General features: G+C 37.9%; 1 protein-coding gene across 1 annotated transcript; it reads right to left on the bottom strand.

Annotated features, from left to right (window-relative positions):
• Nucleotides 1-40,173: 40,173 nt before the first annotated feature.
• Nucleotides 40,174-60,494, bottom strand: LOC140924015 (uncharacterized). Its single transcript, XM_073374020.1, has 17 exons — nucleotides 60,457-60,494; nucleotides 59,164-59,679; nucleotides 58,996-59,040; nucleotides 58,832-58,854; nucleotides 58,495-58,684; nucleotides 57,784-58,137; nucleotides 54,343-54,507; nucleotides 53,901-54,113; nucleotides 50,882-52,417; nucleotides 50,043-50,105; nucleotides 48,954-49,019; nucleotides 47,953-48,036; nucleotides 47,518-47,594; nucleotides 47,295-47,353; nucleotides 44,798-44,920; nucleotides 43,484-43,532; nucleotides 40,174-40,779 (listed from the first exon to the last, which is right to left on the bottom strand). Exons 1-17 carry the CDS (start codon nucleotides 60,492-60,494, stop codon nucleotides 40,352-40,354), a joined length of 4,029 nt encoding a protein of 1,342 aa, XP_073230121.1. The 3' UTR covers nucleotides 40,174-40,351.
• Nucleotides 60,495-60,948: the final 454 nt, after the last annotated feature.

Here is a 60,948-nt window from a genome sequence, read left to right on the forward strand (position 1 = left end):
TAAAGAGCCTTATGTACACTACTTTGCACTTTAAAAAATTTTGAAATAGGAAAACAACAGAAAGGCATGAATTAAGTCTAGGGTGTTGCTGAAAAGAAAATCTCCAACTCAAAATGGCAGTCTCTGAATCCAACGGCTAAAACATTTTAACCAAAAAAACTAAAACATTTTAGCCAAAAAAATTGTCAAACCTAGCACTTTATCAAACAACAAGTTTGTTAAAATATTAAAATGGGCTGATAACTAAAATACCATTCATCATTTAGCAAATTTTGAAATTTAAAAACTACTTAAAATTTCAAAGTTTGTTAGCACTGTGGTGAGAACTTTGTTCAAAGTTCTCATGATTTTCACATGGAGGATAAAAAGATGTAAAACTGACTGTAGGTAAGATCAGACATGCAATCTACGTTAAGGCTTAATTGACAGTCTTGCTGACTGGCAGCCTGACTGGCTAACTGACTGGATAATTGACTGACTGACTGGCTGATTGGCTGGCTGGCTGACAGAATGACAGGCTGACTGACTGACTAGTTGACTGACTGACTAACTGATAGACTGACTGACTGACAGACTGACTAACGGACTGACTGGTTGACTAACTGACTGGCATACTGGGTAACTAACTGACTGACTGGTTGACTAACTGGCTGACTGATTGACTGACTTACTAACTCACTAACGGGTTGACTAACTGGTTGACTGACTTGACTGACAGACTGACTTACCGACTAACTGACTGACCAGTTGACTAACTGAATAACCAATTGATTAACTTGTTGACTGGCTGACTGATAGACTGATTGGTCGACTAACTGGCTGACTGACTGACTGGTTGACTAACTGGCTGGCTGACTGACTGACTGACTGACTGACTGGTTGACTAACTGACTGACTTACTGACTGGTGACTGACTGGTTGACTAATTGGCTGACTGTCTGACTGACAGACAGACTGACTGACTCAATGGTTGACTAACCTGCTGGCTGACTGACTGACCAACTGGTTGACTAACTGACTGACTTACTGACTGACAGACTGACTGCTGACTGACTGACTGACTGGTTGACTAACTGGCTGACTGACTGACTGTCTGACTTCGGACAAAAATTTATACAGGCTGAATGATTTGTTGCAAGAAAAAACTGACTCACTAATCCTTAAATTGCTAGCACCTTTGATTGCCTGATGGAATTACTTACTAACTGGCTGGCTGAATACTGACTTTACTGTCTGGGGGCTAACGGAATGATGCAGTGAACGAGTGATTTAGTGCTGACTGTTTGATTCTGATTGTAGGACTGTCCAACCAAAATTATGGGTTAACCCGTTTCAATCCAATATGGCAACTATGTAAAACCAATGTTTTTATAATCTAGGATGGCTTGTTTTCTAACTACATATTTTTTCAGACTTATTTTGTTAAGAAAAAAAAAAACATCAAAATTTCCAATTTTTGTCCAAAATCAAAGGTTAACTCCTTCAAAAAGCGTCTCAGTATGACAGCTAGGTAAAATCACTATTTTTTTGTTTAGGTAGGCTTGTTCTTTTACTACATGATCATCCAACACTACTTCAAGGCCCATTTTGTCCCAGAAAAAACCCCAGGAAATTACAAGTTTTGACCAAAATCATGGGTCAACTCCTTTAAAAAATCCATTATGGTGTTTATGTAAAATCAATCTTTTTAAAGTCTGGGAGGGCTTGTTTTCTAACTAGATGCTCATCAAACATTATTTGTCCAAAAAACAAACAAGCATGAAATCTCTTATACTATTTTTGACAAAAATCATGGGTTAACCCCGTGAAAAAATCCCAAAATGGCGTGTGTGTAAAATTCATATTTTTTTAGTCTAGGAAGGCCTATTTGTGTACTAGATGATCATCAGAACATTATTTCCAGGCCTTATATGTCTTAAAACAAACAAAGCCGGAGGAAATTTTCAACTTTTGACCAAAATCATGGGTTAACCCCTCTGAAAAAATCCAGTATGCCAAGTATGTAAAATCAGTGTTCTTATAGTCTTGAAAGGATTGTCTTCTAACAACATGATTATCAAATATTATTTCATAGCTTATTTTGTCCAAAAACAAGCATAGAGGAAATTTCCAATTTTTGACCAAATTCATGGGTTAACCCCTTTGAAAAAATCTCAGTATGGCCACTTTGTAAAATACAAATTTTTATAGTCTGAGAGGGCTTGTTTTGTACCTCATTGATCATCTAACAATATTTCAAGGCTTATTATGTCCAGAAACAAAGATAAAATTTCCATTTTTTGACCAAAATCGTGGGTTAACCCCTTTTGAAAAATCCAATCTGGCAACTTTGTAAAATCAATATTCTTTTAGTCTTGAAAGGCTTGTTTTCTAATTAAATGGTTATCAAGAATTATTTCATGGCTTATTTTGTTGTAAAACAAACGTAGAGAAAATTTCCAATTTTTGACCAAAATCATGACTTAACCATATATTATGGCAACAATGTAAAATCGATAGGAGGGTTTTTTTTCTAACAGATAATCAATTTTTCTCATCACTTGCTGACTGCATGACATACCGATATGCCTTTTTATTTACTGCTTGACTGAGATGTTGACGTATTGACTGAAACATTTGGTAATTTATTGACTTTGACTTGATCTATGACTGAATGAATGACTTATCTTGACTGTATAGTCTTGGTGGATTGCATGTCTGTGCTAGTTTATTTCTTGGTGTATTTACTGTGAACTTTATGATGAATCTCAAATCTTCCTTGCATTGCCCAAACTGCCAGGGGGTGGTGGGGGGGGGGGGGGAGCAGGGAGAATTAGCATTTTCATCACTTGGGGAGTAAAAGAGGTTCACAGTATCAAGAAAAAAGGTCTTCGATAACGCTTTGTGTAATTTCAGACTGACTTTATAAATGATTTGTTTATATCGCAAAATGCGCCACAAATGAGTGCGTTACGAATTCTTTTTACTTCCAGTTTCCTGCAGAATCGTAGTCTTGTTTGCAGTTGTCCTTGAGATCGTCACGCAAGGCGTTTGTCTCTGCGTGACGACCCCGAGAGCCACTTCAAGGAAGACTGCTCCATTTTATTTCATAAGAATTATACACAGTCAAGATATTTTTTTGTCTATTTATCACTTATTTGTGGCGTACTTTGTCTGATGTTTGCCACAAAGGTTTACCAAGAGTTTATCAAAAACAGAACTTAGCTCTCTCTTGATTTAAACCAGTTAGTACTTCAAGCTAAAAGAACAAAGGGTTGGTGCGAGTTTGAGAAAGACATTAAGGTGTTTCGATACAGTTTTTTGGACACCATACCGATTTTTTCATTCGCCTTAGTGCGAATACTCTCAATGTTTTACATTCAAAAGATGCATTAAAATTCAAATACTAGTCATGGATGTATGGCTGTCCGCCTTAATTTGGAAAAATTAGCAAAACGTCAAAACAGTGAATGTTCTAACGCAGATTTTTGGCCGGTCTGTAGGCTAAGTTTGCCTTGAAATTTCAAGGTGTTACAGTGAATCAATCTCAAGGAAGGTTTCAGACATTATTATGCACATCATGAAGATTATTAGATGAGGTTTAAAAAGAATTCTGTTAAGCCCTTCTAGAGAAATACAGAAAAACGCTAAAAATCAAAATTTCGGATAAAGTTACACTTAAACAGGTGGTGAGATAACAGCTTAGTTTTCAGGATCGCATGAAAGAAAATACACAAAAAATTTCCAAGCAGCGAAATATGATATTAAGCATCATTCTGACGTCACTTAAGATTAATTTGAGTCATTTAGAACTTTTTTATTGAACAATTTATCACGGCTATTCAATCCACAATCAGTCAGTGATGAAAACTTCATAGCGATCAGACAAGGATAAAATCACTTTTTAAGACGAATGAAAAATATCAGTATGGTCTCTAAAAGACTCTATCGAAACACCTTAAAATGTTGCTTATCAGCAAAATTATAAGAATTTGCGTGGGCCAAAGTACACTTAATAGGGTTGCCAAGTCCTTTTTTGTTTTTCCATGTTCGCATCGACACTTGTACTTTGTTGCTGAAGTACTTATGGTTTTCACAAACTCAAAGGCTCGGATACAGTGAAGCATTGCGCGCAGTAAATTTACGTCGTTTTTTAGCGCTGAGATTGTTGCTTGTGATGTGTAAAGAATGTTTAAATCAATTAATCCTTAACAACATTGATTGCAACAATCGTTTGGTTGGAAAACGGTGTAAGTTAAAGATTAGTTTATACTAGCGACATAAATGCAAGCAAAACCGGTACAACTGATTTCAGTGAAACCGTCAACAACAAAAGCATAAGCAGAAACATGGGAAGAACAAACACACTCATTCTTTTCTTGATCATCACTAATTCACAAAGTTAAAGAGCAAGCGTAAGAAGAATAAAACGAACCCGTTTGATTTTCTTGTACTTGTGCTTTAACTGCGTTTATTACTGGTGAGAAAAGAAAGAATAAGTGCGTATTTTCTCCTGTGTTTGTGTTTATTCTTGTGCTGTTACGTCCGCACTTAACTTGTGCTTGTGTTTATGTCACTGCTGTAAACCAATCTTTACTGCGCGCGATGTTTTACTGTGTCCGAGCCTTTGGGGCGTTTATCTGGTTCACTCAAATTGTTGGATTACAAAGTAAACAGCACGGGTACTGAAGATAACAATACTTTATTGAAGAAATAAAACTTGTCTCTGTTGTCCATTTATTTACAATAAAAAAAATATATAAAAAAAAATAATCTAGCCTCCCTCGCCCCTGCCGAGCTGCTTCCACTCTGCTCCGAGTCGGTGTTCATTCTTCTGTCCTCATTTAATATTCCAACTTTAACATCCTGGTCTGTTTTATCTGAGTCCTTCATTCAAGCTGGGGGTAAAATTCAGCCGTTTGTTCCCAAGTGGGGAGGGCAGCGTAAAGGAAAGTGAGAGTTTGTTCCTCGTGTCCTCAGGGTATCATTCAACTTTGTCACAATACCACACCAAATTAATTTGGAATGAAAATTAGCCAATATAATTTGTGTGAAAATTTTTACCGAAGTTGCGTGTCTACAAAATCAATACATCGTAAATGTCCAAGAGCCGTAGACAAGTAAAACAAGGGCACTACCAGAGTGAGCTCAGTACTCAGTGCGCTTCCGTCGGCAAACGAAGTCAAGAATTGAACACAGAATCCCGCTTGTCTAACCGAACCTGCATTCCTCAAACTTCACCAAAGAGCACAAGTCAAAAAGAATCTTTCGTTTGAGAGCTTCCGATACTGGATTTCCTTTGCCCTAGTATTAAATGTTTAGTGTTTAGACCTAAATCATAAGTAATTTGGTTGTCGTTTTATTTTTGTGCTATTATTATTCTCATTCTAAGATTTCGGAATTTCTAAAAGCAATTAAACAAAACATTTTGAAGCAAGGTTTACGCGCTACTGATTCAGTGCCGCATAAATCTTGCTTCAAGATGTTTTGATTAATTCAAAATTAACCTGCTCTTATGATTAAAGGCTGCAGTTATTAAAAATCCGCGCCACTTGGGCGTTCGAAAAGGGATTATTTTTCCTAAGGAAAATTGCCGCGAGAGAATTGAAAACCTACTCAGTTACTGCTTCTAGGAAAATTTTGTTGTTATTTATGTAGCTTGCCGTCTGCATAATAATTTAATTACCCAAAGCTTCAGTGCCGCATAAATTGCGCTCCTATATGTTTTGTTTAATGTAAACCTTCCCTAATAACAAAAAGTTGCGGGTTATTTTAAATCAGTTAGTTTTCGAAAAAAAGGTTTATTCTTTTCTTTGGGAAAGTTAGCTTTCAAGAATTACAAACCTAAAAATGGTTAATTTTTTCGGAAAAAATTGGATTCGATGTTGAGTCTTTATTTATGCAGCTTGCCGTGATGTTTTCCCGCATAATAATTTAATAAAAAAATCTTAATTCCCTCGAGATTTTTAGCTTTTGTCACGATGGTCACGCCAGCCGACTTCAACAGCCTTGCAAGACGACCGTGACAACAGCTCTTTAAAATGCGAAGCAGCTGCGTAAAATCAAATGGTGGTGACCGAAATGGACACTTCAAATCGGGATTCCGATAAAGGACGGGAGATGGCCGAAAATTTTTTGTAAGACTGAAACAAAAAGAATCTGCTTTTAGTCCTTTTCCGGAAACCTAATTTTGAAAATATCAATTGAAGTCACCACCAAGGAGGAAATCTTCAAAATTAAGAGTTCAATTTCTATGATGCTGTGTTCAGAAAACTATTTAGGTCAAATTACCTGATTTATCACACAAACCATAGAAATCTATTCTATGACCCTCTTAACAACAAGGAAATAGAACAAACTACCACGGCTGTCTGACTAATCAAGCTAATTGACCAGTCGTTATTGTTTTTCCCTAATGGTTTAACACCTAAAAAATTCGATTTCTTTTTTATCAAAGAAAAAACTAACTTAGGCGAACATTAACAGCAACATTTGCTTGCTTGTTGTTTTCAGTTGACTAAAAACAACAGGCAGCAAAATAGATGTTGATGCAACCTAATTTAGTTCTGATTATTTTGAAATATTTAGGGTAAAGATGTTAGACCTATATATGAGCGATGTTTTGTTTAGATGGTTTAATGATTCGAAAGCTATAAGGAATTATTGCATTTTTGGGAAAAAAATGAAAATTAAGAGCAAAACAGGTTTTTATGCGAATTCTATTTTGTTAAATGTTTTGGAAAGCTATCTATATATACTACTCGAGGTTTAGGTTTAGAAGAGAAATCCATAACCAGTTGCCCTCATTAGAGAAATTCTTAGAGACTATCAGCTCAATTTGATGCAATTTGTGAAAATGTAGGTAAGTCAAACCAGTGCAATTCAGTGTCCAATCCTTGCCAACGAGTACCTCCTTCCACACACCTTTCCTTAAGCTTTCGAGCACAATGCTAGCATCCCCGAAAATCAAATCCAAGACGGATGAACATTCCCAGATATATTGTTTGCAGACAAGCTCCTTCTTGGGTCGAAATGCGTTTTAATTTGAAAAAAGGTGTGGTATCATAACAAAGTGAATGAAACCCTAAAAACATGAGAAGCAAACTCTCACCTTCCTTCACGTTGTCCTCCCCACTTGGGAACAAACGGCCAAATCTTCCAAGTGCCAAACTGCCTCCAGCAAGAATTACAGAATCAGATAAAGTTTCCCAGGATTTCTCCGTTGGAATATCTCAGAGGACATCAGAAATACACCTTCTCAGAGACAGAGCTTCCACAGCCCAGCAAGGGCGAGGTTGGCTAGATTAAACATGACCTTTCTCAAGTGATGGGCTCCTAATCTCGTGAGTGTGCCACCTGAGATCTGAAATTAAATAAGAAGCTAAAATTTTAAGTAGAAAATGCAAGCCCATTAGCACTTTAAAAACACCATAGCCCTGTATTACTTGGTGTTACAATAAAATTCCGAAAACGGGAAAGAGTTAGTAATAACCCTATTTTTTTACTAGTTTTTTACCGACTAACGATACATTACTAGCTGCAAATAGCAACATGCTAGTTTGCTAAGGAGCAAAAACCTAGAGTGAAAAAAGAAACAAAAACAAAAACAAACACAAACACAAACAAACTGACAACTGATATTTAAGAAGGAACTTTTGTAACACCAAGAAATGTGGACGTGCATATTATAACATAATGATCTGAACATAATTAAACAGAATGTGATGGTAACCAATAGTCTGCAGTGTTTGAAAGCTATTCCAAAAGTTCTTTGTGTTCTCCAATGGAAAAACCGTTGCAAAAATGCAACTGTGTAAGTTGTGAAATCAGTGCTAATTTTTGTTTCTAGTTCTGGACGAGAATGAAAGTTGGCAATAATAATAATAAAAAAAACAGACCACTGATGACCTTGAACAGTATTCAATAGATATATAGATAGGGTATTAAATGAATATTAAATCTAACCTGAATAATGTCCCTGAGTTGACACCCAGAGCTTTGTATTACCGAAGGTTAACCCTTACATGCTAAGCATTTTTTCTATTTTTCTGGGTTTTGTTTTGTTTCTGTTTGTTTCCTTTTTGATGGTAAACTTTTAATAGGCAGCAAGAACTTATGCATTGTACTTTATGCAAAAAAATAGATTTGAAAAAATGAAGTAAAACCTTCAATCTATTATTTGTGGTCCTACATAAAGGTGATCCAAAAAGTATTCAAACTTACTTTTTTCAATGCCAATGCAAAAATACTAACCTTAGTCTCTGACTATGAACGATTTATGCTAGTGAAAGTTCAATTTATGATAGTTGAAGCCTGGTTAAAGGTCTTAATTGTACTAATGAGCTTGCTGTTTGTTGTGTAAATAATATAGGATTATGATGGACCACTGATATTTTACAATGGCTTCCCTTGACTACAGTACTACCAGAATTCCCATTTATTCCCTACAAGTTGACTATTTAAATGCAGTGATCCCAAAGAAATTAAAAGAACCAAAGTCTTAATAATCCTTGAATAACTAAAGAATCCTGGTAGTTTGCAGTTACATGAAACAATTGTGCAAATGATCTAATGGTCTAATAATAAAAATAAATATGCAAAGGAAGCAATATTGCCAATCACGCTCCCACCCAATTGTTGCAATTTTGGAGGCCAAAAATTTCAAAGTTAAATATGATTTCCTGAATTTTTTCAGGGTAACTGCAGGCTGAAATGTAATAATAATATGCAAACTGTGACATTAACTATTATCTGTGTTTCAGTGCTTAAGTTTGACATCGAAATTCCCTGATCAATATTTTTTGACCCCTAAATAGTATAAAGAAAGAATGTGGTTTTAATCAAATTTTAAGGGTTTTCAGTTTTTAACTGCTTCCTTTGCTTAAAAATCAAGAACAACCCCGCTAAACGATCAATTTGCCTAATGTGGAAAAAACTGAATCTGACGACAATTTTTCCCAGATTACTCATCTGAATAAACAACATTGCTCTTAACCTGGGGAGGGCAGAAGATGCCTGCCCTTCCATGAAATTTTGGCAGCGAGGTGTTAATTGCTATATACTGGTACCAACAGTAATTAGTAAGCAATAATTATTATTGCCTAAAATAAAAACAAATTTATGACCAAAGGATATGGTCCATCTAGCAAGCCTAGTAGTGTTAAACAAGATTCCAAAGAGAAGTTTAAAATTACAGGTTACCAGTTTTCGGCCGAAATTGAATTCATTGAAGTCTCCGATTCAAATGGATGCAGACCAGTGTGTTAAAAAATTTGTTCAAAATTGCTTGTAATTTGACTAATATTCTATGGAAAACAAAATAATGGTAACCTGAATATATTGAAGCAAGATACTTAGTGTACACTATGATTGGATTACAAAAACATATTGTTAAGCATGCGTCCTGGAAACCTTTTTTGTATTTCAAACCACATTATGTGATTTTCCCTACCCTCCTTCAGATCTGAACTGGTGTCTTTATAAGGGGAATGATAAAATAACATATCCTATCCAAGGCCCTGGATCCAGAATGCACAAAATCGTACTCTATTTCATACACAGACATTTCTATCTGTATATCTTTATATATATAGCTTATGTAAGGGAATACTCCCTGCCAAAGACCTACACCCCCTACTGAAATTTCCAGTGAAAGGCAAGATATTTCAAAAAAAGAAAAGCATAACATCTTATACCAGCCATCAGCCGACTTATCATGATGAGAACTAGTGTGAGAAAAACTGGTGGTAGGAACCTTTAGCTATCAAGGAAGACACAAGGAGGTATCCATGGCAACCTGCAAGAAGCAACCTTAACAGTGGCCCCACCAATTGCCACACTGATGAAACAAAAAACTGTGCTTGAAATGTGACCTAAACCTTCCGTAAGCTTAAGATTGTTTGGCTCCTACTGGAGTCAAAAGTTAATGGATGTTGTGTTAAACAAATCCAGGATTATTATTTCTTTCTGGGAAACTGCACACGTACCCCTCCCCTAAACCTACATTTTGCCCTTAGTGAGAAGAAAATGTTAATGTTGGCTTAGGGGAGGGGTACATGCACAGTTTCCCAGAAATGTATACTGATCCCAAAACATAGCTCAAGAAAAGTGACAAAATCTTGTGATGCCACCAATGGTTCTCCCATAAAATAATAACGTCCTTGGAACAAACATAGAAATTTCATACTGATGACCTATCACCTATCTAGGTTGTGTTTTTGATTGTTTGTGACATGTGGGAAATTTGTCTTAAACAAAGAGAAGTACTTCCTAATATCTGGGTAGTGACATGTCATCAATATGGAATTTCTGCACTCCTTCCTCAGATGTTGTTTTGTGGCATCTCAAAATGTTGGCTGGTTTCTTTGGCAAACAAAACCACTGCTCAATGGAATCTTGTAGTGGAAACATCAAACTTAACTAACTCAGGTTGAACAAACAAGTGCCAGGGAATAACTTGCTAATTGAAGACCAAAACTTAACATTCCTTGACAGAATTGATTCATCCAATAAAACAAACCCTACATGTAAATGTAATGCTGATAAATGACACTTCCCAATGGCCTCTGTTTGTGCAATGGTGGCACACACACTGGAATTATGACTAATACAGTGGAATTAACTTTAAGATAATCAGTGAATTAATTTCAGTTTGTCACATGACTGAAAAAGTGTCAAGAGGCATATAAATGTAAAAGGTTTGCAACATTCCACCTGCCCTCATTAAGAGACCAGTGAAAATAAATTCTCCCTGATAAAAGGCAAATAATTAATTTCTGTAAATTTCAGACTATTTTCTAGAACCCGTTACAATACTTAAAAGTAATTTCTGAAGGTTGCAATTTGTTTTCCAAAAAAACACAGCTATTATAAACAGGTTTTTCAGTCATACAACAACTGGGTAGTTAAATGATTGTTGTTCTATTCTCACGTTTAGGAAAATGTTGTGTGAATGGGGGTTGTGGAACAACAGCTGGGTGAAAAACCTCCCCGTACGTCCACTTGCTCCTAGGAGGAAAACCCCAGGCCAGCTGTACCCCACATTCAGGCCTCCCGGGCAGGGCCAAAAATTTTGAATTATTTTTATCATCAGGATTTAGATGCTATTATTATTGCTATTATTTTAACCATGAGATAATATTAAACTAAGATGTTTTAGAATAATAATAAAAAAAATTATACCATTTCTAGTCAATTAAAATATCATATGCCATACAAACCAGATGTTGCAAGACTCTCCACAATCCACAGCCCACCTAACTCTTGCACCAGGCACACATGATGTCTCATATCACTTGCCATCTGAGGTTCTTGTGCTGGGTGCATGTGACATTCGGCCAGCTGTCTAGTTTGCCCTCTAGTCTGTTCTCTCCATCATCCAGTTGCCTTGTACAAGTTGCGTGTGATGTCATACAGCCAGCTGTTTTGTTTTCCCTCTGGTCTGTCCTCTCCATTATCCAGTTGCCTTGTACTAGGTACATGTTATATCATCCAGCCAGTTGATTTGTTCCACTCTATAGTGTCCAACACTGTGCACCCAGTAATGTAAAGCTCTCTCAGTCTACCATGCTCCTCACGGGTTGCTTCCTGTTAGACAAGAAGGGGAATTCATTCTTAAATGGAGATTTACATTTAAATGTACATTTTATTATAAAAGAAATTGGATAATCACAACTCTGCATGCTGCTAATGTATTCAACATCTGCTTTGTGATGTGCCAGTGTTTTGAAGAAGAAAAAAAACAGAATGACAACTTAAATCAACAACAAATCATTTTTGTGATGTTTCTGACAAAGAAGTGGATAAACGAGAAATGCTGCTTTCCCTTAAATAAATAATAAAACGCATTTTAATGGTAAAAAGATCCAGTTTTAGTAGACTCTTTGTAACGTATGAAGACAATGTTTTAAAGAATTCAAGAGTATATTTTTAATGCACTGTATACTGTATATAGGTGACAGTTCCAGGCCGCATCAGTGTTCATTGTGCAAGGTCTAAAGTACAGGTCAAGAGTACAGCTCACTGCCCCATCGATAAATTATCAAACCACACAGATTCCCCTCCATGTAATAGAGCATTTTGTCAAGACAGTAAAGCTACAAGACTTTTAATGCTGTTCATTTACATGTACCTGTATCATGGTGACCCATACTCTGACCTGTGGAAAAGTGACCTGTGTTTTTGACCTGCTGCTGTTCAGTGTTGGACATTATTTAAGTAAGGACTACTTATCGTAGAATTAGACCCAGCACTGAACAACAATAGGGGCCGGGAACTAGTACCTGTGAACAGTGCGTTAAACTGGTTAGAGACATGTTATAAAATCATTATGTGATTAATTGCTAACTCTAACATTTGACTAATCAAGACATTGGAATAACATTGAAACAAATAAAAGATATGTCTTACTTTTTAGCTAACAAAGAATTGACAGGAAATATAGTTTAATGCTTCTTAACTGAGTACAGTAAATTAATACGATATGTCTGAAAAACACACTAAAAAAATTTGTGGATTTTTTGACCGAAACCATGGGTTAACCCCTTTGGAAAATACCCATTTTTTGGACTTTAAAAAATTGACATTTTTATCGTCCTCAAAAGCTTCTTTTCTTTCTAGACCGTAGCTTCACATTATTTTTAGGACTATTTTGCTAAAAAACACACTAGAAAAAATTGTGGATTTTTTGACCGAAACCATGGGTTGACCCCTTTGGAAAATACCCATTTTATGCACTTTAAAAGATTGACATTTTTATCGTCCTCAAAAGCTTCTTTTCTTTCTACACCATAGCTTAACACTATTTCTAGGCCTATTTTGCTGAAAAACAGAATGGAAAAAATTGTGGAGTTTTTTACCCGAAACCATGGGTTAACCCCTTTGGAAAATACCCATTTTTCGGACTTTCAAAAATTGACATTTTTATCGTCCTCAAAACCTTCTTTCATTTCTAGACTGTAGCTTCAAATTATTTCTAGGCCTATTTTGAAGAAAAACACACTAGAAAAAATTGTGGATTTTTTGACTGAAACCAAGGGTTAACCCCTTTGGAAAATACCCATTTTTTGGAGTTTAAAAAATTGACATTTTTATTGTCCTCAAAACCTTCTTTCCTTTCTACACCATAGCTTCAAAATATTTTAAGGACTACTTATTATTTTTAGGCCTATTATTTTCCTGAAAAACACATTAGAAAAAATTGTGAATTTTTTTACCGCAACCATGGGTTAACCACTTTTGAAAATACTCATTTTTTGGACTTTAAAAAATTGACATTTTAATCGTCCTCAAAAGTTTCTTTTCTTTCTACACCATAGCTTCAAAATATTTCAAGGACTATTTTGCTGAAAAACACACCAGAAAAAATTGTGAATTTTTTACCAAAACCATGGGATAACCCCTTTGAAAAATCCCCAATTTTTTGGACTTCAAAAAATTGATATTTTTATCGTCCTCAACAGCTTCTTTCCTTTCTACACCATAGCTTAACACTATTTCTAGGCCTATTTTGCTGAAAAACACAATGGAAAAAGTTGTGGATTTTTTAACCGAAACAATGGGTTAATCCCTTTGGAAAGTACCCATTTTGTGAACTTTAAAAAACTGACATTTTTATCATCCTGAGAAACTTCATTTCTTTTTAGACCGTAGCTTTACACTTTTTCTTGGCCTATTTTGCTGAAATACACACTAGAAAAAATTGTGGATTTTTTGACCGAAACCATGGGTTAACCCCTTTGGAGAATACCCATTTTATGGACTTTAAAACATTGACATTTTTATCGTCCTCAAAACCTTCTTTTATTTCTAGACCGTAGCTTCACATTATTTTTAGGCCTATTTTGCAGAAAAACACACTAGAAAAAATTGTGGATTTTTTGACCGAAACCATGGGTTGACCCCTTTGGAAAATACCCATTTTATGCACTTTAAAAGATTGACATTTTTATCGTCCTCAAAAGCTTCTTTTCTTTCTACACCATAGCTTAACACTATTTCTAGGCCTATTTTGCTGAAAAACAGAATGGAAAAAATTGTGGAGTTTTTTACCCGAAACCATGGGTTAACCCCTTTGGAAAATACCCATTTTTCGGACTTTCAAAAATTGACATTTTTATCGTCCTCAAAACCTTCTTTCATTTCTAGACTGTAGCTTCAAATTATTTCTAGGCCTATTTTGAAGAAAAACACACTAGAAAAAATTGTGGATTTTTTGACTGAAACCAAGGGTTAACCCCTTTGGAAAATACCCATTTTTTGGAGTTTAAAAAATTGACATTTTTATTGTCCTCAAAACCTTCTTTCCTTTCTACACCATAGCTTCAAAATATTTTAAGGACTACTTATTATTTTTAGGCCTATTATTTTCCTGAAAAACACATTAGAAAAAATTGTGAATTTTTTTACCGCAACCATGGGTTAACCACTTTTGAAAATACTCATTTTTTGGACTTTAAAAAATTGACATTTTAATCGTCCTCAAAAGTTTCTTTTCTTTCTACACCATAGCTTCAAAATATTTCAAGGACTATTTTGCTGAAAAACACACCAGAAAAAATTGTGAATTTTTTACCAAAACCATGGGATAACCCCTTTGAAAAATCCCCAATTTTTTGGACTTCAAAAAATTGATATTTTTATCGTCCTCAACAGCTTCTTTCCTTTCTACACCATAGCTTAACACTATTTCTAGGCCTATTTTGCTGAAAAACACAATGGAAAAAGTTGTGGATTTTTTAACCGAAACAATGGGTTAATCCCTTTGGAAAGTACCCATTTTGTGAACTTTAAAAAACTGACATTTTTATCATCCTGAGAAACTTCATTTCTTTTTAGACCGTAGCTTTACACTTTTTCTTGGCCTATTTTGCTGAAATACACACTAGAAAAAATTGTGGATTTTTTGACCGAAACCATGGGTTAACCCCTTTGGAGAATACCCATTTTATGGACTTTAAAACATTGACATTTTTATCGTCCTCAAAACCTTCTTTTATTTCTAGACCGTAGCTTCACATTATTTTTAGGCCTATTTTGCAGAAAAACACACTAGAAAAAATTGTGGATTTTTTCCCGAAACCATGGGTTAAACCCTTTGGAAAATACCCATTTTTTGGCCTTTAAAAAATTGACATTTTTATCGTCCTTAAAACTTTCTTTCCTTTCTAGACCGTAGCTTAACACTATTTCTAGGCCTATTTTGCTGAAAAACACAATGGAAAAAATTGAGGATTTTTTGACCGAAACCATGGGTTAACCCCTTTGGAAAATACCCATTTTTTGGACTTTAAAAAATTGACATTTTTATCGTCCTCAAAACCTTCTTTTCTTTCTAGACCGTAGCTTCACATTATTTTTAGGACTATTTTGCTAAAAAACACACTAGAAAAAATTGTGGATTTTTTGACCGAAACCATGGGTTGACCCCTTTGGAAAATACCCATTTTATGCACTTTAAAAAATTGACATTTTTATCGTCCTCAAAAGCTTCTTTTCTTTCTACACCATAGCTTAACACTATTTCTAGGCCTATTTTGCTGAAAAACACAATGGAAAAAATTGTGGAGTTTTTTACCCGAAACCATGGGTTAACCCCTTTGGAAAATACCCATTTTTCGGACTTTCAAAAATTGACATTTTTATCGTCCTCAAAACCTTCTTTCATTTCTAGACCGTAGCTTCAAATTATTTCTAGGCCTATTTTGCAGAAAAACACACTAGAAAAAATTGTGGATTTTTTGACCGAAACCATGGGTTAACCCCTTTGGAAAATACCCGTTTTTTGACCTTTAAAAACTGACATTTTTATCACCCTCAAAACCTTCTTTACTTTCTAGACCGTAGCTTCACATTACTTCTAGGCCTATTTTGCAGATAAACACACTAGAAAAAATTGTGGATTTTTTGACCGAAACCCGTTTGGAAAATACCCATTTTTGGACTTTAAAAAATTGACATTTTATGGTCCTCAAAAGCTTCTTTCCTTTCTACACCCTAGCTTAACACTATTTCTAGGCCTATTATGCTGAAAAACAGAACGGAAAAAATTGTGGATTTTTTGACCGAAACCATGGGTTAACCCCTTGGGAAAATATTCATTTTATGGACATTAAAAAATTGACATTTTTATCGTCCTTAAAAGCTTCTTTCCTTTCTACACCATAGCTTCAAAATATTTCAAGGACTATTTTGCTGAAAAACACACCAGAAAAAATTGTGAATTTTTTTACCGAAACCATGGGTTAACCCCTTTGGAAAATACCCATGTTTTCGACTCAAGGTATCTGCACAGGCAAATTTTGCACATTTTTGCATCATTTTTAGTGGTTGTTTTATGGATAATATCTATATGTCACTACATTGACAGTATTCCTCAGTTCTTGAGGAACTAGAATATATCAAAATAAACTATGTTATGTCACCCAAAAGGTGTTAATTTAATTACCCCCTAGGGTGGCACGGAAAGAGAACAATCAAAATTTCAGAAGAATCCTTAGAGTTATTGTTAAAAAAGAAATGTAACACAAATAAGGACGTAAGATAGAATAATTCTGTGTTTGACCACGACACAGCTCCAATTAATCCAGCCTCTAGGGCACAATTTGTTATTTTGTAATTTGACCCATGTTTTGACATCAATAACTCAGCTGTACGGCAATTCTAACCTTTAGTCAAACACAGATCTGTTCATTAACATGCTGTTTGTGTATTTGCCAAATTTCACGAAGTAATAATGATCCATTCCTCCAAAAAACTGGTTCCCGTAAGTCAAGGTAAATCGGTCACGCGGTAATTAACGCTTTTCCAGTGTGAAAAAGCTTACTTTCTTCTCAAAATCAACTGTTTTTCCTCGATACTTCCATCACAGACTTTCTTGCCCGCCATTTTGAATCACCGCTGTGTAAAATGCTCGTGGAAGCCTAAGAAAATGCCAAATGACCTCTCTATAGCCCCCTTGGATTTTGATACGTGACCAGTTGCTAGGTGTGACGCATTTCCGGAAGATGCGTTACTCAGTGTCAGCTTTAATGCAGTGAAGCGCGCCGAAGTATGAAGATTGAAGAAGAGTTTTATTCAAAATTGGAAAGAATTGCTTCTGCAAAGTGAAAGAAATTGGCAGAAAAAAAGACCAGCGGATTAGGGGCCAAGGAAACGTTTTACTCTGCCGGCAAAACTGTCAGAAAATATCAGGTGAGAAGACACACCGATGTAATGTAAATTTAAAACAATAATAAGCCCTGGAAAACGGAGTGTATTTCAAGAACATAACAAATTTTGACAAGAAGCAAGTAATATTAGTCATCACAGCTTTAACAGAAGCAAGAAAAATCAAGTTGGACACACAGCGGCTGTAGTTTGTCAATGAATCCAAGCAGTGAATAGATTTTGTTCAGCGCATCAATAGAACTTGATGCTGGAAAGAGGAGTCAAATTGCGCTCCCGCCGTTCTTTTCCTTAGTAACGGAAATGAAAATTTTTCTTTAACTTCCGGTAAATCAGTCAACTTTGGAGTAGATTTTCTCTTAAATGCCAAGGTATATTTAAAAAAGAACACCAGATATGCATATTACATCATCTGAACTTACTGTAGAAAGATTTTGAGGGCAAAATAAAATGTTGAAAATTTGCATTTTTATCGTCCTCAAAAGCTTCTTTCATTTCTAGACTGTAGCTTCACATTATTTTTAGGCCTATTTTGCTAAAAAACACACAAGAAAAAATTGTGGATTTTTTGATCGAAACTATGGGTTAACCCCTTTGGAAAATAACCATTTTTTACACTTAAAAAAATTGACATTTTTATCGTCCTCAAAAGCTTCTTTTCTTTCTAGACCGTAGCTTCACATTATTTTTAGGCCTATTTTGCTAAAAAACACACTAGAAAAAATTGAGGATTTTTTGAGACTGAAACCATCGGTTAACCCCTTTGGAAAATACCCATTTTTTGGACTTTAAAAAATTGACATTTTTATCATCCTCAGAAGCTTAATTTCTTTTTAGACCGTAGCTTAACACTATTTCTAGGCCTATTTTGCTCAAAAACACAATGGAAAAAATTGTGGATTTTTTGACTGAAACCATGGGTTAACCCTTTTGGAAAATACCCATTTTTTGGACTTTCAAAAATTGACATTTTTATCGTCCTCAAAAGCTTCTTTTACTTCTAGACCATAGCTTCACATTATTTTTAGGCCTATTTTGCTAAAAAACACACTAGAAAAAATTGTGGATTTTTTGACCGAAACCATGGGTTAACCCCTTTGGAAAATACCCGTTTTTTGACCTTTAAAAACTGACATTTTTATAACCCTCAAAACCTTCTTTACTTTCTAGACCGTAGCTTAACACTACTTCTAGGCCCTATTTTGCTGAAAAACACAATGGAAAAAATGGTGGATTTTTTAACCGAAACCATGGGTTAACCCCTTTGAAAAATACCCATTTTTTGGACTTTAAAAAAGTGACATTTTTATCATCCTCAAAAGCTTCTTTTCTTTCTAGACCGTAGCTTCACATTATTTTTAGGCCTATTTTGCTGAAAACACACTAGAAAAAATTGTGGATTTTTTGATCGAAACCATGGGTTAACCCCTTTGGAAAATACCCATTTTATGGACTTAAAAAAATTAATATTTTAAACACACTAGAAAAAATTGTGGATTTTTTTATCGAAACCATGGGTTAACCCCTTTAGAAAATACCCATTTTATGGACTTAAAAAAATTGATATTTTTATCGTCCTCAAAACCTCCTTTCCTTTCTAGACCATAGCTTAACACTATTTCTAGGCCTATTTTGCTGAAAAACACACTAGAAAAAATTGTGGATTTTTTGAGACTGAAACCATCGGTTAACCCCTTTGGAAAATACCCATTTTTTGGACTTTAAAAAATTGACATTTTTATCATCCTCAGAAGCTTAATTTCTTTTTAGACCGTAGCTTAACACTATTTCTAGGCCTATTTTGCTCAAAAACACAATGGAAAAAATTGTGGATTTTTTGACTGAAACCATGGGTTAACCCCTTTGGAAAATACCCATTTTTTGGACTTTCAAAAATTGACATTTTTATCGTCCTCAAAAGCTTCTTTTACTTCTAGACCATAGCTTCACATTATTTTTAGGCCTATTTTGCTAAAAAACACACTAGAAAAAATTGTGGATTTTTTGACCGAAACCATGGGTTAACCCCTTTGGAAAATACCCATTTTTTGGACTTTGAAAAATTGACATTTTTATCGTCCTCAAAAACCTTCTTTCCTTTCTAGACCGAGCATAACACTATTTCTAGGCCTATTTTGCTGAAAAACACAATGGAAAAAATTGTGGATTTATTGACAGAAACCATGGGTTAATCCCTTTGGAAAATACCCATTTTTTGGACTTTAAAAAATTGACATTTTTATCATTCTGGAAAGCTGCTTTTCTTTCTAGACCGTAGCTTCACATTATTTTTAGGCCTATTTTGCTGAAAAACACACTACAAAAAATTGTGGATTTTTTGACCGAGACCATGGGTTAACCCCTTTGGAAAATACCCATTTTTTGGACTTTAAAAAATTGACATTTTTATCATCCTGGAAAGCTGCTTTTCTTTCTAGACCGTACCTTCACATTATTTTAAGGCCTATTTTGCTGAAAAACACAATGGAAAAAATTGCTGATTTTTTAACCGAAACCATGGGTTAACCCCTTTGGAAAAATACCCATTTTTTTGGACTTTAAAAAATTGACATTTTATCGTCCTCAAAAGCTTCTTTTCTTTCTAGACCGTAGCTTCACATTATTTTTAGGCCTATTTTGCTGAAAACACACTAGAAAAAATTATGGATTTTTTGACAGAAACCATGGGTTAACCCCTTTGGAAAATACCCATTTTTTGGACTTTAAACAATTGACATTTTTATCGTCCTCAAAAGCTTCTTTCCTTTCTACACCATAGCTTAACACTATTTCTAGGGCTATTTTGCTGAAAAACAGAATGGAAAAAATTGTGGATTTTTTGACCGAAACCATGGGTTAACCCCTTTGGAAAATACCCATTTTTTGGACTTTAAAAAATTGACATTTTTATCGTCCTCAAAAGCTTCTTTTCTTTCTAGACCGTAGCTTCACATTATTTTTGGGCCCATTTTGCTGAAAAACACCCTAGAAAAAATTGTGGATTTTTTGACCGAGACCATGGGTTAACCCCTTTGGAAAATACCCATTTTTTGGACTTTAAAAAATTGACATTTTTATCATTCTGGAAAGCTGCTTTTCTTTCTAGACCGTAGCTTCACATTATTTTTAGGCCTATTTTGCTGAAAAACACACTACAAAAAATTGTGGATTTTTTGACCGAGACCATGGGTTAACCCCTTTGGAAAATACCCATTTTTTGGACTTTAAAAAATTGACATTTTTATCATCCTGGAAAGCTTCTTTTCTTTCTAGACCGTAGCTTCACATTATTTTTAGGCCTATTTTGCTGAAAAACACACTACAAAAAATTGTGGATTTTTTGACCGAGACCATGGGTTAACCCCTTTGGAAAATACCCAGTTTTTGGACTTTAAACAATTGACACTTTTATCATCCTGGAAAGCTGCTTTTCTTTCTAGACCGTAGCTTCACATTATTTTTAGGCCTATTTTGCTGAAAAACACACTACAAAAAATTGTGGATTTTTTGACCGAGAGCATGGGTTAACCCCTTTGGAAAATACCCATTTTATGGACTTTAAAAAATTGACAGTTTTATCATCCTCAAAAGCTTCTTTCATTCCTAGACCGTAGCTTCACATTATTTCTGGGCCTATTTTCCTGAAAAACACACTACAAAAAATTGTGGATTTTTTGACCGAAACCATGGGTTAACCCCTTTGGAAAATACCCATTTTCTGATCTTAAAAAATTGACATTTTTATCGAAGCTTCTTTTTCTTTCTAGACCATAGCTTAACATTATTTCCAGGCCTATTTTACTTAAAACAAACTAGAAAAGGTTTTGGATTTTATGACCGAAACCATGGGTCAATGCCTTTGGAAAAATATGAAGAAAATGTAAATTATTACTGTAAGAAAGTTAGCTAGAGGAAATGTTTACCTTGTCTTCAGAGCTGCCATTTCTCACTGATCTTGTTTTCAAATTCTGTTATAATATTAATGTCCTACGGGTTGCCATGTTATTCCATTGTTTTCATCCAGACTCCCATATATATGCGACACAGTCCAGTCCATTGCTTAAACAAAATATAATTTGAGAAAATCAATTTAACTTGTCTGACTTGCTGTTTAATGTACAGTACTGCTCAAAAGTATCTTAAGTTAACACCCTCTCTCAAGATGCCGATCACATTGCGCACTATGCAATTCTCGTCGCATGCTACATGATTCCTGTAGTGCAGGACACAATTCTTGTAGCGTGTGATGGCTTAAGACTCTAAGTATTATGGCCAAAATTCTTGAGCGATTTCAAAGATCAGTGGTATAGCTTTACCTTGACTTACACACAACCAATTTTTACCTCTGCGACCTGTAGACTGATGCCTGTTTTCCTCAGTGTTTGAGGTACATGTAAAGCTAACTAAACTTTTCATTGGTTTCTTGCTGGATGTGTTGTGTATAATTTATGCCAATAAGTGGTATTATTTGAGTATAGTGAAGTAATATGATATGTCACACATGGTATATGAACATTATATGTAAGAAAGTAAGGAGAAATGTTTACCTTGTCTTCAGAGCTGCCTTTTCTTGTTGATCTTGTTTTCTGATTTTATTATATTGTCCTGCTGGTTGCCATGTTATGCCCTTTCATCTAGACTCCCGAATATGTGACACAATCCAGTCCATTGCTTAAACAAAATATCATCGATGAAATTAATTTGACTTAATTGTCTGACTTGCCTTTTATAAGCACAAGTACATTGTACTCGTCATAAATCTTGCACATACAAAGTGAGATGTACATGTGATGGACTCCCCACATGAAGAACCTACAGTTGAACTACTATGTGCAACCAACTCTCGTGAGCAGCTAACTTCCATAAGCGACCACCAATCAAAAACAAAAGAATTTTGCAACCAAACATTACATTTGGAACCTCTAGTTAACAAACACCTCTCTTCGAGGGTTTTCCAGTACTGTCGACATGATACGAGTGGAAAGATGCAGTTATTGAGTGGACAAATGGATCTTATTAAGGGGAAATTTTGTTGCTTGTCATGTTAGCAAGAGACGGTGTGTATAATGGCAGTCAAGTCATACAAGTAGAGAAAGTGCTTTTACACCCAACATAGTAAACTGTCCAGTGGACAAATGCATCTCATTAATGGGACTTTAAAATGTTGTTGCTCGTGATGTTGACAAGAGACCACATGTAATATAGTAGTGGAGTCGTACGAGTCGTATAAGTGGAGAAAGTGCTTGTCCACCCCACAAAGTAAACTGACAAGTGGACAAATGCATCTCATTAAGGGGACTTAGAAATGTTGTTGCTCGTGATGTTGACAAGAGACCACATGTAATATGGTAGTCGAGTCATATGAGTCGTACGAGTGGAGAAAGAGCTTGTCCACCCCACAAAGTAAACTGACAAGTGGACAAATGCATCTCATTAAGGGGACTTAGAAATGTTGTTGCTGGTGATGTTGACAAGAGACCACATGTAACATAGCAGTCGAGTCGTACGGGTTCTATGAGTGGAGAAATTGCTTGTCCATTATGTTACATTGCATTACATGAAAAACCAAAGGTGTTAAAGTGTGTCTTCAAATTATTTACAAATGCGTATACAACCGTGTCTATTACATACTACATAAAATGCAGTTCAAGGAATCAGCATCGCCAGCCTTTCAAAAAGGCTGCCTAATCACAAATAGTAGGAGGGTTTCTTACGTTTTTGGTTACTAACAAGGTTCCAAAACTTATGGCCATAATATCTAATAGAATGCTTTTCATGGGTAGTCGTACATGGTATGGTATCAAATATCTGACTGGTTACTTTGTCAATTAATTAATCATGCACACATTTAGGTTTTCCAAGTTCAGACGCTGATGACGAAATAAAAGCTTGCAAAGATCTGGGGAATTATTTTTCTTAAGACACCTTTGGTATCACACCATTAAGAGACAGTTCTGTTGTCTATAGCTATGTTTAGCCGAATTGGGGGTTTTCACTGTCACGCGATCAAAAATAAAATTGCAAACCATTCAATACAGAAAGTCCAGAATCTAGGAAATAAAAGAAGATAAATATGCAAAAGGCCTCGCCTAGAATCAGGTCTGTGCGATATTTCATATGCGAGATATTTGGAAAAACGTTTTACCCAAATTTATAAAGCTTTGTATAGGAAAGTTGTATAGGAAAGTTAAAAATCGGCCTCAACGTGGTCGAAGGCCCGATGGAAATTATGCAAATTGGAGCATATTCAAAACACTCGTACGAAAAAACGAAAGCTAATCTAAAGTTCATCTTTACAAGGGTTTTTGCACAATTCTCAAAGTTTCCTTCAAGCTATATTCTATCTTGATCTATGCTTTCCTTTTAGTTCTTACTCCTGTGCAAAGAAAGTAATGTTTCATGCTTTGATGACACCGTGAATATTACCATATTTCATATCGTTATAGCATCAAGGATATATATATTTAGCAGCTGTGAAAGGGTTCTTTTGAAAGAACAATTCTTCCTGTTTGTCATACTGAAAGCTTTTTCTGGCCCGCCAAAAGCGAGCGCACTAGACGAAAATGTGTACGTTTGATTTGACGGGTTTCTCCATTTCACCTCCTTCTACTTGCTGTTGTCTTACTAGGTTGATTCTCAATTTTTCACCCAGAAAAACTTAGTGTTTGGTTTCCATTGCAACATTTCATTCGAATTTAGACTGCAGGAGCCCTCGACAAGAAAGTAAGTTTGAATACAAACACTAGAAAGTTAATTTACTCGTAATCTCTGTAAAAAAAGACTGGCAGTACGATACAGATCCGAATTCTGCGGTGACCTGAGATATCCGAGAATCTCATTGCTCACTGTCCTCAAATTTTCAGTAAAGGCCACTTACCTGTTTGCATTTAATAATCCAGCAAGAGTGACAAAATTCCTTATACAAAGAACAAGCATGTGACCTGAAATATTACCAGTGACTGGAACGTGGAGCACATGTTGCGTGACAAAGGAAATATGAGACGTGGGAAATTTCACGGTTTGTCGGGCGCACCATTTCTGAGGCGGGCGGGGGGGAGGGGGTGACGGGCTGGTTGATTTTAGAAAACATATATACTTGTACACTGTATATCCTGGAAGTGCATATAGGTAAGAAAAGGATCCTGCATAACTCCTTTGTCCAAAAAAAAACATTCACGCACGTTCAGTGGGCTGAAAAAAAAACCCTGCTCGAGATGCTCCCTGGGTTGACAGTGTGAACTTGATTTCCCAACTGTTATGATAAAAAAGATTATTGTATTTGTACTTGCGTTCCGGCTACGAAGGATTCATAACATAAGGATCTTTTCCTCTCAAAATAATGGCTTTTTCTTTAAATTTACAACACCTGTGGTAACAAACCTTGGTCAAGGACCGCGAAGCCTCTGGGCTGAGTGGGCCATAGCCCCTCAACTAATTCCATCGTTTTTTGTATTGTTTTGCATATTTATATGATCACCTTTTAATTTTTATGTTAAAAGCAAATTCAATTTCCTTTATCGAATGCACGTTTTTTGCAGAAAACTAGCGGACTGGTGACAAAAGTTGGACAAAATAACGCGGTGATTCTAACTTTCACAACAACCTCGTCCCCAGGGCTTTTCCCCATTTTTTAAGGGAAAAGCCCTGGGGACGAGGTTGACTTTCACCACTTTCCGTGGAACTATGCCTCCGGGTCCCTCTAGATAAAATCTCGCTTATAGTCGCCTTCGTATTATCAAGGTCAGTCAAAACTTTAATATTCCTATTTATAAAGGAAAGCCTACTTTTTCAAACCCATCCACAAAAATCATGCAAAGTGTCGGAGGGAGAAAAAAATGTCATTCGAGCACATACTCCAATATAATGGAAAAAAAAAACATGGTGAATGAGGGTGTTCAAAAAAAATCATGCCTACACCAAATCACCCAACAGCCCAGCCCCCTCAGTTGTCTCAAAATTAAAATGGTTGGTGCCTAACATTCAGGTTCCAAAAAAGTACGTCAAGGTACCGACCATTGGAGAAGTTAGTTAGTTGGTAGTGTCATGCGCATGGGAAGGGGGTGTCTGGAGTAGAAGAAATGCGTAGAAAATTTTCAGCAAAAGAAAATTCTGAACACCCCGAAACATCTAAAACAAGGTTAAGTTAATCCGCGCACAAAACGAGAGAACATCTAACAAATATCTGTACGTCTTTGTTCTGTTCAACTTACCCGTGTATTTCCAGGTTTTACGTGTTCCGTTGTGCTCCGGGTTTTGGAACATACCGATCACAACCTAGCATCGCTGCAGTCTATTATAAATGCCTACTGACGCGAGGGCTCATGCTCCGGAGACTTTTCATCACTTCAAAATTTGATAAAAACGAAACTTGAACACACACGACTACCCTTGATCTTTAACTCCTATTCCTACTGAGAAGAGTAACCACTTTTTTACAATGAAAACGGTCATGAACACAACTTTATTTTAAATACAGAACGTTAGAAATTGCATTTCTGAGATCTAGATGTTGCAAATTACAATTAAAAAATATACATTTTGCGTGACACATCACAAAAAAGAGCAAAAACCCTGACAGGGAGGCAGCTCTGGTGGCCATTTTTCCCATTTAACCTCTGGGAGAGAGTTACCGTTTAACCTCTGGCTCCGAGGGTTCCCATTTAACCTCTGGGACCGAGTTAATAGTTCGAGCACCTCCCTGCACTTGCTGGGCCGGAGATCGGGGCCCGTCAGCAAGCTGGACAGTCCCCCCCCGGTAAGTCAATCTACCGCACGGGTTAGTCAAGCAGGCTTCAGAGAGTTGGCCATCTCTCACCGCCCTATAACCCCACCAGCAAAATCAACCTAACTTTGCCCTTAAAAAATCGACCTATATATTGAGACTGAAAGTTCATTTCACCCACTTACGGTATGGTTCTTCGCAGACGCATGCGTGTTTGGGCCTAAAAATTGTTTGGACTTTTCGTTGATTCATACACAACATCCCCATTCACTCAGGCCCGTTCAGTTCAACTATGAAAAATATGGCTGTAAAAGTTTTTTTTTCTTCAACATCTCGCCTAGCCCAGGTTCACAAATTCCTGTTACAAAAACGCGCCTTAGAGAGGTGCTCAGCATGTTATAAGATTGAATTTGCTAATGGCTGTGCATCTCATTGGAGACAAACATTTTCCTCCCTACGACGACTCAAAAAATATCTAGAAGAAACCATGAACATGAAGCAATATCGACGTCTGCACGTCAAAAATTTGATAATGAATGATCCGGAAACTGTTAAGGTTACAAGCAATGAAACAGCTTTTTGTTCCACACAACTATGCAAACGACATTCTGGGAAATTTTAGTAGAGATACACGTGTACGCTTGGCGTGATGTACGATGAGCCCCCAACCTTCCCCGCCGGCCCCTTACGTTTGAAAGTGCTCGGCTGCCTCTTAACTGGGTCCTAAGAATGATTTGTATTCGTAAAGGAAAAACTTAAGAAGGTTCGGAGATTCAGTCGAGAACTGCCGATTCTGTGCGGCAGGGCCCTGGTGCCCTCTTCTTCAGGAGCACTCAGTGAATGCCTTTTTTTTGCAATGCAATTTTTTTAATAGTCAAAGATTTCTCCTTGTAAAGTATACCTCGTTAAATTTCGCTATCGAGAAGACCATGAAATAAATGGAGTTGTGTAAACCCGTCTAGTCAGACCATTTTGTCGTGAAGTTTACTTAGAGTTAAATAATTATTTTTTCTCAGTTAGATTCCCTGTTTCCTCCACATTTATAGGAAGCTTGTTTCTTCACTAGCTATTGTTCAATAGCACAAAAAGGCGGGAAAACAATCATTAGTGCGGATTTATTTCCAGTATATATTCAGTAAAGATAGGAAGGAAAGCCATTTTATTTTAATTATAACTATTTTTGATGAACAGAACACGTTTTTGTGTCCATCAAAATCAAGTCTGGTTTGAGGAGTTTTGAAAAGAATAACATAATAGAACGGGCTGGTTGCAAAACACAAAAGTAGGTTATAATTTTCCAAATTTGACTTACGTTTTGTTTTTACAGTAATATTGCCTGCAACTGCTGCAAAGAAGTTCATGTTGCATCAATTTTACACGTATTTTTTGTTCCTTTTCCGTGGGACAGAGAAAACAAAAAAGTTACATACGACTGTATCTGGGATGCACGCACCCAGACTCCTACCCCCTATCTACTAAACAAAAACTAAACAGTAGCAAGCCTTCGCTCACTGGATAGTACACAGCATATATAGGGGTATACATGGTATACAGTTTGACTAGGGTAAACATGGGTACACAGGATATATAGGGGTATAAAGGGTATACAGTTTGACTAGGGTAAACATGGGTACACAGGATATATAGGGGTATACATGGTATACAGTTTGACTAGGGTAAACAGAGGTACACAGGATATATAGGGGTATACATGGTATACAGTATGACTAGGGTAAACATGGGTACACAGGATATATAGGGGTATACATGGTATACAGTTTGACTAGGGTAAACAGAGGTACACAGGATATATAGGGGTATACATGGTATACAGTTTGACTAGGCTAAACATGGGTACACAGGATATATAGGGGTATACAGGGTATATAGTAGGACTAGGGTAAACATGGGTGCACAGGATATAGAAGGGTATAAAGGGTATACAGTTTGACTAGGGTAAACATGGGTACACAGGATATATAGGGGTATACAGGGTATACAGTTTCACTAGGGTAAACATGGGTACACAGGATATATAGGGGTATAGAGGGTATACAGTTTGACTAGGGTAAACAAGGGTACACAGGATATATAGGGGTATACAGGGTATACAGTATGACTAGGGTAAACAGGGGTACACACGATATATAGGGGTATACAGTGTATACAGTTTGACTAGGGTAAACATGGGTGCACAGGATATATAGGGGTATACAGGGTATACAGTATGACTAGGGTAAACAGGGGTACACACGATATATAGGGGTATACAGTGTATACAGTTTGACTAGGGTAAACACGGGTACACAGGATATATAGGGGTATACAGGGTATACAGTTTGACTAGGGTAAACACGGGTACACAGGATATATAGGGGTATACAAGGTATACAGTTTGACTAGGGTAAACATGGGTACACAGGATATATAGGGGTATAAAGGGTATACAGTATGACTAGGGTAAACATGGGTGCACAGGATATATAGGGCTATACAGGGTATACAGTATGACTAGGGTAAACAGAGGAACACAGGATATATAGGGGTATACAGGGTATACAGTTTGACTAGGGTAAACATGGTTACACAGGATATATAGGGGTATACAGGGTATACAGTTTGACTAGGGTAAACACGGGTACACAGGATATATAGGGGTCTACAGGGTATACAGTTTGACTAGGGTAAACATGGGTACACAGGATATATAGGGGTATACAGGGTATACAGTATGACTAGGGTAAACATGGGTGCACAGGATATATAGGGCTATACAGGGTATACAGTATGACTAGGGTAAACAGAGGAACACAGGATATATAGGGGTATACAGGGTATACAGTTTGACTAGGGTAAACATGGGTACACAGGATATATAGGGGTATACAGGGTATACAGTATGACTAGGGTAAACATGGGTGCACAGGATATATAGGGCTATACAGGGTATACAGTATGACTAGGGTAAACATGGGTACACAGGATATATAGGGGTATAAAGGGTATACTGTTTGACTAGGGTAAACATGGGTACACAGGATATATAGGGGTATACATGGTATACAGTTTGACTAGGCTAAACATGGGTACACAGGATATATAGGGGTATACAGGGTATATAGTAGGACTAGGGTAAACATGGGTGCACAGGATATAGAAGGGTATAAAGGGTATACAGTTTGACTAGGGTAAACATGGATACACAGGATATATAGGGGTATACAGGGTATACAGTTTCACTAGGGTAAACACGGGTACACAGGATATATAGGGGTATACAGGGTATACAGTATGACTAGGGTAAACAGGGGTACACACGATATATAGGGGTATACATGGTATACAGTTTGACTAGGCTAAACATGGGTACACAGGATATATAGGGGTATACAGGGTATATAGTAGGACTAGGGTAAACATGGGTGCACAGGATATAGAAGGGTATAAAGGGTATACAGTTTGACTAGGGTAAACATGGGTACACAGGATATATAGGGGTATACAGGGTATACAGTTTCACTAGGGTAAACATGGGTACACAGGATATATAGGGGTATAGAGGGTATACAGTTTGACTAGGGTAAACAAGGGTACACAGGATATATAGGGGTATACAGGGTATACAGTATGACTAGGGTAAACAGGGGTACACACGATATATAGGGGTATACAGTGTATACAGTTTGACTAGGGTAAACATGGGTGCACAGGATATATAGGGGTATACAGGGTATACAGTATGACTAGGGTAAACAGGGGTACACACGATATATAGGGGTATACAGTGTATACAGTTTGACTAGGGTAAACACGGGTACACAGGATATATAGGGGTATACAGGGTATACAGTTTGACTAGGGTAAACACGGGTACACAGGATATATAGGGGTATACAGGGTATACAGTTTGACTAGGGTAAACATGGGTACACAGGATATATAGGGGTATAAAGGGTATACAGTATGACTAGGGTAAACATGGGTGCACAGGATATATAGGGCTATACAGGGTATACAGTATGACTAGGGTAAACAGAGGAACACAGGATATATAGGGGTATACAGGGTATACAGTTTGACTAGGGTAAACATGGTTACACAGGATATATAGGGGTATACAGGGTATACAGTTTGACTAGGGTAAACACGGGTACACAGGATATATAGGGGTCTACAGGGTATACAGTTTGACTAGGGTAAACATGGGTACACAGGATATATAGGGGTATACAGGGTATACAGTATGACTAGGGTAAACATGGGTGCACAGGATATATAGGGCTATACAGGGTATACAGTATGACTAGGGTAAACAGAGGAACACAGGATATATAGGGGTATACAGGGTATACAGTTTGACTAGGGTAAACATGGGTACACAGGATATATAGGGGTATACAGGGTACACAGTATGACTAGGGTAAACATGGGTGCACAGGATATATAGGGCTATACAGGGTATACAGTATGACTAGGGTAAACATGGGTACACAGGATATATAGGGGTATACAGGGTATACTGTTTGACTAGGGTAAACATGGGTACACAGGATATATAGGGGTATACATGGTATACAGTTTGACTAGGCTAAACATGGGTACACAGGATATATAGGGGTATACAGGGTATATAGTAGGACTAGGGTAAACATGGGTGCACAGGATATAGAAGGGTATAAAGGGTATACAGTTTGACTAGGGTAAACATGGATACACAGGATATATAGGGGTATACAGGGTATACAGTTTCACTAGGGTAAACACGGGTACACAGGATATATAGGGGTATACAGGGTATACAGTATGACTAGGGTAAACAGGGGTACACACGATATATAGGGGTATACATGGTATACAGTTTGACTAGGCTAAACATGGGTACACAGGATATATAGGGGTATACAGGGTATATAGTAGGACTAGGGTAAACATGGGTGCACAGGATATAGAAGGGTATAAAGGGTATACAGTTTGACTAGGGTAAACATGGGTACACAGGATATATAGGGGTATACAGGGTATACAGTTTCACTAGGGTAAACATGGGTACACAGGATATATAGGGGTATAGAGGGTATACAGTTTGACTAGGGTAAACAAGGGTACACAGGATATATAGGGGTATACAGGGTATACAGTATGACTAGGGTAAACAGGGGTACACACGATATATAGGGGTATACAGTGTATACAGTTTGACTAGGGTAAACATGGGTGCACAGGATATATAGGGGTATACAGGGTATACAGTATGACTACGGTAAACAGGGGTACACACGATATATAGGGGTATACAGTGTATACAGTTTGACTAGGGTAAACACGGGTACACAGGATATATAGGAGTATACAGGGTATACAGTTTGACTAGGGTAAACACGGGTACACAGGATATATAGGGGTATACAGGGTATACAGTTTGACTAGGGTAAACATGGGTACACAGGATATATAGGGGTATAAAGGTATACAGTATGACTAGGGTAAACATGGGTGCACAGGATATATAGGGCTATACAGGGTATACAGTATGACTAGGGTAAACAGAGGAACACAGGATATATAGGGGTATACAGGGTATACAGTTTGACTAGGGTAAACATGGTTACACAGGATATATAGGGGTATACAGGGTATACAGTTTGACTAGGGTAAACACGGGTACACAGGATATATAGGGGTCTACAGGGTATACAGTTTGACTAGGGTAAACATGGGTACACAGGATATATAGGGGTATACAGGGTATACAGTATGACTAGGGTAAACATGGGTGCACAGGATATATAGGGCTATACAGGGTATACAGTATGACTAGGGTAAACAGAGGAACACAGGATATATAGGGGTATACAGGGTATACAGTTTGACTAGGGTAAACATGGGTACACAGGATATATAGGGGTATACAGGGTATACAGTATGACTAGGGTAAACATGGGTGCACAGGATATATAGGGCTATACAGGGTATACAGTATGACTAGGGTAAACATGGGTACACAGGATATATAGGGGTATACAGGGTATACTGTTTGACTAGGGTAAACATGGGTACACAGGATATATAGGGGTATACATGGTATACAGTTTGACTAGGCTAAACATGGGTACACAGGATATATAGGGGTATACAGGGTATATAGTAGGACTAGGGTAAACATGGGTGCACAGGATATAGAAGGGTATAAAGGGTATACAGTTTGACTAGGGTAAACATGGATACACAGGATATATAGGGGTATACAGGGTATACAGTTTCACTAGGGTAAACACGGGTACACAGGATATATAGGGGTATACAGGGTATACAGTATGACTAGGGTAAACAGGGGTACACACGATATATAGGGGTATACAGTGTATACAGTTTGACTAGGGTAAACACGGGTACACAGGATATATAGGGGTATACAGGGTATACAGTTTGACTAGGGTAAACATGGGTACACAGGATATATAGGGGTATACAGGGTATACAGTATGACTAGGGTAAACATGGGTGCACAGGATATATAGGGCTATACAGGGTATACAGTATGACTAGGGTAAACAGAGGAACACAGGATATATAGGGGTATACAGGGTATACAGTTTGACTAGGGTAAACATGGGTACACAGGATATATAGGGGTATACAGGGTATACAGTATGACTAGGGTAAACATTGGTGCACAGGATATATAGGGCTATACAGGGTATACACTATGACTAGGGTAAACATGGGTACACAGGATATATAGGGGTATACAGGGTATACTGTTTGACTAGGGTAAACATGGGTACACAGGATATACAAGGGTATACAGGGTATACAGTATGACTAGGGTAAACATGGGTACACAGGATATATAGGGGTTTACAGGGTATACAGTATGACTAGGGTAAACATGGGCACAGGATATATAGGGGTATACAGGGTATAGAGTTTGACTAGGGTAAAGACGGGTAAACAGGATATATAGGGGTATACAGGGTATACAGTTTGACTAGGGTAAACATGGGTACACAGGATATACAAGGGTATACAGGGTATACAGTATGACTAGGGTAAACATGGGTACACAGGATATATAGGGGTTTACAGGGTATACAGTATGACTAGGGTAAACATGGGCACAGGATATATAGGGGTATACAGGGTATAGAGTTTGACTAGGGTAAAGACGGGTACACAGGATATATAGGGCTATACAGGGTATACAGTATGACTAGGGTAAACAGAGGAACACAGGATATATAGGGGTATACAGGGTATACAGTTTGACTAGGGTAAACATGGGTACACAGGATATATAGGGGTTTACAGGGTATACAGTATGACTAGGGTAAACATGGGTGCACAGGATATATAGGGCTATACAGGGTATACAGTATGACTAGGGTAAACAGAGGAACACAGGATATATAGGGGTATACAGGGTATACAGTTTGACTAAGGTAAACATGGGTACACAGGATATATAGGGGTATACAGGGTATACAGTATGACTAGGGTAAACATTGGTGCACAGGATATATAGGGCTATACAGGGTATACAGTATGACTAGGGTAAACATGGGTACACAGGATATATAGGGGTATACAGGGTATACTGTTTGACTAGGGTAAACATGGGTACACAGGATATACAAGGGTATACAGGGTATACAGTATGACTAGGGTAAACATGGGTACACAGGATATATAGGGGTTTACAGGGTATACAGTATGACTAGGGTAAACATGGGCACAGGGTATATAGGGGTATACAGGGTATAGAGTTTGACTAGGGTAAAGACGGGTACACAGGATATATAGGGGTATACAGGGTATACAGTATGACTAGGGTAAACATGGGTACACACGATATATAGGGGTATACAGGGTATACAGTTTGACTAGGGAAAACATGGGTACACAGGATATATAGGGGTATACAGGGTATACAGTTTGACTAGGGTAAACATGGGTACACAGGATATATAGGGGTATACATGGTATACAATTTGACTAGGGTAAACATGGGTACACAGGATATATAGGGGTATACAGGGTATACAGTTTGACTAGGGAAAACACGATGAAAAGATGATCTTTTTAGTCAAGTTTCAGTGGCTACTAAAATTTTTCCAAAAGTAATCTGCAAATGTTGTTACAAGCTGAATGCAAAAGCAAGCTAATTTTAATTTGATGGTGGAAAAAAGTTGATAAGTTCGTTCAGTCTTGCAAGATATTAGGGTCACCATATAACTCAAAAATAACTGGAATCTCAAGCTTCAGGCTGCCACCTCTGCTAATCCTTTTTTCACCATATTATTGACAGCTCTCTGTGGTTGTCCCTCTTTGAAAAGCACGACACATGTCTAAATGTGGTCTCAGACAATGTTTTTGATGAGAAATTGTTTACTATTACAGATTCAGTTCACTCTGTTACGTTTTGTAGTTCAATGCAAAAATTAAAGAACTTCATTCATTGCTGTTTTTGCTGATAAGTGTGTAGCGCGCTTGTTCCTTCAAATGGCTTATGTTGAATCATTCCTTAAAGAACAATGAATACACAGTGTGCAGTGTGCTTGTTCCTTTGCATGGCTTATGTGAGGTCTTTGCTTAAAGGACGATGTATACACACCGTGTAGCACGCTTGTTCCTTCGCAAGGCTTATGTTGGATCTTTGCTTTAGTGAACTAATGATATGCATTTTCCACTCAACAACTCTGTCTGTCGGTCGAGACAACTATCTTGTCCACTCATATGACTGGACAACTTAGATGTCGTCCCTAGTCAACTAATGGGATGCATTTTCCACTTGACAACTCCCCCATGTCGAGTTGCTACAATTTGTCTGCTAGTACATGTTGTGAAAAGTATTTCTCCACTTGTGTCATGTCATCAGTATTGGACATGACATGACTTAAGCGACTGTGGCCACTTCTTTGAATGCCATTTTTGGAATTTTCCATTGTTTTCATCCATGTTCACTGTTTGTACTACACTACTCAAAGTATGCAAGGAAGTTGTAGTGCAACATGAAACTAATATTAGTGAGAAAAAAAGCCCTGTACAAGTCCACTGTCCAAAAAAATTCATGCACATACAGTGAGCTGGAAAAAAATTCCCTGGGATGAGAGAGCAAGCTTATTTTCCTACTGTTTTCATAAACAAATTTTGCATAGTACTAGGGGAAGAGGGATTGCCTATTAAATGTACCAACATATTTTTACAAAAGTACTTCTAATCTTCATATTACAGGTAAACACAATTTTTTGGTTTAAATGTAAGTTTTTGTGCAGAAGACTAACAGAATGGTGATAAAAGTTAGGCAAAATTAATTTCAGAATTGGTGGAAATAAACTCGTTTCTGGTGATTTCTACAGTCTCGCCCTTAGCACTTGTTGAGCTCGTGCGATGTGCAAGTCAGCCCCATTAAAAGAAAATATGCCCTGTGGTCAAATTCAAAATCATGGCTTGTTTTGTGAACAATGTTTTTTCAAGGACGCCAGAAAAAGCTATTGGAGCAATAAGTAAACTTCATGGAAAATATCTATTTCATAGTTATCAATATCTGATAGATCTGACACCTTTCATCAGTATGAAAGGGTCCCCATTTACTTTTAGTGCTTGTATTCTTATATATAGAGGATGTTACACAGTGGCGCCAAGATATGAATTTTATTTTCGAGTGGCAAAACAATATTTTACGAATGAGCGCAGTGAGTGAGTAAAATTGTTTTTGCCACAAGAAAATAAAATTCATATCTTCAAGCCGCCATGTAATGTTCTTTTTATTATATAGACAAAAAGACATCAATAAAATAATAGATTTTTATGCCCCAAAAAGTAATTGTGACGGCTCACATTTTCAGTACAGCAATATAAGACATTGTTTACAATAATCTTGAGAAATAACACTGCGCTGAATAGGGCTCTACAATGACAAAATATAAGCAAAGCTTTGAAAAATGTGTAATTAAAAATCAAAGGACGCAAGACGCCTACAAATTTTGTAGGGAAATTACCGAAATTACGTCGATAAACTCACGTGTGAGATTATGGAAAATAAACCACTGGGGTCCCAGATGTAGCTTTTATGAATTTAACGAGTGGTATATTTTCCAGTAAAACACTCGTGTCTATATAATAAATAGCAATACATTCTTATCATGCATTTTATAGATCTAATTTACAGCACTATATTTATAATCTTAAGTATTTTATTTCTGTGTTTGTTTCTGCTGTGTCCCCAATTAGCTTGTAAGCTAAATATCCTGACGCGTAAATAAAGTTTATCATTTATTATTATTGTTTATTCAGAGTTAAAATAAATGTGCTGTATTATCAAGGTCAGTCAAAAACTCTCAGAAAAAAATAAATTTGCTTGTTCAAAGATTATTTTATGGATTCATTATAGTTGGATGTATAATTGAAAGCTTACTTTTTCAAAAAATCATGCCTACAACAAATCACCCAACCCACTCCACCCCCACCCTCAGAAGTAACATTGATGTCCCCCAAATGTGTTCAGACCTCTTTTATGAAGAGAACCCCTGTGGTCTGATTCTTGCAAGGGGCATCTCCAAAAAAGCAACCACATTATCCTATCATTTTGGTTGTTTTCTTAAGGGAAGTTTGACTGTAGTACAAGCCAGTTTAAGCCACATTAAAGTGCGACTACTCTAACGGGAGCACTTGGAAGAAGATTATCCAATCACAACATTTTTTGAAAACAAAGATTCTTAAATTTATTTTGCAAATGGGCCAATTTACATTCCTAGATTTCAGGGCTGTTTCCTGAGAGGGTAGGCAACTTTAAACAGTTTTAACAATTTACAAAAAAAATTGTGAATCTTTTGTTTTCAAAAAACGTTGTAATTGGATTTATAATCTTCTTCCAAGACATTAGTAGCATCGTAAGAATGGTTCAGCTTGTTTTAAGCATCTCTTTCCACAACTGATGCAAAACAAACTTGTATTTAGGGGATACCAACAAAGGGCCATTAAGTGCCTGCTAATCTAAATTAAGGGTTCCATACTGGGGCGATCCTGCACCTATTTGAAAGATTGTTTTTTGAAAACAATGGAAGTGTAGATTACAGGGGACCACTGAAATAAGAGGTTTAGAACGGTGCAGGTCTACTGAATCATAGTGGAATAGTTATGAATCCCGCCACACTTGTATCTCTCTGTTGCATGTTGTTGTTTGCTTTTTTAGTCTTGACAGTACAAAGGTTTAATAATAGCATTCCTATCATTTTGATCTTGCAAACAAATAAAAACATCACAGCAATTGTTTCAGTCACAATTATTGTGCAAACAAAAATGGGTTGTACACGGTCAGGGAGCTGCTAGCATAAACTGCAGCACTGTTGTTTTTATCTTTGATGAATTGGAACGTTCCATTTTTATTCCGATCTCCCCCTATAGATGAGTAGATTTCTGCCACTTCACTTTGAAAACGGATTCCTCTTCCTATGGATGAGTATCCTCGGCAGACAACTGGGGGATCGGAATAAAACTGGGCTTTCATAACCAGTCTCATCAGACTTATTGTCTTGGTTATAAGTTCGGGAAGAGAAATCCTGAAATTACTTCATGATTTCAGCTATAAGTCTTATCCCCATTGCATAAATATAACGTGCTTATAACACCAACATTTTCTGCGAAATAGCCTTAAATTTAGGATAAGGTGATTACGTAAACATACCTCACAAAACCTGTGCCGGACTTTTGACGACTTCTGCCATGCCACATTCGTGAATAATTAAGCCATAAATGAAGCCAAGTGTCAAAGAATAAGTTAAAGAACCGATGGAGATGAAATCCGAGTTCCTGAAGTCCAAATAATGTCACTTTGGGTCCAATTTAACTACACGTGTTACACGCTTCCGACTGTCGCCATATTGGTTTCCTCTTAGAACCTAGTCCTCTACCGCGCGAGTCTCGCGCGCGAGATTATACAGCACTGGTCCCGCGTTTCTCGAGTACTGTTAAAACGAGCTCAAGGGTTGTTCATTATTCGAATGAGATGAATAGTAGATAACATATAGATTTAGCTAGGGCTAAAAGCGAAGCGCTCGATGATATTTATAGCTTGCTCAAACTAAATATAAAATCGTGTAATGCTAAACGGCGAAGGCAACGAGAACGGTGAAAAACAACAAGGCTACTTAGCAAAAAAACAACTTTGCACGCGTAGCACACTTTTTTTGTACATTTCTTTTCCATTGTTTTGCAAGACTACAACGTGAAAAGTTTAGAAACTTCCTGGTTACACGATTTATGGAGGAAATGTCGTACATGTTCTTGTTCCCTTTTTTTTTTCACTACCGCTCAATTTCTCCTTGGTGGCCGCTAGCATTTCTCATTTTCTCACCGCCGCTACAATTTCACGTTGATCTTCCAACAAAAAAATGGCTCCTTATCTCTCTCTTTAGCTCTCCGTCGTCGTCGTTGAGCGTAATTCGTTGGGCTGTCGCCTATTTTCTCTTTTCTCTGTCTTTCTCTTTCTCTATATTCAATTAATTTAAGCTACTTTAGATAACACAGATACAGAAACAATTTCAGCTGTTCGTCTTTGTTGACTCTTTAATTGTCTCTGCTTCACAAGGACGCGGGTGGCTGTACGATTTCCCGCCAAAATAACCTCGAGTTCCATTACGGTTGCCATATCTGTTGGTTGAGTTATTTTTCATTAGCATTTTTATTAACAGCATTTCCATAAAAAGTGGCTCTACATCTGCTAATAACATAAAATATATAGTATGCATTCAGCTAGAAAATAAAATACGTTAATAAATCAGGAGCAGAAAATGTGCGTGGTAAAAAAACCTAACTAATTAACTAACTAATAAACTAACTACCTAACCTGCTAACTGTGGTTAAAAACTGTATTATGTTACACTAAAAATGACAGATGTAAATGGTAAATCATAGATAATATTATCTATGGGTAAATTAAAGAAAGTTGTTATGTTTATGCGACAGGCTATTTCCCAATACTTTACCCAGAACATTTAACCTATACGAGGTAAGCCATAATCGAGGTAGGAGACCGTCAACCCTGAAATCTTTTCAAGTAGGTCTAATAAGAAACAAAGACTACACGTGATACGCATTATTTTCTGCATTCTGTGTGTGTGTGTGTTTTCTTTTTTTGGTTGTCTGTTAATTTTTCCTTTTTTTTTTAGTGCAGTTCGTTTTCCGTTCAATCCTCGGTTTTTTTTCGACGGTCCATTTTCTTTTTTTGCCTTTTATACTCTTGATTTTGTTTCTTATATTTTCGAATAACCCCATCCTTTTTTACACTGAAATCGGCCTTCCATCCGCCATATGAACCAGTGAATCCGCTAACCGAAACCGCATTGTTTTGAAACCGTTCTCCAGAGAAAATTAAGGCCCGTCAAATAGGAAATATCTTTACGAGCAGGAGCCATCAGGAGCCATAATCATAGCCTAAAAATCAGGCGTTTTAATTCGTTAACACGGTGTTTTAACGAAAGCACGACCCAGAAGAACATAACCTCTTCCTGCACATTGATTAAATGGGGCTAGAAATTTAGATAGCCGCATAAACACAACAGCTTTCTTTAATTTACCAGACATGTTTCGGCGGTACATCCGTCATCTTCAGTGTTACATTTTTTGAAATCGCCGTTGAATTTAAATCGCGGGCGATATTTCAAAATTCGTTACATTGCTTTGGCAATATTGCGCACCGAAAAGTTTAAATTTAGTGACATATTATGGGTGGGGATTTGATCCGTAATTGAGTCATGCCCGGTGTGGGAGGAAATATCCGCATGCGTGAGACCTGCAGATAAGGTGTGCAAGGCGGCATCTAAAATCCTGTGCAAGGTCAATCATAAAAAGAGAGATCAACATGAATGCGATTGTAATATTCCTCAGGAGGCCCTCTGCAAGGGCCTTTATAGTCTCCTTCGCAGCCGTTATTAGGGTCGTCACTCGTCACGCAACGCTCCTCCCCGCCTTTAGGGACCGATCATTATTTACCGCCTGGGGGGGAGGGCGGAGGAAATTAGGGGAGATCACGTCATTTTTGAGAGAACAAAAGGGGGATCAGTCCTAAGGGGGGATCGCTGAAAACTTTGGAAGGATTCAGAGGGGGGACCACTCAAATTTGCTTGGAAAATAAAGACATGCGGGAAGGGGGGGAGATCGCGAAAGTCATCAAAAGTTATTACGGGGGATCACTTCAGTGAAGTAACATTCAAAGCGGGGATCGGCTAAATTTCACCTTGTTTAGCCCCAAATCCTCCGCCCCCTCCCCCCAGTGATAAATAATGACCGGTCCCTTAAAACACAAAAACACATTCCAAAGAGTCCCAACAAGTCATTTATTGCGATAAATCCCTTTTTTTTTTGTACATGAAAGTATGTAATTTCCCTTTTTGTCATTGATATAACTTATAAGGTCGACACACACATATATATATTTTTTTCAATTTCCCCCTGCCTCGAAGTCTACCCTTTTATCGTTGATTTTTCTCGTTACGGAGGAAGTGCAAACAACCGTGATAAAGCTCTGCGCCTGCGTTTTTTGTTGGCGTCGTTGACGATCTCCTTCTGGCTTTCCGCGTCCTTTTCGTTTTCGCCCTTGTGTGAAAAGGTAGCTGTACAATCTAGCACGTTGCACTCGCATGCCGTAATTCTATAGAAGTCCGCTTGCTTTTCCTCTTTCTTGTCGCATACAACAGTGATATTAAATCTCTCGTAAGTTAGAGGCTTGCAGCACTTGCAGGTAGGATCGTAGGGCTCTGTTCCAGCTGCGGCCTCCGCCGAGGACGGGCAGTTGCCTCCGCACATAGTAACATTTTGTTTGTCTTTTGATGTGCATTGATCTGCCACAACATATTTCTCAACTGGCGGTAGAAGTTTGCAATGTTCACCCGTCAGAGGTTTATTTACTGGTACGCCCACTGTAAGAAAAATTGGATCAATGTAAGTTTCTGTGAAACTGGCCACCTACCCCTCCCCTTACTCAACGTTAACATTTGCTTCTCACTTGGTGCAAAATGTTGGGTTCGGGGGGGGGGGGGGGGTAGGTGGGCAGTTTCCTACAAACCTTTTAAAATTGATCCGAAAAATTGTCATGGAAAAAGGATCAATTGAGGTTACTCTGTAACTGACCGCCCACCCCTCCCCTGAGTCAAAAGGTGTCCTCCCCTGACACCTGACCCCTCCAATGAGCCAACAAGCGACGGAGTCATAAACGGAGTCCGAAGAAAATGGGAACGTTCTCATTCTCCCAACTCCGATTCCGTCGTGCTTATGACTCATAAGCGCTCTTACGACTCCACTCACGATCCCGACTCTGACTCCGACTCCGACTCCGTCGCTAGTGAAAACCAGCCTTCAGGGCGTGACTAAGAGTTCACCTTTGGTACAAAGACCCATATTGCCGCACTCTCCGACAGGGTCAAATCCAGAAGTCAATGCCAAATACATAGATTCAGTTTGCTGCTGTTTTTCATCACTGATTCAATATTAAATGTATTTAGGCTGGAGAATTATTTTTCGTAGTTGATTTACACGACACGGCATTTCGTTAGCATAAAGCATGCCTTAGGATTATTGCTACCCCCCCTGGACGGCATACTAGTCCATCGCAGGGTTACCCCCCCCCCCGCCCCTCAGCAGCATGTTGCTGGTACCCATTTATACACCTGAGTGAAGGGAGACAAAGTGGAGTAAAGTTCCTTCTCTAAGGAAATAAAGCGACGGGCGAGGCTTAAAACCTGGACCTTGGATCCGGAGTTCAAGGTGTTAACCGCTCGTCGAAAAATATGAAACGATGAAGAAGTAAAACACAGAATAAAACAAAATATATATATTTAAACAAATTTGAACCGTTTTCATCAAGCGATCATATTGTTGATGTAGACCCTAACGCTTCAGTTTTATAATGGAGTTTAGCTGATGAGTGGGTCACCTTTTCGGTGGCCTACGAAACAAGTTTGTATTAAACATCTATGCACTCAGGATTTGAGTAGTTCACCTACTGGTCTATATAAAAAGATATATATATTTTTTGTTTTGTTCTTTTGTTTACGTCTTCATCGCCTTGCCGTAAGGGTCAGTTTGCCTTTTCATATTTTTCTACAAGTTTAATTGTACTGATCAAGGTCTACAGCTGGGAGAACCGGCACCACTCATTGGTTTGTTGCTGTGGACTTGCTGACATTTTATATATTTTATTAACCGCTCGGCTACACACGCCTCCAGGATCAACATACGTCTCTGGGAAACTGCCCATTTACCCCTCACCTAAGCCAACATTAACACTTCCTTCTCACTTAGGGCAAAACGTTAGCTTAGGGGAGGGGTAGGTGGGTAGTTCCCAGAAACGGATAATGATCCCTCCAGGAAAAGAGGATCGTCCCAGCCCGAACTTCTCAACTAGTTAACCTTCCTTTCTCTTCAAACTGGCTTTTAAAGTGCGCCCGCAACCGTTTATTGATAAACCGAAGATCATCGCTGAGCCCGCCAAACCAAGCGAAGCAGCTATTAGGTCTGGGTTCGAAACTGTATGCTGGCAACATGCAGCGAAAGAAAAAAGAAACAAAACGATAAAAAATTTTGCCATCTAACAAAAACCCGTCAACAAGTTTAAAAACAACCCAATTATTAAGAAAAACATAAAAAAACAGTGTTATCGCCTCTTTCTCCAAGACTTGTCATACTCTTATTGTAGAGCGGTTTTCATTTGAGTGTCGAAAAGTAATTGGTTTTGCACTTTCTACACGATGCGATTGGCTTAAAAGATTCGCGCCACCTTTTCATCCAATCAGAAGTAAAACCAAAGCCAATTGTGACGCGCTCGCATGCATTTTCCCGCGCTTTGCGTCAGCCACATGTAATTACTTCGAGTTTTGATTGGTTCAATGTATTGTCTGTGTCCTATGTGATTGGCCAGAGTAATTACTTTGGTTTTGGTTTTACGACACTCAAACGAAAACCACTCTAACATCCATGAAAGGATAAATACTCTGAAAGTTTAGCGCCAAAGTAGACATGAAGACCAGAGGCGAATTTCCCCCATCAAACACTTTGAGCATGAAAATATAGGAAATGACCACCAGGCCCCAGTTGTTCAAAAGTTGGATAGTGGTATCCATCAGATAAATCGCTATCCAGTGGGATAAGTATTACGACCAGTAATAACCAAAAGCTACGAACTGCAGGCGACAACGATCAAAGGTCAAAACGCTTTTGCTCATTCGCTGTGCTTTGCGTAAAGATCACGTGACAGATAGTAAAAACACGCGTGATCGGGTTACGACTGAAAGAAGGTCCAAACGCGCGTGGTCAAATTACGTTCTGTGCACTCCATTCACTCTTAGTCCAAAACGAATGCTGGCTACATACATGCGACTCATACGTTATAACAACCTAGAGATTAGGATTGCGGGCTCCTCTTGTCGCCCGAAAAAACTGATTACGTTATCCACTTGATAGTGATTTATCCACTGGATAGCGCTATCCAACTTTTGATCAACTGGGGTCAGAGAAAGGTACTGATTGTTATATAAATTCTCCTTATCAGTGCCATAGAAAGACAAGAGAGAACGATGTGGAGACAATGCAAGCTGATTTTAAGAGTGAAATGCTAATCGCACATACCGCATGGAGGACAGCAATCATCCTTGGTCGGTTCTGGTCGAACTGTTCCCTATGGAAGAAGAAAGTCAATCTTTAAATACCGATTGCCATCACCGCATATGAAAAGAAAATAGTTGAAGAAGTGTCGTAATAATAATAATAATAATAATAATAATAATAATAATAATCATAATAATCATAATCATAATCATAATAATAATCATAATAATCATAATCATAATCATAATAATAATAATAATTTATTTTAAAGATAATATCATAATCTTTTATAGCATTTTTCAATTCTAACAAGTGCGCGATCTTTAGATTCTTGGGACCTTACGAAACAACGACAGCGACGGCAAGGAGAACTTCAAAAAAGCAATAGATTTAATAAGCAAAAATAACAACTCTGCACGTACATCACGCATTTTTGTACATTTCCTTGCTATCCCTGAACAACTACGACGTGAAATGACCAAATTTTAAGTTTACTTGAGAACGGAAACGGGAAGGCGATATATTTTACAATCTCTGTCTGAACTCGGGCGCAGTACCCTCTCTTCAGGTCCAACCTAAATTCCCTTCTTTTAAGTAACAGGGCGACTTGTCATAGTCGCGAAAAAGTTAAAACGGATGCAAAGTCTATTTTTCAGCGACGTTTTCACGAACGTCGCCGTTGTCGGATCGTAAGGTCCCTTCTAAGACGAGGACGACTACAAGAACAAGATTTTTTCAATTCTAATAAGTGCGCGCGAGTGAACCTCCCAGCGTTCTTCTAGTCACTGTCCGATACAGTAAGACCCTTTTTGAAGTCTGACAAAGTAGGTTCATGCATTTTAGTGTATTTGTTGGCAATTTAGGCTAAGTAGGTTCTTCATTGGGTTCTTAACTTTTATGAAGGAGATAATACATTGTTAGTTTACAGAAAAATGAAAAAAACATGGGTTTCGTCCTTAAAAATACAATATTGATTCGCAGTTGTATTATTATAGCCCTGACAAAACTGGTTACCGAATTCATATTCAGTTTGGTACAGTTTATTCATGTTAAACTACATTTTACAATCTCCAAGTTACAATCCTTGGTTAAATTGTTTATCACATTTAACTGTAACCCACATATAAGAACATGCTTGATCTTGATTAGCTTAACATGTTCTTGTAGTTTTGGGTTTTTAAATGGCAAATTTCTAGCAGGAGTTTCTAAATCCACTAGGTTCGTATTTGCGTGTGTTTACTGTATGTCGACAGCCTGACTGATTGACTGACTGACGGATTTCCTTACTGTCCATCCTACAAACTCAGCAATAGTTTAATATTAGAGAATTCTTACGTTCGGGCACTGATCACATTCTTTTTTAGTCACCGTCATCTGACCAAAGACTTTTGGATAGCAGTCTGTTCTCTCTTTGCACTCGACTGTCGTACACGCGTCTTCCTTGTAAGTTTCATTATTCTAAAGACGAAATGAAAAATAAACCCGTTATACAGCGTTTTCACTCACGTGGCCAGCACCTATGCAAATTTAATGGAACAAAAGAAAGCGTTTACATAGGAAAAGAGTTCAAATCTCACAGGATTGGTTGAAACACCAACATGCCCACCTACCCCTCCCCTAAGCCATCGTTTTGCCTTAAGTGAGAAGTTAGTGTTAATGGAAATGAAGAAATGATCGTCGCAGTGAACGCAATTTATGCAGTTGCGTAAAGACGCCTGAAAAAAATTCAGGACTTCAACAGGTTTTGAACCCATGACCTCGCGATTACCGGTGCGATGCTCTACCAACTGAGCTATGAAGCCACTGACGTTGGGAGCAGGTCAATTGTGGGTTCATATGTTCCCGTCAAAGAAATGAGTGTTAATGATATATGAAATAAATCATATATGAACTGCGGAAATGAAATGGAAATGAAGTGGCATCAAAATCCATAAGGCAACAAGGTATTTCGTGAAAAACAAGATTAGGCCCTTTTAAGCTAGTCACTCACGTGGCACAAGACCGAGACGCAATGGGACAAGACAATCAAAGGAAATTACCACTTTGAATGGTCGTTTGTCTTGCCCTAGTGCGTTCCATGATCTCCAGCTCGTTAGTTTGGTACCAAGACTAGCTGCAAAGGGCTTATATTAGAGACCTTTAGATTCTAAGACGAGTACGACAACGAGTACGAAATTTTCTCAGTACTAAGTAGGGCTCGCGCGTGAACCAGCGTCATTTTGGCGGGAAAACGTGGTAGCCGTCGTCACTCTACTACGAATTTTAGAAAGAATGTCGAAGTGGGGAAAATGAGTTTTCAAATGTTGGAAGTTTTATCATTTTGCGATCGGGAGAGCGCGTAATCTCCTTCACTAAAGGTAACAGTGCTAACTTTTCTAGTGAAAAATGGTAAAATGAAGCTTTCCAGGGAGTCTTTATTTTGAGAATACGCGAAAAAACTTTAAGTCAAATCTCGTACTCGTAGTCGTTCTCGTCCTAGAATCTAAAGGTCTCTATTTGAAAAACTCTGCCAACGACGCGGCTTGAGGGAAGATGGATACAGCCTCGGTATACTCTCCGTTAGATAAAAAGGACATCACTTTGGCCGAATCGTATTCGCCATTTGATGGAGATGGATGTCAAAGAGGACTTGAAGGGGGGTGAAGGGGTGTGGGTGCATGGTGGTGCACCGGTGTTCGGCTTTGGCCCCCAGTCCTTCAAAGGGTGAGTAATACTATCCAACGGATAAATTTCTTTATTATTCATTCAAAGAATTTCTCCGTTTCGTATTGACTAAAATCTCACGCATAATTCATCATAACCAGCTATTGTCAGCCAAAGTTGGAAGAATTTTGCCATATTGAACCGATGACGTCAAAATTGCAGCAAAGTTGCAGATTATTCAACCGTTAACCGAGAAGATCTGGGAACGAGGTTGAGTTGTTTTGGCACTGAGAACTCGTTTCACCAGGAAGAAATAGGCGAATTGTTGTCTAAAAATACAGCAGGAACAGCAACAAGACAACTCGAAGGGCGACATCTGCTATTTGGAGCATATTTGCCGAGCTGAACAACCTTTTAGCTCCTAAACTTGCCAATTAACGTGTACTATCGAAGATGAACTTAACATCAATGGAGCTAACCATGTTTTAGGTTGCTTTTAAACTAGGAATCATTTTTAATGAATAATAAAACAACTGTTCAATTCAGCTTGCGTATCATCTGAAGAATTATGGAGATCTCGGAGGGAGTTATTCGCCTCGCTCACAATAATTCTTCAGATGATGCTCGGCCTCATGGATAGCGCTTATGGTTTCCGTATTACTTATCCTCAAGACATTGATTTATCCGGTGGATAGCGCTATCCAACGTTAGAACAACTAGGAGCAAGAAAGGTAGTGTGTTTCTGGTTTAAAGGAGCTGTGTCACGAAATTCAGCCAAATTATGAAATTACAAAATACCCGTTAAATTAAGAGAAACAGAAATAACCGCTTAAAACTCTAAAGGAAGGTTAAAATAACATAACAGAAACAACAGATGCCACGGATGGGCAAAACTGAAGAAGACTGAAACGGATTGAAATTAGGGTTTTTGAAAACTGTTCAGCCTAACAGTTTTTCAAAGTTGATCCCTGCTGCTTGCATCTTCAAAAATAATGCTCAGGAGACATGTTTGTTTGTCTGGAATCCCTGATTTTGTCATTTACATGTAATTTCTTTGCTTACTTTAAGTTCCATAGCGATTGAGAGCGAGTAATTAGCAAAATTAAACAAAATGAACTGGAATGCTGCGACACAGCCCCTTTAAGTACTTTTTTTTCATGTTTAGTTGAAGTATTCGTAATTGACCTACATTAAGGCCTATGGGATGGCCTGTGGCGTTGTAGTAGATACATAACGGGCATATAGAGCCTGGAAGAAACGAAAAAAAGAGCATCGGTTAAGCAACACTGAGTAACGGCTAAGAGTTATTGTTTGATAAAAAAAATACGCTTTTGCCAAAAAATAATCAAATGGATTTAAACAATTAAAAACACCACATTAGACTAACTAGTAGAATGGAATCTTGTACTTACTGCTCAAAGACGCCGAAGAAGATGTTGTGCTTGGTGTGATAGTTGTGCTAATTGAACTGCTACTCGTAGTACTGATACTACAAAAAAATTACAAGTTGAGGAAATGTTAGTTAATAGCCAAAATCCAACAAAAAAACAGACGACAAGAAAATTAAGTGATAAAATTCCGTTCTAACTTTTTTAGTCTCTGGACAAAAGTTTTTATGGTGTGAGTATTCATATACAACTTCATCAGCGGTACTTCTCCGTGATCTGGTAGGTACTTCATATATGATTATTATTATGTACCTTAATATACAACTTTTGAGCTCCTGCACCAAATTCTATGGTGTGACAGTACAAATGGGAGCTAATGAGCAGCACTTTTGTGTGGAACTACCTTTTTGCCTTACAAAATGAAATTTGGTGAAATTGGATTTGTAAAAAATTTCTTACCTTGTAGAGATTGACGTCGACAAGCTAGTAGAGGTGGGTGTTGAGACACTGGATGACGTTGAAGCTGACGATGAAGTCGATGCGCTACGAATAGAAATGATTAATTACCTGGTAAATACCAGTGCCGGATACAGACCTTGAGATAAGAGGTTGGGGCGGGGGGTGTTCTCCAAAAAAAAATTTTCGGCCCTTCGGGCCTCAGTTTGGTCTAAAAATAAGGCGGAGGGGCGGGCCCTCCGGACTACTCCCCTGGATCCGCCACTGAATACAAATGTGTTATCTCGCGTTTGGGAATTCGCAATTGACAGTTTGGTATTTGTGCTCTCGTATAAATAAGGCATACGTTATAGGACAAGGTCACTTAACGACATCTCTCTTCAGTGTCTTTTAGCAACTCGTACGTTTCGCTTTATTTTTCTTTTGCGGCTTTTGTTCGCTTCGGTTTGTGCTTAATACCTTTTTTGATATTCTCTAGTTTGTGCTTATCGTTATTAATTTTTTATGAAGCTGTTTGTTTTAGCGTGCTTCATTTACTTTTTCTTACTTCGCGTTTATTTTTTCACATATCTCCGTTCAGTGTGCACTTATTGCAGTTGTAATTTATTATATTAAGTCCGTTATAGTTTTATTCTGTTAGTGTTAGCTTTTCTGCCATGAATAGTCCAGTTTCGAATTAAAAATTACTGCTGAATACAAACATTAACGACCCTTTCATACAGGGTTAGCCTCGACGTAAAGTAAAATATTCAGAAATTCCGGCAAGTAAGTGTTTGAAATTTAAATATACACAATAGACAGAGTAATAAACAGGTCTTTTTCTTTCGCTGGAATTTATGAATATATTACTTCAGATGGAGGCTGGGCCTGTAAAAATTGCGTCTTCACTTCTTTAATTCAGCGGTCATACCGAACTTGAAACTGGACCATTGCAAGTGACGTCATGTGAACAAAGTCTAAGACTGAAGGCATTTTAACCCTACCCCTGTAAGGCAGGATTTTACCTTGATGAAGTTGAAGCACTTGATGATGTTGACACTGATGACGAGACAGAACTTGATGTAGACACGCTATAAGACAAAAATAAGGTACAACAGACATTAATGCAAGCCTATCGACGGAAATCTTCTTTCCACGTGAAAGTTATTAAAAACAATTAAATTACGTGCATAAGAAGACCTTCACCATTTCGGATGTTTTTTCCGTTTGGCGGCCATGTCGGATTTTTTCCAAAGGGGCAAGTCGGTGGCTATGTTTTTGAAATTTTGGCTATGTTCGTGTACGTTGCAAATGGATAAGGAAATTATATTGTCACTGAGACACTTTTTAGGTTTTTCAGTCAATTTAATAAGCGGCATTATTCGCCATTGATTTGTTTCCATTTGGGTTAAACTACTATAATTTGAGATCAAAATTTGAAATTTCTTTCCTGTAAAACAACGTTCAAATTGGACAAGGATATCACGTGTGACATGCATGAACGGACTAAGGAACACGATAGGGATATACGGCTTTCACGAACTCAAACTTTGAACTCAAACAATCGTGAGACAAACGATAAAACTTAACCCTTTATACATGTGTGACATGTTAAAAATTTTTTACAGTTTCTCTGAATTAGCTTACAACGTCTTAAGGCAAGTTTAAAGACGTTTGTTAAATTGACCATGTATTGGCAATACACTTAATTTTAACCAGTGATACAATGAAAAAGAAACAGTGAAAAAAGTAAAAACAAAGAAAGTTTAGCTTTTGCAAATTTCTCTTGTTTGACCCTGTCAATCTTGTAGTCCATATTGTCCCCTTGTCTCAACGTCGCAACATAAGAGGCAAACTTTATATATGTACCTAATTAAATAAAGGCTGCTTTAGCAATTACTCATTGGCAATTGCGCATTCAAATCAATGTAATGATTTGCTTGAGTGACAGCCAAACAAAAGATACCCAAAAGGCAATTACCAATACCCAAAGCAACCTTGATTGAATATGTTATAAACATATTTAACTGTGTATTGTGAATTATTACCTTATGAAATAATTAATTTAGGTATTTTTGTTAGCATTGGTTAAAAAGCAATCATTTCGCATCTACCTTGATGACGTCGAGACACTTGACGACGTCGATATAGATGATGATGTAGACACTGAACTGGAGCTAAACATTAAGTAAATATGCGTTAATTACTGATCCCAACAGAAGCTTGGTACATAATTATTACGTGAACATTTGCGAAGATAGATGTATTAAAATTATCCTGAATTAGCAAATCTCGTTAACCCATCATTACGCTAATTAAAGTGTAGAGGGTTCGACCTCCAAATCCTGACCCTGTTTCAGGCCAAAACCTGTCATTTTTCACACCCGTTTCCCGACCTGCCCCAAAAATCCGCGCCCGTTTTCATACCTGGCCTGTAAGAAATTATTTAGATTAGCACAGCATCAAAAAGATTTCTTAACATCCATTTCGAATTCGCATATTTCTCGTTCCTTCTTACTCAATTGAAACGATAAATACGTTCATACACTCCCGTAGTTCCCTCGAAAACCATACCCGATTCCAGACCAAAACGGCGCAAAACCCCACCTTTTGGGGCGGCACATACCTATATGGCTTATATAAGGAAGTACCCCCCCCGGTGGGTAGGTACTGTCAAACGGGTTGTGCCCCTGCATCTGATGCAGTATTTTACTTTCTAGGGCTATGATGGGGCTTCAATTTTGCTTCTTTTGACCAGCGATGGGGTTATAAAATGGAGAGAGAGGAAACACAGAGAAAGAAGCTTTATAAAAAAATCAACCACAACAGGAGAGTTAGGCTTTGTTATTACATACGACATATAACCACCTATATAAAAAAGAATACCAGAAAAAGAACCAAATCAAACACGCAAACAGTTTGTAAATAGTTTGAAGTAACATTTTACTGTTACCTTGTCGAAACAGAAGTTGATAAACTAGTCGACACACTTGATGAGGTCGATACTGATGACGATGTCGATGCAGAACTTGATGTCGACACACTTGATGAGGTCGATACTGATGACGATGTCGATGCAGAACTTGATGTCGACACACTTGATGAGGTCGACACAGAGGACGATGTTGAAAAGCTTGTTGTGGTTGGTGTTGAGACAGTGGATGACGTTGATATCGAGGACGATGTGGAGACAGAACTTGAAGTCGACACACTCGAGGACGTCGAAACAGACGACGAAGTTGAGATACTTGTGGTGGTTGGTGTCGAGACACTCGATGATGTTGATACTGACGAAGATGTGGAGACAGAACTTGATCTTGAAACACTCGATGACGTCGAAACACTCGATGAAGTTGATATGGAGGATGATGTCGACACAGAACTTGAAGTTGATACGCTTGAAGATGTCGACAAAGACGACGAAGTTGAGACACTTGTGGTAGTTGGTGTTGACACACTCGATGACGTTGACACCGATGAAGAAGTGGACACAGAGCTTGAGGTCGATGCACTTGAGGATGTGGACACAGACGAAGAAGTTGAGACACTTGATGATGTCGACACCGAGCTTGAAGTTGACACACTTGATGACGTCGACACAGAGGACGATGTTGACACGCTTGTTGTGGTTGGTGTGGAAACACTCGAGGATGTTGATGCTGAGGACGATGTGGAGACAGAACTTGATGTGGAAATACTCGATGATGTTGATATGGAGGATGATGTTGACACAGAACTTGAAGTTGACACACTTGAAGACGTCGACAAGGACGTGGAAGTTGAGACACTTGTGGTAGTTGGTGTTGACACACTTGATGATGTTGATACTGACGAGGATGTGGACACAGAGCTTGAGGTCGACGTACTTGATGATGTGGACACAGAAGAAGAGGTTGAGACACTTGATGAGGAGGACACCGAGCTCGAAGTGGACACACTTGATGATGTCGAAACAGACGACGATGTCGAAATGCTAGTTGTGGTTGGTGTTGAAACACTTGATGACGTTGATATCGAGGAGGATGTCGACACAGAACTTGAAGTTGATACGCTTGAAGACGTCGACAAAGACGACGAAGTTGAGATACTTGTGGTAGTTGGTGTTGACACACTCGATGATGTTGATACTGAGGAAGATGTGGAGACAGAACTTGATGTTGAAACACTTGATGACGTAGAAACACTCGATGAGGTTGATATGGAGGATGACGTCGACACAGAGCTTGATGTGGACACACTTGATGACGTTGGGACACTCGTTGTGGTTGGCGTTGAGACACTGGATGAAGTCGACACAGAGGACGATGTCGAAACACTCGTCGTGGTTGGTGTTGAGACACTCGATGAAGTCGATACGGAGGATGAAGTGGAGACAGAGCTTGAGGTTGAGATACTAGATGACGTTGACACAGACGAAGATGTTGAAACACTCGTTGTGGTCGGCGTTGACACACTCGACGAGGACACAGACGATGATGTTGACACCGAACTATAAGTGGACACATTACATTAGAGGATTTCATAATCATTATTTATTTGTAGAGACTTTTACGGTGTATGACTGAAGTAACAGGAATAATTATTGCAGATATTTATAACCTTAACCTTAAGTGGAGGTTAACCCTTAAAGCCCTAAGAGTGATCAGCATCAAATTTCTTCTGGTAATATCAATGCTTTGTAAAACAGAGTGGTCATGAGAATTACGGACATGATCATACAAGATGAATTTACCTGATATTTTATCAACTTCTCCCCACTACTTCTGTAGGAAATGAATAAGGGCAACAAAGGAGAATTCGATTTTTTCCTTCACCTTTAAACCTGATTAGTTCACTAACTCGGATCATTATACGTTTCTGAGAAACTGCCCACCTACCCCTCCTCTAAGCCAACATTTTGCCCTAAGTGAGAAGCAAGCGTAAATGTTCGCTTAGGGGAGGGGTAGGTGGGCAGTTTTCCACCAGTGTCAATGGATATTCGCATTCTGGTCTTTATTAAAACTTTGAAAAACCGTGGAAAGGTCGATTTTAAAGAGACTCTAACTTTGTTGAAGCTGCTTTAAGGAAAACACCATTAAACGCTTAAAATAGTCAAGTTGTGATTACAAGTTACAGCCACGAATACTAATACCTTAAAGTTATGCGTTGAAAAAAGTGATTAGTTGTGATTATTGGTAATAAACAGAGAATAGTTACGAATTAATTGTTACAAAAAAATTTTTAAGATTTTAATTTATGATAAATAGTTACAGTAATATGCAACATCACCATTAAAGATTTTTAATTTATGATAAACAATTACAGTTTAACATAGTTAAACCCCTTCTCACCTAGTTGTTGGAAAAGACAGGGTTATAATAATTTCTGAGCTTTGTGATAATGTTGAGTACACTTTTGAGATTTCTGTTTCCGTCTGAAGTTTATGGGTTGTTGTGGTCCTAAAAAACAATTTTTTGACTTGAACAAAACAAAGTCTTTCAAATAATTATTTTGTTTGACATCGAATTAAATAAGTAGTTACAAAGCCATTATGATTGTAAAAGCTTACATTTGATTTTACCATTGCACAGTCACTTTGTTAGGAATAATGATGGTAATCTGATATTGATTTGTTTATAGATATTGTGATTCCGTTGAGTATTTAGTTTGTTAGAGTGGTTTTCGTTTGAGTGTCGTAAAACCAAAACCAAAGTAATTACTCTGGCCAATCACATAGGACACAGACAATACATTGAACCAATCAAAACTCGAAGTAATTACATGTGGCTGACGCAAAGCGCGGGAAAATGCATGCGAGCGCGTCACAATTGGCTTTGGTTTTACTTCTGATTGGATGAAAAGCTGGCGCGAATCTTTTAAGCCAATCGTATCGTGTAGAAAGTGCAAAACCAATTACTTTTCGACACTCAAATGAAAACCGCTCTAAAAAAACGCAATTCATAATTCAACTCCAACAGTGTTATCATTATTACCTTGTAGAACGTGACGTTGATACGGAGCTTGTCGTCGATACAATCGATGACGTGGACACAGAACTTGAGGTCGACACACTAGATGATGTCGATATTGAAGACGACGTCGACACTGAGCTTGAAGTCGAAACACTGGATGATGTCGACACAGACGACGAAGTTGAGACACTTGTTGTGGTTGGTGTTGACACACTTGATGATGTAGATGTCGAGCTAAACGAAGATGAAAAGTCTTTTTTTAGTTTTCGTTTGTTAAAAATTGTCACAAGTGTAACTTACTTGAGCACAGTGTTGTTATTTATGAATTTTCTTTATTACTACTTAATAGTTTGTTGTAACAACCCTTTTAAATTAACCAAGTTTTTTCGATAAGTAAGCTTTTCTTGAATATTTAACAAAATCAAAACATACTTAAAAAATTGAAAACGTTTGGCCTAAGTACCTTGAAGAGGACAGACTTGTCGTAGTTGCTGTGGACACACTCGATGACGTTGATACCGAACTCGACGTCGACACGCTTGATGACGTGGATGCTGACGACGACGTCGAAACAGAACTTGAAGTTGACACACTTGATGTGGATGATATTGAAGATGTCGATACCGAACTATATAAACAGTAAATCATTGAAAATCATTCAAAGAGTCATTGGCAGCGTGACTTTACTGCTATGTCATCTATCATTAACAATTATTCCTCGAGCCCGAATGGACTCTGAGTCAATAGCCCATGAGGCCGAAGTCCGAATGGGCTATCGACTCGGTGGCCATGAGAGCGAGAGGACTAATTGTGTTAGTAAAATCCAACTGGTTGGTCAAAAATATCCAGACAAAACAACTTTAGCTAGTTGAAGCTAGACTTTAATCATTTTTTGCCCGCCAAATTGCCGGCGCTTTTCGATACTAATGGGCTATAACATATAGCCTAGTAGTAGCTCAACCAATCAGAACACAGAATTGATAATAGACCACTAGTTGGATTTTACTAATAAGTGATAGAAGCTTCGCCCCGATACGACACGATCAGTCAATTGTAATCTGTCACTAAACTGATCAAAGACAATTTCAAACATGAGTTACTCGCGCATAAAAACTATAAATATATAAATTAAGGAAAGACACGTCATTACAGTAAAAAATTTAACAAAAAATACATACATAGTAAATACAATGGGCTGATTGAACTAGGTTAGATCTTGATTATTTATTGGCACTCAGAGTTTCATGCTTCTTGCCAAAAGTAACGGTTAGGGAAAGTTCATTTAATATGACAAGGGGGGGGGATGAAGATATTGAGGGGGGGCTCCGAAAATTTTTAGACACCCGAAGGGGGGGCTCTGAAAAAATTGTTGCGCTAGGAGGGGGGGCTCCGAAAATTTGTATACTTCAAAACCAACACATGACATCATCATACAGATCGGATGGTTTTCAACTCCACAATTTAATGACCTGTGCAACTCAGCTATATCACGTGGTTTACAGATATAACAATTGTAGTCTCAGTAATTATTACACTCTTGTTCATCCCAAAAATGCTTTAGAAAATTGTATCACAACTGTATCTGAAGTTTGTCATAGTATAAACCATTGAAGACATTAACGGTAAATATATTTAATACAGTCTAGCGATCTTTTTTCAGGGGAGCAAAGGAATTGAAGGAGGAGGGGGGGGGGGGGCTCTGAAATTTTTTCAACTACCAAGGAGGGGGCTCCTAAAAAATTGAACCGCTAGCGAGGGGGGCTGCTAAAATTTCAAGCTTCGAGTTTCAATATCTTCATCCCCCCACCCCCCCTTGTCCTATTAAATGAACTTTCCCTTACAATCAAAGAAATAGAGAAAACAGAACAATAAATACTAGGCGTGGCGCGTGGCGTGTAGTGCGTCATATCGCTTAATAAGTGATATTTACAAAAGTCATATCAAATCAGCGACCAAATCTAATAACCAAATCAGGACAGTTTTTGGTAGAAATTTCCTTGATTTTTAGCAACTTGAGATTAGTTCATTTCCATTTTACATAGAAAATATATGATTATTCGTTTAAAATATTTCACCGTTTCTGAGTAGTTATAATTTCGTGGCTAATTCTTCATAACTAGCTGGCGCGGACCAAATTTGAAAGCTGTCAGGAATATAACGTCTATACGGTGGTATATTGCCAACAATCTAAATTACGTTAAAGCAGCATCGCGGCAGACTAGTAGTTTTGCATGATTATACGCAAGCAAATGGCGAAAGAGTTCTCGGCGAAGACTAAATAACTCAATTACTGACTAAACCTAATCGAAACAAAGGCAGGAATACGCAAACAATACTGCTTGATGGTTGTCATCTACTTTTTGAGGAGCATCTGTAAGGAATAAACAACTGTTTATTTTCTGAAATAAGCCGAGAAACAAGTACATGGTTTGAAGGAAGTCTCCGAAGAAGTAAGGTAGTTTAGTACTTAAAAATCTTTCAAACGAAATGGACGAAAAAGAAAACAATCATTGAATTCGACTTTCGTCAGGAGTCAAGATCTGTAGATCTTGGAGGCCTCCTGCTCTACAGTGCTGTGTTCGGGTAGGTCGTCACTTGTTTCCATCTGCCAAACTGACATTTTCCTCTCGGTGGCCCTCACAAGACATTTCACTTTTCTTACATGAAATTTCTCTGTCTCTTGAAATTTCTGTTCATAAAAGTCGAAGTCTCTTCAATTTTTAAGAAAAAAAATTCGGGTTAGCACGAGTAGGATTCGATCTCGGAGCATCGGCTCTGCAGTGCATCACTTCAACCCCTACACCACCGAGGATTTGTTGACAATGGATGGTTTGATTTGAATATATATAGCAACAACCCTAACCCTAACCCTAACCGTGACCCTTACTTTCTGTACGAATCATTAATCTGCCAACGTCAATTTGGCGGATGGAAATAAGTGTTGACCGTTTAGGTAATCCTACACAGACTGTTTCCTCCTCTATTTGCATTACGATTTCTTCTTGGTGTGAAAATGTATTTTTCCACGCGAAAAACAGCAATCTCCATCCATTAGTGTAAGGTAGGTCTGGAAGTACTTGTTAAAAAATGTGAAACAGACGGTTCTAGTTTTTAGCTTAACTGACTGGAAACAAACGCCAATCGAAGTTAAAAAAGTCAATTTATGTTCACAAATTATAGTTAAGAATCACAGTACCCAGAACATATGTTAAAAATGGTGATTAGATGTGATTATTGGCAATCAAAAGAAATCTTTTTAATAATTATAATGAACTCTTTATTACATTACATTCATTACAATAAGTGTCATGATTTATAATTTATGATAAAAATTATATTAGTAAATATCATCATTGATTAAGGTTTTAAATTTACGATAAACAATTACATTACATTAACATTTATCGTTATCAGTTAACATAGTTAAATTCTTTCTCACCTAGTTATGGGGAAAGACAATGAAAAGATAAGTTCTGAGCTTTGTGATAATGTTGTGTACACTTTTGAGATTTCTGTTTCCGTCTGAAGTTTATGGGTTGTTGTAGTCCTAAAAAACAATTATTTGAGTTTAACGACGTATTTATCATTAGTTCCATTAAAAGAAAATTTAACGAGTAGTTAGGAAATCATAATGTCTATAAGTTCGATGTATAATACTTCAAATTTGGATGTACCATTTTACAGTCACTTTGTAATAGAAATAACATTCTTAAAAGATGGTAGTATAGATAATAGTAATTTGCTACTAAATTCGGACGATTAGATGTGATGTAAGATCGCGACGTGTCTGGAAAAAAGACATGATTTCTTTTAAGACATTAGTGATATGTCATTTAATAATGCACGATTGCTATTGTTTCTCCAACTAGATTATATCTAAACCCAAAATGTAACCTGTTATTACCTTGTTGAAGTGGACGTTGATACGGAACTAGAGGTCGACACACTAGATGATGTGGACGTTGACACACTTGATGAGGTCGACACAGACGACGACGATGAGACACTTGTTGTGGTTGGTGTTGACACGCTCGATGAAGTCGACACAGAGGAAGACGTCGAAACACTTGTTGTAGTTGGTGTCGAGACACTTGATGATGTTGATACGGAGGACGAAGTCGAGACGGAACTTGAAGTTGACACAGTTGATGACGTCGACACAGAGGACGATGTTGAGACACTTGTCGTGGTTGCCGTCGAAACACTCGACGACGTCGATACAGATGATGATGTTGAAACTGAACTAGAAGTGGACACACTACGAGACAGATATTTTACAACCAAATCATAATTTATTTGTATGCATTGTCGGTGTCAGACATAAAAAATAACTGTAAATAAATATACATCCCAATACCGACAAAGAATATGGTACTCCAGATTTCCTGACACCCCTTTAATGAAGAAATCAATAAGTAACCTAACTCATTTCTTGATAAGAGTATCTCAGATAAATACAAGTTGTGTCAGAGTTATAACGAATACAAATAAGGGCAAGATTGGTTCATGACTTAGATAAAAAACGAGAATTAACAAACAAGACTAGCTAAAGAGTTTCTTAAAAGGAATGGATCAGAGGAAACGTTTAAAATCGTCAAGGAGACAAGCTCATTACCTTGTGGAAGCTGGTGTGGAGAAACTTGAAGACGTTGATACAGAACTCGACGTTGAAACACTTGATGACGTTGATATGGAGGAAGATGTTGACACAGAACTTGAAGTCGACACACTCGAGGACGTCGAAACAGACGACGAAGTTGAGATACTTGTGGTGGTTGGTGTCGAGACACTCGATGATGTTGATACTGACGAAGATGTGGAGACAGAACTTGATGTTGAAACACTCGATGACGTCGAAACACTCGATGAAGTTGATATGGAGGATGATGTCGACACAGAACTTGAAGTTGATACGCTTGAAGACGTCGACAAAGACGACGAACTTGAGACACTTGTGGTAGTTGGTGTTGAAACACTCGATGATGTTGACACCGATGAAGACGTGGACACAGAGCTTGAGGTCGATGTACTTGAGGATGTGGACACAGACGAAGAAGTTGAGACACTTGATGATGTCGACACCGAGCTTGAAGTTGACACACTTGATGACGTCGACACAGAGGACGATGTTGACACGCTTGTTGTGGTTGGTGTGGAAACACTCGAGGATGTTGATGCTGAGGACGATGTGGAGACAGAGCTTGATGTTGAAACACTTGATGATGTTGATATGGAGGATGATGTTGACACAGAACTTGAAGTTGACACACTTGAAGACGTCGACAAAGACGTGGAAGTTGAGACACTTGTGGTAGTTGGTGTTGACACACTCGATGATGTTGATACTGACGAGGATGTGGACACAGAGCTTGAGGTGGATGTACTTGATGATGTGGACACAGAGGAAGAAGTTGAGACACTTGATGAGGAGGACACCGAGCTCGAAGAGGACACACTTGATGATGTCGAAACAGACGACGATGTCGAAGTGCTAGTTATGGTAGGTGTTGAAACACTTGATGACGTGGACACAGAAGACGATGTTGACACACTTGTTGTGGTTGGTGTCGAAACACTTGATGTTGATACGGAGGACGATGTCGACACCGAGCTTGAAGTCGACACACTTGATGATGTCGAGACAGAGGAGGATGTCGATACAGAGCTGGAAGTTGATACACTTGATGAAGTCGACACAGAAGATGATGTTGACACACTCGTTGTGGTTGGTGTTGATGAACTAGATGAAGTGGACACCGTTGATGACGTCGACACTGACGAGGAGGATGTCGATACAGAACTACATAAAGAAGTAGATTGAATTATGTACAATAATTTACAGACTCATTTGTAGAATGTAAAGCAAGGAGCATCAAATAGTAGTGTTATTGCTGTGATGTCATCTGTTTGTGGTAATGTCTCAGGGCCTTTCTCGCGAAGGTGTGCCAGAATTAATATATGAGTTACGTACGTAAGAAATGGGTCAAATATACTGAAATGAAACCTTAAAAGGCAATCTGACCCAGCTGGCAACGTTTCTCAAACCCACACTAAGACACAAGTGAGCGTATTTACTATGACCTGAAAAATTCAAGCTTGAGGATTTGTTTTATTTTTTTATTATCACTTTGCCAAAAAACACAAAATATACATATGAAATTCTAAAAAAAAGATGAGGCAAGGGAGGCCAAGGAAGCCAATAAAGCTTTTGTATAGGAGCACCTTTTAAAATTATGCCATCTAATTGATTATTACGATACGGACATCGGCAATTTAACTCTAAGTACACACAGTTTGTTTGGAACGTAGAAATTAATCATTAAATACGATAAAAATAGAAAAGGCTGAACGTGCAAGTGCAAAAACGAGAAAGAAAAGGTGAGAAAAAATAATGCAAGAATAAATGAGAAAAAAAAGCGAAAGAAGAAAAAAACTACACAAGAGCATTAGGAGAGCTAAAGCGTGCTTATGCCAAGAAAAAAAGACTTAAGTTTAGAATGAAACAAAGCAGTACTAGAGGCATTCTGAATTTTTCACTCGCTTAACGTATAACACGTATGTTATACAACAACCATACCATGCAAGGTAGATACATTGACGATCATAACTTCTCATACTGTTGAGAATTTGTAGTTAGATTTTCTGCGAATCAACAGCGTCTAGCGTTTAGAGTGGAGGGTGAACCACAGGTCTCCTAGCCTGCGTAGCAAGCGTTTCCGTTTGGTTTCGGAGCAAAAAAAGACCGTGGAAGGGGATTTTCGGTTTTGATCGCGCCAGAAATTAAACGAGAACCAAAAGATGTAAGAGGGGGGAGGGGGAGGAGAACGAAGGAAATGCTTGCAGACAAACCCCTCGATTTTGAAAACCTGCGTTAGCCAGCGAACGCAGCGCCTGATTGGCTCGGCTAGTCGAACAATATTGACATGTGTCGATGAAAGGTTTGTTTCCTACTGAGAGGTCATGTATGTTACGTGACACGCATCTTAATTTCCTGCTATTGTTGTTTACTCTGGTCGGCAAGGACGACTTGTCCTTCTACTATAAGCAACAGTCAACGGCGAACTCAAAC

The sequence above is a fragment of the Porites lutea genome, chromosome 14 (genome assembly GCF_958299795.1).
Source record: "Porites lutea chromosome 14, jaPorLute2.1, whole genome shotgun sequence".
NCBI lineage: Eukaryota > Metazoa > Cnidaria > Anthozoa > Scleractinia > Poritidae > Porites > Porites lutea.

Coding starts and splice junctions, on each gene's coding strand:
- LOC140924015 (XM_073374020.1), bottom strand. CDS start 60,494: ATGAGAAGTTATGATCGTCAATGTATCTACCTTGCATG. Junction 58,685..58,831: donor TTCAACACCAACTACCACAA/GTGTCTCAAGTT, acceptor CATCTTCGTCAG/TATCAACATCATCGAGTGTC. Junction 47,595..47,952: donor TCGACGTCAATCTCTACAAG/GTAAGAAATTTT, acceptor ATTTTTTTGTAG/TATCAGTACTACGAGTAGCA.